We start from the raw sequence: 72089 nt of genomic DNA, 5'->3' as shown, positions 1-72089 counted from the left end.
GGTCTCGTGTACTCTTTTGGTTCAGGGTCCAGTGTAATATAAACAGAGACAGGGTCAATTGCAATATAAACAGAGAGAAGGTCTAGTGTAATACAAACAGAGACAGGGCCTAGTTTAACATAAACAGAGACAGGGTGTAGAGTAATATAAACAGAGAGAGGGCCTAGTTTAATATAAACAGAGACAGGGTCTAGTGTAAAACAAACAGAGACAGGGTGTAGAGTAATATAAACAGAGTGAGAGCCTAGATTAATATAAACAGAGACAGGGTCCAGTGTAATATTAACAGCGATAGGGCCTTGTGCAATATAAACAGAGGCAGCGTCTAGTGTAACATAAACAGAGACATGGTCTAGAGTAATGTAAACAGAGACAGGGCCCAGTGTAATATAAACAGAGACATGGTCTAGTGTAATATAAACTGAGATATGGTCTACTGTAATATAAACAGAGACAGGGTCTAGTGTAATATAAACAGTGTCAGGGACTAGTGTAATATAAACAGAGATAGGGCTGAGTATAATATAAACTGAGACAGGGTCCAGTGTAATATAAACTGAGACAGGGCCCAGTGTAATATAAACAAAGACAGGGTCTAGTGTAATATAAACAAAGCCAGGGTCTAGTGTAATATAAACAGAGATAGGGCTGAGTATAATATAAACTGAGACAGGGTCCAGTGTAATATAAACTGAGACAGGGTCCAGCGTAATATAAACAAAGACAGGGTCTAGTGTAATATAAACAAAGCCAGGGTCTAGTGTAATATAAACGGAGAGAAGGTCTAGTGTAATATAAACAGAGACAGGGCCTAGTGTAATATAAACAGAGACAGGGCCTAGTTTAATATAAACTGAGACAGGATGCAGAGTAATATGAACAGAGACAGGGTGTAGTTTAATATAAACAAAGACATGGTCTAGTGTAATATAAACAGAGACAGGGTCTAGTGTAATATAAACAGAGACAGGGTCTAGTGCAATATAAACAGCGAGAAGGTCTAGTGTAATATAAACAGAGACAGGGCCTAGCTTAATAAAAACAGACACAGGGCCTCGTTGAATATAAACAGAGGCAGGTTCCAGTGTAATATAAACTGAGACAGGGTCTAGTGTAATACAAACAGAGACAGCAACTAGTGTAATATAAACAGAGACAGGGTCTAGTGTAATATAAACAGAGACAGGGTCTAGTGTAATATAAAAAAAGACAGGGCCTAGTTTAATATAAACAGCGAGAGGGCCTAGTTTAATATAAACAGGGACAGGGTCCAGTGCAATATTAAAGCGATAGGGCCTAGTGCAATATAAAAAGAGACAGGGTCTAGTGTACTCTTTTGGTTCAGGGTCTAGTGTAATATAAACAGAGACAGTGTCTAGTGTGATATAAACAGAGACAGGGTCTAGTGTAATATAAACAGAGACAGGGTGTCGAGTAATATAAACAGAGAGAGGGCCTAGTTTAATATAAACAGAGACAGGGTCTAGTGTAAAATAAACAGAGACAGGGTGTAGAATAATATAAACAGAGTGAGGGCCTAGATTAATATAAACAGAGACAGGGTCCAGTGTAATATTAACAGCGATAGGGCCTAGTGTAATATAAACAGAGACAGGGTCTAGTGTAACATAAACAGAGACATGGTCTCATGTAATGTAAACAGAGACAGGGCCCAGTGTAATATAAACAGAGACATGGTCTAGTGTAATATAAACTGAGACATGGTCTACTGTAATATAAACAGAGACAGGGTCTAGTGTAATATAAACAGCATCAGGAACTAGTGTAACATAAACAGAGATAGGGCTGAGTATAATATAAACAGAGACAGGGTCTAGTGTAATATAAACTGAGACAGGGCCCAGTGTAATATAAACTGAGACAGGGTCTAGCATAATATAAACAAAGACAGGGTCTAGTGTAATATAAACAGAGCCAGGGTCTAGTGTAATATAAACGGAGAGAAGGTCTAGTGTAATATAAACAGAGACAGGGCCTAGTTTAATATAAACAGAGACAGGGCCTATTGTAATATAAACAGAGACAGCACCTAGTGTAATATACAGAGAGGCAGGGTCTATTGTAATATTAACAGAGACAGGGCCTCGTGCAATATAAACAGAGACAGGGTCTAGTGTGATATATACAGAGAGAAGGTCTAGTGTAATATAAACAGGGACAGGGCCTAGTTTAATATATACTGAGACAGGATGCAGAGTAATATGAACAGAGACAAGGTCTAGTGTAAAATTAACAGAGAAAGGGTCTAGTGTAATATAAACAGAGACAGCGTCTAGCGTAATATTAACAGAGGGCCTAGTTTAATATAGACTGTTATGACCGTGTATCTTAATGTTGTGTCATTCAATAATCAGACAACAGACTGCAGGGAACGATTCAACAGTTGTTTACTGAATGAGGGTTACTCTGGAACTAAATGTACAGATCACTACTCAGGGTTTATATACAGGTGTGGCCACTGCTGGTACTACAGTATACAGGAGCTGTAAAAAGTAGTTCTCTACCTTAAGGTATATATACATTACATACATTACAATTCCTCCCCTTTTAGTTTAACAGTACCATAATACTCATTTAACAATTAACATTTTTAATATACAATGTTATATGAAAATAGTCCATTCATATATTCAGTCTCTGGGGTGGCTTCCTGATTCTTTCTGGATTAGGGCTTTCCCGAGGGTCTCACTCTTGGTGCGGAGGCGATTCTACCACCCTGTCGTCAGTTGATTCATCCGCTTCCAATGTTATTGTTTCTGAGGTAGATGCGACCTGTACATCGGGTTCCTCACCAGGTTCGTATGGCCGAGACATGGGGTTGACTCGTTACTGTGACTCTAGGATCTGGTCAGCATGGCGTCTCACAATGTTCTCCCCAACATCCACTGTGTACATTAGTGGCCCCTGCCGTGTGCATATCGTTCCTGGTTGCCATTTCTCTGTTCGGTAGTCGCGGGCCAAGACTGGTTGCCCTACATTGAAGCTCCTTGTCGGCTTCTCATTGATGTGCTGGAATTGGTTACTCTCAACATCTCTTCGTACATTTGGTCTGAGCAAATCCAGATGAGATCTCAACCTTCGGGTAAAGAACATCATGGCCGGGGCCTGGTTGGTGACTGCATGTGTCGCATTTCTGTAGGCTAACAGGAAATTGTCCACCTTATGCTGCAGTGGAATGTCGTCATCGCACATGGCCCTTACTGCTTTTTTAAAGGTTTGTACGAACCTCTCAGCCAATCCATTTGTGGCTGGATGATACGGAGCGGCTGTGTAATGCCTTACCCCATTCCTTTTCATAAATCTTCGAAACTCTTCGGACACAAACTGTGGTCCGTTATCAGAGAAAATTTGCTCTGACAAGCCGTTCCTGGCAAAAATGGTCCGTAGTACTGCAATAGTTTTCTCCATGGTGGTGGAGGACATTTTGATCACCTCAGGCCATTTCGAGTGCGCATCCATGGCTATTAAAAACATTGAGTCCATGAATGGACCAGCAAAATCAATATGCACCCGTTGCCATGGAGATGCGGGCCACTCCCATGGGTGTAGAGGGGCATGCGGTGGTGAATTTTGGACCTTCTGGCATCCTGAGCAGCTCCTTGTCAGGTCCTTGATTTGATGATCGATCCCCGGCCACCACACATAAGCCCTAGCAATGCTTTTCATTTTCACCCCTCCCAGATGACCTTCGTGAAGCTCATTGAGCACTCTCTCCCTTAACTTGGGTGGAATTACCACTCGGGATCCACACATCAAGGTCCCCTGGCATACTGACAGCTGTTCTCTTCTGGATGAGAATGCTGGCAACAGTGAGTCGCCATGTGCTGGCCATCCCTTCACCGTCAAATCATATACCCGAGATAGTGTCGGGTCATTTCGGGTCTCCTTCTCTATACATAGATACATAGATACATAGAAGATAGGAGCAGGAGTAGGCCATTCGGCCCTTCGTGCCTGCTCCGCCATTCGATGAGATCATGGCTGATCCTTTAATTCAGTATCCCGTCCCCGCCTTCTCTCCGTAACCCTTAACCCCTTTTGCCCGTAGAAATATATCTAATTCCCTCTTAAATATATTTAATGAGCTGGCGTACACTGCCCTCTGTGGCAATGAGTTCCACAGGTTCACCACTCTCTGAGTGAAGAAATTCCCCCTCATCTCTGTCCTAAATGGTTTAGCCCTTATCCTTAAATTATGTCCTCTAGTTCTGTTCTCACCCGCCAAGGGAAACATTCCTTCTGCATCCAGTCTGTCTAGACCTGTCAGAATTTTATACACTTCTATGAGGTCCCCTCTCAATCTTCTAAACTCCAGTGTGTACATCCCTAAACTACATAGTCTCTCCTCATAGGTCATTCCCGCCATTCCTGGTATCAGCCTGGTGAATCGCCGCTGCACCCCCTCCATGGCAAGAACATCCTTCCTCAGATGAGGCGACCAAAACTGTACACAGTACTCGAGGTGTGGTCTCACCAGTGCCCTGTACAGCTGCAGCAAGGTATCCCTGTTCCTGTATTCTAACCCTTTTGCTATGAAGGCCAGCATACCGTTTGCCTTCTTGACCGCCTGTTGCACCTGCATGCTCGCCTTCAGTGACTGGTGTACAAGAACACCCAGGTCTCTCTGTACTTCCCCCTCTCCCAATCTATTGCCATTTAAATAATAATTTGCCCTCCCGTTCCTGCACCCAAGGTGGATAACTTCGCACTTGTCCACATTATAGTGCATCTGCCATTTATCCGCCCAATCGCCCAGTCTGTCCAAATCGCTCTGGAGCTTCCTGGTCTCTTCCTCTGAGCCCACCCCCCCTCCTAGTTTAGTGTCGTCTGCAAATTTGGAAATGCTGCATCCGACTCCCTGATCCAGGTCATTAATGTAAATTGTGAACAGCTGGGGGCCCAGGACAGATCCCTGTGGTACCCCACTTGTTACTGCCTGCCATTCAGAAAATGAGCCGTTTATTCCAACTCTCTGTTTTCTATCTGACAGCCAGTTCCCTATCCACGCCAAAACTTTCCCCTTTATCCCATGAGCCTCAATTTTCCATGCTAATCTTTTATGTGGGACCTTATCGAAGGCCTTTTGGAAGTCCAGGTACACCACATCTACTGGCTCTCCCCCATCTATTCTACCAGTTACTCCCTCAAAAAATTCCAATAGATTAGTCAAGCACGATTTACCCTTTGTAAATCCATGTTGACTCTGTCCTATCCTGTCCCCATTTGCTAAGTGCTCCGCTATTTCATCCTTAATGATGGACTCCAGCATTTTGCCCACAACTGATGTAAGGCTTACAGGTCTGTAATTACCTGCTTTTTCCCTACCCCCCTTTTTGAATAGTGGGGTAACGTTAGCTACCCTCCAATCCATCGGCACTGTTCCCGAGTCTAATGAATACTGAAAAATCATCCTTAGTGCATCCGCTATCTCTAGGGCCACCTCCTTCAGTACCCTAGGATGCATGTTATCAGGCCCTGGGGATTTGTCCACCTTCAATCCCTTTAGCTTCCTTAACACCATATCCTTAGAGATATTGATTTGCGTCAGTTCCTCCTTTGCCAATGTCCCTATTTTTCCCGATATCCCAGGGAGGTTTTTTGTGTCTTCCTTCGTAAAGACTGACCCAAAGTATGCATTTAGTTGATCTGCCATTTCCTTATTTCCCATTATATATTCCCCCGTATCTGACTGCAATGGACCAACTTTGGTTTTCACCAGTCTTTTCCTTTTGATATATTTATAAAAGCTTTTGGAGTTAGTTTTTATATTTTCCGCCAGCTTGTTTTCGTAAGCTATTTTGCCCCTCTTGATCATGCCCTTTGCCCTCCTTTGCTCTATCTTAAACTGTTCCCAATCTTCCGCTCTGGCGCTTTTTTTGGCTATTTTATACGCCCTATCTTTGGATTTTATGCTGTCTCTAATTTCCCCTGTTATCCACGGTTGAGTCACCTTTTTAGATTTCCTTTTATGCCAGATTGGTATAAACAATTTTTGCAATTTTGTCATTCTATCTTTAAATGTTTGCCATTGTTTATCTACCTCCAGTCCTCCCAGGAACGTTGTCCAATCAGACCTACTCAGTTCCCGTCTCATGGCATCATAATTCCCCTTGTTTAAATTCAGGACCTTAGTCTCTGAGTCAATTTCTTCGCTCTCCATTTCGAGTGAGAAATCGATCATGTTATGATCGCTCTGACCCAAGGGTCCCCGTACAACAAGATTACTGATTAGTCCCTTCTCATTGCACAGTACCCAGTCCAATATAGCCTGTTCCCGAGTTGGTTCCTCGACATATTGATCCAGATAACCATCCCTTAAACACTCAAGGAATTCCTCCTCCTCATTATTTTTACTGATTAGGCTAGTCCAATCTATATGTAAGTTAAAGTCACCTATGATGACAGCTGTGCTCTTATTGCACGCTTCTCTAATTTCCCTCGTGATGCCCTCCCTAACCTCTATTTTACTATTTGGAGGCCTATATACCACTCCTATTAATGTTTTTCGCCCCTCGCTATTTCTTAGCTCCACCCATATAGATTCTGTATTAACTGAGTTAATATCCTTCTTTTCAATTGCATTTATCCCCTCTTTTACTAGCAATGCTACCCCTCCTCCCTTTCTTTTTTGTCGATCCTTCCTAAATACTGAATACCCCTGTATGTTAAGCTCCCAGCCCTGCTCACCCTGCAACCATGTTTCCGTAATCCCAATTAGATCATAATTATTAACCTCTATTTCCACAGCTAATTCATCTACCTTGTTCCTGATGCTTCTCGCATTAAGGTATAAAACCCTCAGGCTTTTTTTATGCTCACATTTTTTATGAATTAGTTTGGCCCTTTGTTTTTTGTTCCTCACCCTTTTACCATTTATTTCTGTCTGCCTTTCACTTTCCTCTATTTCACTACATAGGTTTCTAGCCCCCTGCCATACTAGTTTAAATGCTCCCGAACTGCTTTATCAAAAATTACCCCGAGAACATCAGTTCCATCTCTGCACAGGTGTAGACCGTCCCTTTTGTATAGGTCACACCTACCACAAAACTGGTTCCAATGCCTCAAAAATTTAAAACCCTCCCTCTTACACCACTGCTCAAGCCACGTATTTAGCCTAACTATCCTGTTCTCTGTACTCTTACTAGCACGTGGCACTGGTAGTAATCCAGAGATTACTACCTTCGAGGTCCTACTTTTTAGCTTGGCTCCTAACTCCCTAAATTCTACTTGTAGGACCTCTTCCCTTTTTTTAGCTACGTCGTTGGTACCAACATGTATCACGACAACTGGCTGTTCCCCCTCCCCCTCCAGAATGTTCTGCACCCGCGCCGAGACATCCTTGACCCTTGCACCAGGGAGGCAACATACCATCCTGGAGTCTCGGTCGCGACCACAGAAACAGCGACCAGCGTTAGTTACTGGCAAGCATTCAATTATAGTCGAATGCAATATTTCGACAGGATCCACTGCTGGTGCTTCCTCCGCAGTAGGCAGTGGCAGGCGTGATAGCCCATCAGCGTTTCCATGCTGTTTCGTGCCCTTATACTCGATTTCATATTGGTGCGCCCCTAGAAAAAGGGAGCATCTTTATAGCCGTTGCGCAGTCATCACCGGAACGCCCTTCTTTGGATTAAAGATGGAGACAAGTGGTTGGTGGTCAGTCAGCAAGGTGAACTTCTGCCCGTGCAGATAGTGATTGAACTTTTTCACTCCCCACACTAGGCTGAGGGCCTCTCTGTCAATCTGGGCGTAGTTACGCTCGGCTGAGGTTCGTGACCGAGACGCAAAGGCTAAGGCCTCTCCGAGCCGTCCGGGAATTTGTGCGACAGCACCGCTCCAATGCCATAGCGTGATGCATCACATGCCAACCGAATTGGTAGTGCTGGGTTGTAATGAGCCAACACCTCTTTTGATGTGATTAATGCTTTGCTCTTATGGAAAGCTCATTTACATTCATCACTCCACTTCCATCGTACCCCCGTTTGCAGTAGCGTGTTCAGTGGGTGTAGTATGGCAAACAAATTCGGCAAGAACCTATGGTAGTAGCACACCAGCCCGAGGAACGACCTCAGTTGTGACACATTTTCCGGTGCTGGAGCCTTGACTACTGCCTCAATCTTTTCAGGGGACTTATGGAACCCCTCTTTATCAATAACGTGGCCACAATACGAGATCTGCTTCTGGAAAAACTCGCATTTGTGGCGATTAGCTTGGATCCCATATTCCTTCAATCCAGTGTGCAACTGCTCCAGGTTGGCTAGGTGATCACTGTCATTTTCGCCCGTGACCAGGATGTCGTCCAAATAACACTGGGTCCCTGGAATCCCATGCAGGACTTGTTCCATTGCCCTTTGCCAAATAGCCGGAGCTGATGCTACCCCTAACACCAGCCGGTTGTATTGGTAGAGACCTTTATGAGTGTTGATCCTGAGGTACTGTTTTGATGCTTCTTCTGCCTCCATTTGCAGGTACGCCTGCACCAGAACAATTTTAGTGAAGAGTTTCCCTCCAGATAGTGAGGCGAAAATATCTTCAATCCGCGGAAGCGACAGGGTCCAGTGTAATATTAACAGCGATAGGGCCTAGTGCAATATAAACTGAGACAGGGTCCAGTGTAATATAAACAGAGAAAGGGTCTAGTGTAACATAAACAAAGGCATGGTCTAGTGTAATATAAACAGAGACAGGGCCCAGTGTAATATAAACTGAGACATGGTCTAGTGCAATATAAACAGAGACAGGGTCCAGTGTAATATAAACAGCGTCAGGGACTAGTGTAATATAAACAGAGATAGGGCTGAGTATAATATAAACAGAGACAGGGTCCAGTGTAATAAAAACTGAGACAGGGCCCAGTGTAATATAAACTGAGACAGGGTCTAGAGTAATATAAACAGAGACAGGGTCTAGTGTAATATAAACAGAGACAGGGTCTAGTGTAATATAAACAGAGCCATGGTCAAGTGTAATATAAACAGAGACAGGGTCAAGTGTAATATAAACTGAGACAGGGTCTAGAGTAATATAAACAGAGCCAGGGTCTAGTGTAATATAAACAGAGACAGGGCCTAATGTAATAGAAACTGAGACAGGGTCTAGTGTAATATAAACAGAGACAGGGTCCAGTGAAATATAAACAGAGACAGGGTCTAGTGAAATATAAACAGAGACAGGGTCTCGTGTAATATAAACAGAGACAGGGTCTCGTGTAATATAAACAGAGACAGGGTCTCGTGTAATATAAACAGAGACAGCATCTAGTGTAATATAAACAGAGACAGGGTCTCGTGTAATATAAACAGAGACAGGGTCTCATGTAATATAAACAGAGACAGGGTCTCGTGTAATATAAACAGAGACAGGGTCTCGTTTAATATAAACAGAGTCAGGGTCTAGTGTGATATAAACAGAGAGAAGGTCGAGTGTAATATACACAGAGGCAGGGCCTCATTTAATATAAACAGAGAAAGGGTCTAGTTTAATATAAAGAGGGACAGGGCATAGTGTAACATAAATAGAGACAGCGCCTAGTGTAACATAAACAGAGGCAGGGTCAAGTGGAATATAAACTGAGACAGGGTGTAGTGTAATATTAACAGAGACAAGGTCTAGTGTAATATAAACAGAGAAGGGGTCTAGTGTAATATGAACAGATACAGTGTCTAATGTAATATGAACAGAGCCAGGGTTGAGTGAAATATAAACAGAGACGGAGGCTAGTGTAATATAATCGGAGACAGGGTCAAGCGAAATATAAACAGAGTCAGTGACAAGTGTAATATAAAAAAGATACGGCCGAGTATAATATAAACAGAGACAGGATCTATGCACTATAAACAGAGACACTGTCTAGTGTAATATAAACAGAGACAGAGTCCAGGAAATATAAACTGAGACAGAGCCCAGTGTAAAACAAACTGAGAAAGGTCTAGTATAATATAAAAAGAGACAGGGTCCAGTGTAATATAAACAGAGATGGAGTCCAGTGTAATATAAGCAGAGATAGGGTCTTGTGTAATATAAACAGAGTCAGGGCCAAGTGTAATATAAACAGAGATAGGGCCGAGAATAATATAAACAGAGACAGCGTCCAGTGTAATATAAACTGAGACATTGTCTAGTGTAATATAAACAGAGACAGGGCCTAGTATAATATAAATAGAGACAGGGCCTAGTTTAACATAAACAGAGACAGGACCTAGTTTTTATAAACAGAGACAGGGCCTAGTTTAATATAAACAGAGACAGGGCCTAGTTTAACATAAACAGAGACAGGGCCTAGTTTAATAAAGACAGAGACAGGGTCTAGTGTAAAATAAAGAGAGAAAGGGTGTAGAGTAATATAAACAGAGAGAGGGCCTAGTTTAATATAAACAGAGACAGGGTCCAGTGTAATATTAACAGCGATAGGGCCTAGTTACCATATAACTGAGACAGGGTCTAGTGTAATATAAAAAGGAACAGGGTCTAGTGTAACATAAACAGAGACATGGCCTAGTGTAATATAAATAGAGGCAGGGCCCAGTATAATATAAACTGAGACATGGTCCAGTGTAATATAAACTGAGGCATGGTGTAGTGTAATATAAGCAGCGTCAGGGATTAGTGTCATATAAACAGAGATAGGGCTGAGTATAATATAAATAGAGACAGGGTCCAGTATAATATAAATTGTGACAGGGCCCAGTGTAATATAAACTGAAACAGGGTCTAGAGTAATATAAACAGAGACAGGGTCTAGTGTAATATAAACAGAGACAGGGTCTAGTGTAATATAAACAGAGACAGGGTCAAGTGTAATATAAACAGAGACAGGGTCTAATGTAATATAAACAGAGACAGGGACTAGTGTAATATAAACAGAGACAGGGCCTTATGTAATATAAACAGAGACAGGGTCCAGTGAAATATAAACTGAGACAGGGTCCAGTGTAATATAATCAGAGACAGGGCCTCGTGTAATATAAACAGAGACGGAGTCTAGTGTAATATAAACAGAGACGGGGTCTAGAGTAATATGAACAGAGACAGGGTCTAGTGTAATATAAACAGAGAGAGGGTCTAGTGTAATATACACAGATACAGGGTCTAGTGTAATATTAACAGAGACAGGGCCTAGTGTAAAATAAATAGAGACAGGGTCTAGTGTAATATAAATGGAGACAGGGCCTAATGTAATATAAACAGAGACAGGGCCTAATGTAATATAAACAGAGACAGGGTCCAGTGAAATATAAACTGAGACAGGGTCTAGTGTAATATAATCAGAGACAGGGCCTAGTTTAATATAAACAGAGACAGGGCCTAGTATAACATAAACAGAGACAGGACCTAGTTTATTATAAACAGAGACAGGGCCTAGTGTATTCTAAACAGAGACAGGGCCTAGTTTATTATAAACAGAGACAGGGCCTAGTTTAACATAAACAGAGACAGGGCCCAGTGTATTCTAAACAGAGACAGGACCTAGTTTATTATAAACAGAGACAGGGCCTAGTTTAATATAAACAGAGACAGGGCCTAGTGTATTCTAAACAGAGACAGCGCCGAGTGTAATATACACAGAGGCAAGGTCTAGTGTAATATAAACAGAGACCCGGCCTAGTGTAATATAAACAGAGACAGGGTCGAGTGTAATATAAACAGAGACAGGGGCTAGTGTAATATAAACAGTGACAGAGCCTAGTTTAATATAAACAGAGACAGGGTCCAGTGTAATATTAACTGAGACAGGGTCTAGTGTAGTATAAATTGAGACAGGGTCCAGTGTAATATTAACAGCGATAGGGCGTAGTGCAATATACACTGAGACAGGGTCTAGTGTAAAATGAACAGAGACAGGGTCGAGTGTAATATAAACAGAGACAGGGTCTAGTGCAATATAAACAGAGAGAAGGACTAGTGTAATATAAACAGAGACAGGGCCTAGTTTAACATAAACAGTGACAGGGCCTAGTTTAATATAAACTGAGACAGGGTCTAGTGTAATATAAACAGAGACAGGGTCGTGTGTAATATAAACTGAGATACGGTCTAGTGTAATATAAACAGAGACAGGGTCTAGTGTATTTTAGCAGAGCCAGGGTCAAGTGTAATATAAACAGAGACAGGGTCGTGTGTAATATCAACTGAGATACGGTCTAGTGTAATATAAACAGAGACAGGGCCTAGTGTAATATAAATAGAACAGCTTATCGTGTAACATAAACAGAGCAAGGGCCTAGTTTAATATAAGCAGAGAGAGGGCCTAGTTCAATATAAACATGGACAGTGTTGTGTATGTTCCTTTAAGAGAATAACTGGTCTCAGACTGCAGTACCGGCAGTGACCACCCCTGTATAAAAGGCACTAGAGAGCCTCTGTTGTTTAGTTTCGTTTATGCCTTTCACAAGTAAAGATCTGTTTGTTTTCTCTCCTGCTAGTCCGTGTCTCAATCATTCACGGACTTAACACTGGCGACGAGTTAGAAACGAACATACCTGCAACTCATCAGCAGCTCCGACGATGTTGTTGAAGGTCGGAGCCAGAAGAAAGAAGAAAAAAAAAATAGGCCATTGAAACTCGAGAAACGGGCGTCGACCGTCAATCATCGAGTTCAAAACTTGCAGGAGAGACTGTCCAGAGCCAGGCTGGGCTCCTCGGTCCGTGGTTTCCCAGCTAATCGGGCTGGTGGCAGGTAGTGCTCTGATCCTTCCTGGGCTGCGGCGGGCTGAAGCTCGATCGGGTGGCTTTTCAACGGGGCCGGGCAGCGAGTCGGGAAGCAAGGAGAGAGAGAGAGGGAGTAGCATACAGGGCGCGGCCGGTGTTTCAAAGCTGGGTAGCGTTCGGACCTCAGAAGAGGGAGGGAAGTGTCCCAGAGGGTCCGCTCCATGACGGGAAAATAATAAAAGAAAAAGAATACGCGCAAGAAACCGTGGAAAGCAGCGCTAACAACAGCGGGGAAGAAGGCAAAGCGCGGGAGGCGCCATTTTGTTAAATCGGAGAAGAAGGCAAAGCGCGGGAGGCGCCATTTTAGATTTGCAAGATGCCGAACACTGGCTGTATCACTGCTTTTGATAATACATTAGAGGACTGGACCACGTATGTGGAAAGAGTCGAGGTATATTTCGAGGCAAACGATATAGCGGAGGGGAAAAAGGCATCGATATTGTTAAACTTAATGGGCGCTAGAACGTACGGCCTATTGCAGGACCTGATTACTCCAGCCAAACCGAAGGCGAAGAGTTTTAATGAAATTGTTGCTGTTCTACAGGAGCACTTAAACCCTGCACCGCTGTTGATAGCAGAAAGATTTAAATTCCACAGGAGAACTCAGTACAAAGATGAGAGCAATGCTGAGTATCTTACGGAACTACGCAAGCTATCAAAGCACTGCCAGTTCGGAGCAGGACTGGCAGATACCCTACGGGACAAATTTGTCTGTGGACTCCTGAGTGAAGGAACACAGAAGAAGTTACTCGCAGAAAAAGAGCTGATGCTAGATAAGGCTTTCAGCGTGGCAGTATCGTATGAAGCAGCAGCCAGGGGAGCTGCAGAAATTCAACAAAAACCACAGGAATACGGCACCCACAAAATGACATGGGGATTTGCAAAATGTTATCGCTGCGGCAGAACTAACCATGACCAGAAGGACTGCTGGTCCAAAGACAAAATATGCAGACAATGCGGGAAGATTGGACACATTGCACGAGTTTGTAGGTCTGGGAAGAAGACCAGCGACAACAAAAAGGCTACTAAGGAACCGTACAAGAAAGTACAGAAGACGACAGACAGTAGTTCCGAAGACCAGAAGAGCGATAGTGAATCCGGAAACAGAAGACTAAGCTGTCTCAAACTTCACAATGTAATCGCAAAAGAGGATCACCGAACCATTTGGGTCACTCTCACGATAGCAGGGTCCCAAGTTAAAATGGAATTGGATACAGGATCAGCGTTAACCGTCATGAATCGATGAGACTACGAGCGGCTATTTTCACACATACCCTTGAGAGAGACATCCATCATCTTGACGACGTATACGGGGCAAAAAGTATACCCCAGAGGAAAAATAAGGGTGCCTGTCGAATACAATGGCAAAAAATACGGAAATTGTATCTCTACATGCTGCCAAATGGTGGACCACCGTTATTGGGACGGCAATGGATCAGGAAGATAAACTTAGATTGGCATTCCATTCATGCAATGACGGTGGACGGTAAAAAAGATGAAGACGTCACTCCTGGACGATTGTCAACAATCTTAGCTAACACCAAAGAGGTATTTCAACAAGAACTGGGCAAGCTTAAAGGCGTAACCGCCTCGATAAAAATAGAAGAGAATGCAATTCCCAAGTTTTTCAAAGCGAGACCGGTACCATATGCAATTCGCCCAGCCGTCGAGGCAGAGCTGTAGAATCTGGAGAAGGCGGGCGTGTTGTCTAAGGTCAACTGGAGCGAGTGGGCGACACCCATCGTTCCTGTCATGAAGAAAACGTTAACCAATAAGTCCGGAGAGCCAAGGATGATTCGCATCTGTGGGGATTTCAAGGTGACGGTGAACCCTGTGCTTCGCACAGTACAATATCCTCTTCCAAGGATAGAAGACATCTTCGCCTCACTGTCTGGAGGGAAACGTTTTACAAAAATTGACCTAGCACAAGCATATTTGCAGATGGAGGTTGAAGAGTCTTCTAGGAAGTATCTCACGGTAAACACTCACAAAGGTCTTTACCAGTATCATCGATTGGTATTCGGAGTAGCATCGGCTCCGGCGATATGGCAAAGAGCGATGGAACAAGTCCTGCAAGGGATTCCGGGGACTCAGTGTTACTTGGACGACATCCTTGTAACAGGTGAAGATGACAGTGAACACCTTAACAACCTAGAACAGGTGCTCACTAGACTACGGGAACATGGGCTGCGAGCCAACCGCCCCAAGTGCGAATTTTTTAAGAAAAAGATATCGTATTGTGGCCACGTGATTGATGAAGAGGGGTTACATAAGTCCCCTGACAAAATTGAAGTGGTTGTTAAGGCCCCAGCGCCTGAAAATGTGTCGCAGCTGAGGTCATTCCTCGGGTTGGTGAATTACTATCATAAGTTTTTGCCGAATTTGTCGACAATTCTGCACCCACTGAACGCCCTGCTACGAACGGGGGTAGCATGGAAATGGAGCGATGATTGTACGCGTGCTTTTCAGAAGAGTAAGGACTTAATCACTTCAAAGGAAGTATTGGCTCACTACAACCCAGCACTGCCAATCAGGCTGGCGTGTGATGCGTCTCCCTACGGCATTGGGGCGGTACTGTCACATAAATTCCTTGATGGTTTGGAGAGGCCGATAGCTTTTGCGTCACGCTCGTTAACTTCTGCCGAGCGTAACTACGCCCAGATTGACAGAGAGGCCCTCAGCCTAGTGTGGGGGGTGAAGAAGTTCAATCACTATCTGCACGGTCAAAAATTTACTCCACTAACCGATCATCAACCTCTTGTCTCCATTTTCAACCCTCAGAAGGGCGTACCGATAATGACAGCACAACGGCTGCAGAGATGGTCCCTTTTCCTAGGGGCACACCAATATGACATCGAGTACAAAGGAACTAAACAGCATGGAAATGCTGATGGATTGTCACGTCTACCATTGCCGACGGTGGAAGAAGAAGACCTTGCAGAGGATCCAATGGAGTTATTCCACTCGACCATAGTCGAATGTCTCCCTGTGACGAATGCAAACATAGAAAAGGAAACACGGAATGACCCGACACTATCACGGGTCTATGATTTAACGGTGAAGGGATGGCCAGCACATGGCAAACCACTGCTGCCAGCATTCTCGCCAAGAAGAGAACAGCTGTCAGTGTGCAGAGGAACCTTGATGTGTGGATCCAGAGTAGTAATTCCACCTAAGTTGACAGATAGAGTGCTCAATGAGCTTCATGAGGGTCATCTGGGTGGGGTAAAAATGAAGTGCTTAGCCAGAGCATTTGTGTGGTGGCCGGGAATCGAAAGAGAAATCGAAGAGATGACCAAGAGCTGTGCAGGATGCCAGAAGGTCCAAAACGCCCCACCACAAGCTCCTCTGCATCCATGGGAGTGGCCTTAATCTCCATGGCAAAGGGTGCACATTGATTTTGCTGGTCCCTTCATGGACTCGATGTTTTTATTGCGGTGGATGCACATTCAAAGTGGCCAGAGGTAATAAAAATGTCCTCAACCACCATGGAAAAAACTATCACAGTTTTACGAACCATATTCGCCAGGAATGGGCTGCCTGAACAGAGTTGCTCTGACAATGGACCACAGTTTGTGTCTGAAGAGTTCCGGAGGTTCTTAAAGAACAATGGTGTTAAGCATTACACATCTGCCCCATATCATCCAGCCACTAATGGATTGGCCGAGAGGTTTGTCCAAAAATTCCAGAAGGCTTTCAAGGCAATGTGTAATGAAGATATACCCCTACAACACAAGGTGGACAACTTCTTGTTTGCCTACCGGAATGCGACACATGCGGTTACCAACCAAACTCCAGCCACGATGTTCTTCAATCGAAGACTACGATGCCACTTGGATTTGGTTAAGCCAAACGTCCGAAGAGATGTGGAGAACAGGCAGTTTCAGAATATGAATGAAAGGCCGACCAGGAGTTTTAAGATAGGTCAACCAGTTTTGGCCCGGGACTATCGCACTGAGAAATGGCAGCCAGGAACGATTTGTACACGACAAGGACCTCTCATGTATACCATGGACATTGGGGAGAGCATTGTAAGACGACATGCTGACCAGATTCTAGAGTCACTGGAAAACGTCAACTCCACACCACGATCTGATACACCTGGTAATGAAATCGACGTTCCAATTGCAGCTACCGCAGACCCGCTAATATTGGAAGCAGATGAACCAAACAACGACATTGATTCCGACTCAACATTGCCAGAAGAACCTGATACTCCAAAGAGGCGTTATCCAGACAGAATCAGGAAGCCTCCTCAAAGACTGAACTTATAATTGCTTAAACTTAACCAATGTATCTAGCAACAGTAATTGTGATTGTAATTCGTTATCATTAGTTGTTAAATGAATGTTATGTACTGTTTATCTAAAAGGGGAGGAATTGTTGTGTATGTACCTTGAAGAGAATAACTGGTCTCAGACTGCAGTACCGGCAGTGACCACCCCTGTATAAAAGGCGCTAGAGAGCCTCTGTTGTTTAGTTTTGTTTATGCCTTTCACCAGTAAAGATCTGTTTGTTTTCTCTCCTGCTAGTCCGTGTCTCAATCATTCACGGACGTAACAGACAGGGCCTAGTTTAATATAAAAAGAGACAGGGTCCAGTGTAATATAAAAAGAGACAGGGTTCAGTGGAATATAAACAGAGACAGCGTTCAGTGGAATATAAACAGAGACAGGGCCTAGTGTAATATAAACAGAGACAGGGTCTAGTGTAATATAAACAGAGACAGCATCTAGTGTAATATCACCAGAGACAGGGTCTAGTGTAATATAAACGGAGAGAAGGTCTCGTGTAATATAAACAGAGACAGGGCCTAATGTAATATAAGCAGAGACAGCGCCGAGTATAATATACACAGAGGCAGGGTCTAGTGTAATATTAACAGAGACAGGGCCCAGCGTAATATAAAGAGAGACAGGGTCTAGTGTATTATAAACAGAGACAGGGTCTAGTATAAGATAAACTGAGACAGGGCGTAGAGTAATATTAACAGAGACAGGGCCCAGTGTAATATTAACAGAGACAGGGACTAGTGTAATTTAAACAGCGTCTGGGGCTAGTGTAAGATAAACAGAGATAGGGCTGAGTATAATATAAACAGAGACAGGGTCCAGTGTAACATAAACTGAGACAGGGCCCAGCGTAATAGAAACTGAGACAGGGTCTAGAGTAATATAAACACAGACAGGGTCTACTGTAATATAAACAGAGACAGGGTCAAGTGTAATATAAACAGAGGCAGGGTCTTGTGTAATATAAACAGAAACAGGGCCTAGTGAAATATAAACTGAGACGGAGTCTAGTGTCATATAAACAGAGATGGGGTCTAGACTAATATGAACAGAGACAGGGTTGAGTGTAAAAAGAACAGAGACAGTGCCTAGTGAAATATAAACTGAGACGGAGTCTAGTGTAATATAAACAGAGACAGGGCCTAGTTTAATATAAACAGAGACAGGGCCTAGTTTAATATAAACTGAGACAGTGTCCAGTGTGATATAAACTGAGACAGGGTCGAGGGTAATATAAACAGAGACAGGGTCCAGTGTAATATAAACAGAGACAGGGTCTAGAGTAATATAAACAGAGACAGGGTCGAGTGTAATATTAACTGAGACAGGGTCTAGTGTAATATAAATAGAGACAGGGTTCAGTGGAATATAAACAGAGACAGCGTTCAGTGGAACATAAACAGAGACAGGGCCTAATCTATATATATAAAGTTGCTCTTCTGTCTGTCCCGATGTCTGTCTGTCCGTTCTCTATACGTTTGAAAGTTACAGAGTGTACCGACGCGCGCGTCACCTCAAAAGAAAGCTTGCGATTCTGGACCGGTCATAGGCGTATTTACGTTTCGGCCGGACAAAAATCCCGCCCGCGGTATCCCGAAAACGTTCAGCATTCCGCTCATTAGCATCTCATTAGCGACCGTGTGACGACGAGTTCCACCAATCGGACGGCGGGTTCCTTCCTACAGTTGAGTGTCGAGTGACTCGACGATTGACCAATCCTATGCTTCGGTGACCTGACCGCTCGACCAATCGGTGCGTGTGTGGGCGGGCCTTATCCTTCTGAACTGAGGTGAGTGGCCGCCATCTTGATTTTTCACAATTTTTCCCCCCACACTTTCTGTGTGTTAGGGAACTAAGGTAAATATTTTAATGTTGTGTTAGGGAATTAAATAACAATTTAATGGGGGGGGGAGAGCCTCGGGAAATCGCGGGGGGGGAAGAGAGCCTCGGGAAATCGCGGGGGGGGAGAGCCTCGGGGCATCGCGGGGGGGGGAGAGCCTCGGAAAATCGCGGGGGGGGGAGAGCCTCGGGAAATCGCGGGGAGGGGGAGCCTCGGGAAATCGCGGGGGGGGGAGAGCCTCGGGAAATCGCGGGGGGGTTGTTGAGAGCCTGAGGAAATCGCGGGGGTGGGGCGAGCCTCGGGAAATCGCGGGGGGCTCGCGCCGCCTGCACTGACCGCGCATGCGCCGCCCGCCCGCCCACAGCGGCCGTCCATCAGCTGCGCGATACGCGGGGGACCTCAGCTCCGGTCCGTCACGGTCGCTATCGCAACGGCACCGGACCTCAGGCGCTAGGCAGGGGGAGGGGCCGGAGAGAGGGACAGAGGGGAGTGGGGGAGGGGAGTGTGACAGGGGAGGGGAGGGAGGGAGGGAGACAGGGGAGGGTGGGGGGGAGGGATAGGACTGGGAGAGGACATGGGAGGGATAGGACAGGGAGAGGACATGACAGGGAGAGGGGACACACACAGGGGCAGGGAGACCAAGCGCCCCAAAATTGCCCTCGCAACGCGGGGCTCCCCAGCTAGTGTAATATAAACAGAGACAGGGTGTAGTGTAACATTAACAGAGACAGGGTCTCGTGTAACATTAACAGAGACAGGGTCTAGTGTAATAGAAACAGAGACAGCATCTAGTGTAATATCAACAGAGACAGGGTCTAGTGTAATATAAACGGAGAGAAGGTCTCGGGTAATATAAACAGAGACAGGGCCTAGTTTAATATAAACAGAGACAGGGCCTAATGTAATATAATCAGAGACAGCGCCGAGTATAATATACACAGAGGCAGGGTCTAGTGTAATATTAACAGAGACAGGGCCCAGTGTAATATAAAGAGAGACAGGGTCTAGTGTATTATAAACAGAGACAGGGTCTAGTATAAGATAAACTGAGACAGGGTGTAGAGTAATATTAACAGAGACAGGGCCCAGTGTAATATTAACAGAGACAGGGACTAGTGTAATATAAACAGCATCTGGGGCTATTGTAAGATAAACAGAGATAGGGCTGAGTATAATATAAACAGAGACAGGGTCCAGTGTAACATAAACTGAGACAAGGCCCAGTGTAATAGAAACTGAGACAGGGTCTAGAGTAATATAAACAGAGACAGGGTCTAGTGTAATATAAACAGAGACTGGGTCAAGTGTAATATAAACAGAGGCAGGGTCTTGTGTAATATAAACAGAGACAGGGCCGAGTTTAATATAAACAGAGAAAGGGTCTAGTGTAACATAAACAGAGACAGAGCCTAGTGAAATATAAACTGAGACGGAGTCTAGTGTAATATAAACAGAGATGGGGTCTAGAGTAATATGAACAGAGACAGGGTCGAGTGTAAAAAGAACAGAGACAGGGTCTAGTGTAATATAAACAGAGACAGGGTCGAGTGTAAGATAAACAGAGACAGGGTCTCGTGTAATATACACAGAGACAGAGCCTAGTGTAAGATAAACAGAGACAGGGTCTAGTGTAATATAAACAGAGACAGGGCCTAGTTTAATATAAACAGAGACAGGGCCTAGTTTAATATAAACTGAGACAGTGTCCAGTGTGATATGAACTGAGACAGGGTCGAGTAATATAAACAGAGACAGGGTCCAGTGTAATATAAACAGAGACAGGGTCGAGTGTAATATAAACAGAGACAGGGTATAGTGCAATATAAACAGAGAGAAGGTCTAGTGTAATATAAACAGAGACAGGGCCTAGTTTAATATAAACAGAGACAAGTTCTAGTGTAATATAAACAGAGACAGGGTCTAGTGTAATATAAACAGAGACAGGGTCTACTTTAATATAAACAGAGACAGGGCCTAGTTTAATATAAACAGAGACGGGGGGGAGAAATTGGGTGAGTAGCGCCACCTGTTAGTGCCTAAAGAGACAGTCAGTGGCTGTAGCACCACTGGCTGCGTCTCCGGCGATATTCAGTAGGGGCTCTAATGGTGGCGTTAGGCATTTGCGCTGCGCTGCCACCGATGACGTCATCGGTGTGCGCAGCGCCCCATTCATGCCCCGTTCACGATATTTGGTAGCGAACGCCGCAGTTGCGCCGCTCGCTACCCACGCCTGGTTCACGGGGCCTTACTGTGCCGGCAGCGGTGCAAGTTAAGGTGGAGGTGCGGGGCGGCTGCCTGCCAGCATCTCCGTCCCCGGCCTCCTAACCCTGCCCCCCCGCGGCATTGCCGGCTGTTTCCTGAGAGCCCGGAACTTCTCCTTGGTGCCGGGCTCATCTACCGGCAGTCGCGATCGGGGATCGAGCTGTTGCAGGCACCTCCCCCTTAACAGTGGGAGGAAGGCCTGCAGTACCGCAGCGTGCCATGCTGCAGCGTGTGGCGCTGTGGCACGTTGCGCTGCGATAATCAGTTTCAGCGCCCTAAGAAGGACGAGGAGCGCCTCGAGCCTCGCCCCGTCTCCCTCGAGGGGCACTGAAACTGTATTTCTGGCGATCGGTATCACACCGATCGCTGGTCTAAATCCTGCGCTCAGCCGACTTTTGCGCCACTTGGCGCCCCAACCCAATTTCTAGGCCAGCGTCTAGTATAATATAAACAGAGACAGGGGCTAGTGTAATATAAACAGTGACAGGGCCTAGTTTAATATAAACAGAGACAGGGTCCAGTATAATATAAACAGAGACAGTGTCTAGTGTAATATAAACAGAGACAGGGTCCAGTGTAAGATAAGCGGAGCCAGGGTCGAGTGTAATATAAACTGAGACAGTGTCCAGTGTAATATTAACAGCGATATGGCGTAGTGCAATATAAACTGAGACAGGGTCTAGTGTAATAAAAACAGAGACAGGGTCTAGTGTAATATAAACAGAGACAGGGTCCAGTGTAATATTAACAGCGATATAGAAACATAGAAACATAGAGATAGGAACAGGAGTAGGCCATTCGGCCCTTCGAGCCTGCTCCGCCATTCAATGAGATCATGGCTGATCTTCATCTGAGATCATAGCTGATCTTACCAGTTCAATACCCCGTCCCCGCCTTTTCTCCGTAACCCTTAATCCCCTTAGCCTTCAGAAATATATCCAATTCTCTCTTGAAAATATTTATTGAATTAGCCTTCACAGCCCTCTGTGGCAGGGAATTCCACAGGCTCACCACTCTTTGAGTGAAGAAATTCTTCCTCATCTCTGTTTTAAATGATTTGCCCGCTATTTTTAGACTGTGGCCCCTGGTTCTGTGCTCCCCGGCCATTGGAAACATTCTCTCTGAATTCAGCCTGTCCAGGCCTGCCATAATTTTATATGTTTCGATGAGATCCCCTCTCAATCTTCTAAACTCCAGTGAGTACAAGCCCAAACTATTTAATCTCTCTTCGTAGGTCATTCCCGCCATTCCAGGTATCAGCCTGGTGAATCGCCATTGCACTCGTTCCATGGCAAGAACATCCTTCCGCAGATGGGGCGACCAAAACTGTACACAATACTCCAGATGCGGTCTCACCAGCACCTTGTACAGCTGTAGTAAGGTATCCCTATTCCTATACTCGAACCCCCTTGATATGAAGGCCAACATACCATTTGCCTTCTTAATCGCCTGTTGCACCTGCATGCTCTCCTTCAGTGACTGGTGCACAAGAACACCCAGGTCCCTCTGCACTTCCCCATCTCCCAATCTATTGCCATTTAGATAATAATCTACCCTCCTGTTTTTACCCCCAAAGTGGATAACCTCGCATTTATCCACATTATAGTGCATCTGCCACGTATCCGCCCATTCCCCCAACCTGTCCAAATCGCACTGTAGCCTCCTGACATCCTCATCAGAGCCCACCCCTCCTCCTAGTTTAGTGTCGTCAGCGAATTTGGAAATATTGCATCCAATTCCCTGATCCAGATCATTTATATATTTTGTGAACAGCTGGGGTCCCAGGACAGATCCTTGCGGCACCCCGCTGGTCACTGCCTGCCACTCCGAAAACGAGCCGTTTATTCCAACTCTCTGTTTTCTATCCGCCAGCCAGTTCTCTATCCACGTTAATACTTTGCCCACAATCCCATGAGCCTTAATTTTGCATGATAATCTTTTGTGTGGAACCTTATCGAAGGCTTTCTGGAAGTCAAGGTACACCACATCCACTGGCTCTCCCCCATCTATTTTACCAGTTACTTCCTCAAAAAATTCCAGCAGATTAGTCAAACACGATTTACCCTTTGTAAATCCATGTTGACTCTGTCCGATCCTTTCCCCATTTGTCAAGTGCTCCGCTATTTTATCCTTAATAATGGACTCTAGCATTTTGCCCACAACCGATGTAAGGCTTACTGGTCTATAATTCCCTGCATTCTCTCTACCCCCCTTTTTAAATATTGGGGTAACATTAGCTACCCTCCAATCCACGTAGTGCAATATAAACTGAGACAGGGTCTAGTGTAATAAAAACAGAGACAGGGTCTAGTGTAATATAAACAGAGACAGGGTTGAGTGTAATATAAACTGAGAAAGAGTCTCGTGTAATATAAACAGAGACAGGGTCTAGTGTAATATTAACAGAGACAGGGCCTCGTGTAATACCAGCAGAGACAGGGTCTCGTGTAATATAAACAGAGAAAAGGTCTAGTGAAATATAAACTGAGATACGGTCTAGTGTAATATAAGCAGAGACAGGGCCTAGTGTATTATAAACCGAGACAGGGTCCAGTGTAATATAAACAGAGACAGGGTTGAGCATAATATGAACAGCGACAGGGTTCAGTGGAATATAAACTGAGACAGGGTCTAGTGTAATATAAACAGAGACAGGGCCTAGGTTAACATACACAGAGACAGGGCCAAGTTTAATAAAAACAGAGACAGGGTCTAGTTTAATATAAACAGAGACAGGGCCTAGTTTAACATAATCAGAGACAGGGTCCAGTGTAATATAAACAGCGACAGGGCCTAGTGTAATATAAAAAGAAGCAGCGTCTAGTGTAATATAAACAGAGACAGGGTCTAGTGTAATATAAACAGAGACAGGGTCAAATGTAATATTAACAGAGACAGGGCCTAGTTTAATACAAACAGAGAGCGGGTCTAGTGTAATATAAACAGAGAAAGGGTCGAGTGTAATATAAACTGAGATACGGTCTAATGTAATATAAACAGAGACAGGGTCTAGTGTAATACAAACAGAACAGCTTATCGTGTAATATAAACAGAGACAGGGTCTAGTGTAATATAAACAGAGACAGGGCCTAGTTTAACATAAACAGAGACTTGGTCTAGTGTAATATAAACAGAACAGCTTATCGTGTAATATAAACAGAGACAGGGTCTAGTGTAATATAAACAGAGACAGGGCCTAGTTTAATATAAACAGAGACAGGGTCTCGTGTAGTATAAACAGAGACAGGGCCTAGTTTAATATAAACAGAGACAGGGTCTACTGTAATATAAACTGAGACAGGCCCCAGTGTAATAGAAACTGAGACAGGGTCCAGAGTAATATAAACAGAGACAGGGTCTAGTGTAACATAAACAGAGACGGGGTCTAGTGTAATATAAACAGAGACAGGGCCTAGTTTAATATAAACTGAGACAGTGTCCAGTGTGATATAAACTGAGACAGGGTCGAGTGTAATATAAACAGAGACAGGGTCCAGTGTAATATAAACAGAGACAGGGTCTCATGCAATATAAACAGACAGAAGGTCTAGTGTAATATAAACAGAGACAGGGCCTAGTTTAATATAAACAGAGACAGGGCCTAGTTTAATATATACAGAGACAGGGCCTAGTTTAATATAAAGAGAGACAGGGCCTAGTGTAATATAAACAGAGACAGGGTCTACTTTAATAGAAACAGAGACAGGGCCTAGTTTAATATAAACAGACTGGGGGGGAGAAATTGGGTGAGTAGCGCCACCTGTTAGTGCCTAAAGAGACAGTCAGTGGCTGTAGCGCCACTGGCTGCGTCTCCGGCGATATTCAGTAGGGGCTCTAATGCTGCCGTAGGCATTTGCGCTGCGCCGCCACCGATGGCGTCCTCGGTGTGCGCAGCGCTCCATTCATGCCCCATTCGCGATATTTGGTAGCGAACACCGCAGTTGCGCCGCTCGCTACCCGCGCCCGGTTCACAGGGCCTTACTGTGCCGGCAGCGGCGCAAGTTAAGGTGGATGTGCGGGGCGGCTGCCTGCCAGCACCTCCGTCCCCGGCCTCCTAACCCCCCCCCCCGCGGCATTGCCGGCTGTTTCCCGAGAGCCCGGAACTTCTCCTTGGTGCCGGGCTCATTTACCGGCACTCGCGATCGGGGATCGAGCTGTTGCAGGCACCTCCCCCTTAACAGTGGGAGGAAGGCCTGCAGTACCGCAGCGTGCCGTGCTGCAGCGTGTGGTGCTGTGGCACGTTGCGCTGCGATAATCAGTTTCAGCGCCCTAAGAGGGATGCGGAGCGCCTCGAGCCTCGCCCCATCTCCCTCGAGGGGCACTGAAACTGTATTTCTGGCGATCGGTATCACACCGATCGCTGGTCTAAATCCTGCGCTCAGCCGACATTTGCACCACTTTGGCGCACCAACCCAATTTCTAGGCCAGCGTCTAGTATAATATAAACAGAGACAGGGCCTAGTTTAATATAAACAGAGACAGTGTCCAGAGTAATAAAAACAGAGACAGGGTCCAGTGTAATATAAACTGACACAGGGCCTAGTGTAATATAAACAGAGACAGGGTCCAGAGTAATATAAACTGAGACAGGATCCAGTGTAAGATAAACGGACCAGGGTCGAGTGTAATATAAACAGAGACAGGGCCTAGTTTAATATAAACTGAGACAGTGTCCAGTGTAATATAAACTGAGACACTGTCTCGTGTAATATAAACAGAGACAGGGTCCAGTGTAATATTAACAGCGATATGGCATAGTGCAATATAAACTGAGACAGGGTCTAGTGTAATATAAACAGAGACAGGGTCTAGAATAATAGAAACAGAGACAGGGTCTAGTGCAATATAAACAGAGAGAAGGTTTAGTGTAACATAAAAAGAGACAGGGCCTAGTTTAACATAAACAGAGACAGGGCCTTGTTTAATATAAACAGAGACAGGGCCTAGTTTAATAGATGCAGAGACAGGGCCTAGTTTAATATAAACAGAGACAGGGCCTAGTTTAACATAAACAGAGACAGCTTCTGATATAATATAAACATAGACAAGGGCTAGTGTAATACAAACAGTGACAGGGCCTAGTTTAATATAACCAGAAATATGGGGCTAGATTTTCAGTTGCTTGCGCCAGCAGTTAGCGCCTTAAGAGAAGTGATTTTCGGGCGCTATGCGTGTAGCGCCCGGGCGCAGCGCAGTTTGCGCCCCGCCCCAAATTAAGTTGCCCGTTAGCGCCGGCGCAAAGTTTAGCGGCCGCCCGGATGCGCACGCAGAAAATGACGTCACATCCTCGTGCAACGCCCTTTGGCCGCCCCGAATCCAAACTTCAGTCGGACCGCCCCATTGTGCGGCTGGCGTCCAGAGCGTTTGTAAAATGGAACGCAACACACCCTGGGGAGCGCAAATTAAAGGGCACTCCTCCTGCACTATAAACGGCAGTCTGCATGTGTTGTGTGGAAGGATGCAGTGTGTTGTTCTGAATGGCGTATTTATGTTTCCGGACACCACCACCACCACCTCCTCCTCCTCCTCCTCCTCCTCCTCCTCCTCCTCCTCCTCCTCCCCTTCTTTTCCCCCCAGACTCTGCCTTTGAAAACAACACATGCACCCTTCCCCTTTAAGAGCTCACTGGCACCAGAGTGTCTGCTGTGCGCTGCGCCCGAACTCGGGCGCTGCACTCTGCACCGCCGGCTTAGCGCCTAAAGATAGTAGTGGAACGCCTCTTTTAGCGCTCCACCAACCTCTTAGGGCGAAGCCACTGAATTTCCGGCAACGGGGCGCTACTTTGGGGCGGGCGCTAACTTCGGGCGGGCGCTAAGGTTAGCGCCCCAAAACTGTCTATACTGAAAATCTAGCCCATGGTCCAGTGTAATATAAACAGAGACAGTGTCTAGAGTATTATAAACAGAAGCAGCGTCTAGTGTAATATAAACAGAGACAGCGTCTAGTGTAATATAAACAGAGACAAGGTCAAGTGTAATATTAACAGAGACAGGGCCTAGTGTAATACCAGCAGAGACAGGGTCTCGTGTAATATAAACAGAGAAAAGGTCTAGTGAAATACAAACTGAGATACGGTCTAGTGTAATATAAACAGAGACAGGGCCTAGTGTATTATAAACCGAGACAGGGTCCAGTGTAATATAAACAGAGACAGGGTCGAGCATAATATAAACAGCGACAGGGTTCAGTGGAATATAAATTGAGACAGGGTCTAGTGTAATATAAACAGAGACAGGGTCTAGTTTAATATAAACAGAGACAGGACCTAGTTTAAGATAAACTGAGACAGGGTCCAGTGTAATATAAACAGAAAGAAGGTCTAGTGTAATACAAACAGAGACAGGGCCTAGATTAACATACACAGAGACAGGGCCTAGTTTAATATAAACAGTCAAGGCCTAGTTTAATATATACAGAGACAGGGCCTAGTTTAATATAAACAGAGACAGGGTCTAGTTTAATATAAACAGAGACAGGGCCTAGTTTAATATAATCAGAGAGAGGGTCCAGTGTAATATAAACAGAGACAGGGTCTAGTGTAATATAAACAGAGAAAGTCTCTAGTGTAATATAAACAGAGACAGGGTCTAGTGTAATATAAACAGCGACAGGGCCTGGTGTAATATAAAGAGAGACAGGGTCTAGTGTAATATAAAAAGAAGCAGCGTCTAGTGTAATATAAACAGAGACATGGTCCAGTGTAATATAAACAGAGACAGGGTAAAGTGTAATATTAACAGAGACAGGGCCTAGTATAATACAAACAGAGACAGGGTCTAGTGTAATATAAACAGAGACAGGGTCTAGTGTAATATAAACAGAGACAGGGCCTAGTTTAATATAAACAGAGAATGGATCTAGTGTAATATAAACAGAGACAGGGTCTAGTGAAATATAAACAGAGACAGGGTCTAGTGTAATATAAACAGAACAGCTTATCGTGTAATATAAACAGAGACAGGGTCTAGTGTAATATAAACAGAGACAGGGTACAGTGTAATATAAACAGAGACAGGGTCGAGTGTAATATAAAATGAGAAAGGGTCTAGTGCAATATAAACAGAGAGAAGGTCAAGTGTAATATAAAAAGAGACAGGGCCTAGTTTAGCATAAACAGAGACAGGGCCTTGTTTAATATAAACAGAGACAGGGCCTAGTTTAATATATACAGAGACAGGGCCTAGTTTAATATAAACAGAGACAGGGCCTAGTTTAACAAATAAAGAGACAGCTTCTGGTATAATATAAACAGAGACAAGGGCTATTGTAATATAAACAGTGACAGGGCCGAGTTTAATATAAGCAGAAATATGGACCAGTGTAATATAAACAGAGACAGTGTCTAGAGTATTATAAACAGAAGCAGTGTCTAGTATAATATAAACAGAGACAGGGTCTAGTGTAATATAAACTGAGACAGGGTCAAGTGTAATATTAACAGAGACAGGGCCTAGTGAAATATCAGCAGAGACAGGGTCTCGTGTAATATAAACAGAGAAAAGGTCTAGTGAAATACAAACTGAGATACGGTCTAGTGTATTATAAACCGAGACAGGGTCCAGTGTAATATAAACAGTGACAGGGTCGAGCATAATATTATCAGCGACAGGGTTCAGTGGAATATAAACTGAGACAGGGTCTAGTGTAATATAAACAGAGACAGGGTCTAGTTTAATATAAACAGAGAAAGGGCCTAGTTTAAGATAAACTGAGACAGGGTCCAGTGTAATGTAAACAGACAGGTCTAGTGTAATACAAACAGAGACAGGGCCTAGATTAACATACACAGAGACGGCCTAGTTTAATATAAACAGTCAAGGCCTAGTTTAATATATACAGAGACAGGGCCTAGTTTAATATAAACAGAGACAGGGTCTAGTTTAATATAAACAGAGACAGTGCCTAGTTTAATATAAACAGAGACAGGGCCTAGTTTAATATAATCAGAGAGAGGGTCCAGTGTAATATAAACAGAGACAGGGTCTAGTGTAATATAAACAGAGAAAGTCTCGAGTGTAATATAAACAGAGGCAGGATCTAGTGTAATATAAACAGCTACAGGGCCGAGTGTAATATAAACAGAGACAGGGTCTAGTGTAATATAAAAAGAAGCAGCGCTAGTGTAATATAAACAGAGACATGGTCCAGTGTAATATAAACAGAGACAGGGTCAAGTGTAATATTAACAGAGACAGGGCCTAGTATAATACAAACAGAGCCAGGGTCTAGTGTAATGTAAACAGAGAAAGGGTCTAGTGTAAAATAAACTGTGATACGGTCTAGTGTAATATAAACAGAGACAGGGTCTAGTGTAATATAAACAGAGACAGGGTCTAGTGTAATATAAACAGAGACAGGGTCTAGTGTAATATAAACAGAACAGCTTATCGTGTAATATAAACAGAGACAGGGTCTAGTGTAATATAAACAGAGACAGGGCCTAGTTTAATATAAACAGAGACAGGGTACAGTGTAACATAAACAGAGACAGAGTCTAGTTTAATATAAACAGCGACAGGGTCTAGTGTATTATAAACAGAGACAGTGTCTAGTGTAATATAAACAGAGGCAGCGTCTAGTGTGATTTAAACAGAGACAGGGTCCAGTGTAATATAAACAGAGACAGGGTTGAGCATAATATAAACAGCGACAGGGTTCAGTGGAATATAAACAGAGACAGGGTCTAGTGCAATATAAACAGAGACAGGGTCTAGTGTAATATAAACAGAGACAGGGCCTAGTGTAATATAAACAGAGACGGAGTTGAGTGCAACATAAACAGAGACAGGGTCTAGTGTAATATAAACAGAGACAGGGCCTAGTGTAATATAAACAGAGACAGGGTCTAGTGTCATATAAACAGAGACAGGGTCAAGTTTACTATCAACAGAGACAGGTTCAAGTGTAATATAAACAAAGACATGGTCCAGTGTAATATAAACTGAGGCAGGGTATAGTGTAATATTAACAGAGACAGGGTCCAGTGTAATATTAGCTGAGACGGGGTCTGGTGTAATATAAACAGAGACAGTGTCTAGTGTAATATAAAGAGAGACAGGGTCTAGTGTAACATAAACAGAGAAAGGGCCTAGTTTATGATAAACAGAGACAGGGTCTATTGAAATATAAACAGAGACAGGGTCTAGTGTAATATAAACAGAGAAAGGGCCTAGTTTAACATAAACAGAGACAGTGCCGAGTTTATTATAAACAGAGACAGGGCCTAGTTTAATATAAACAGAGACATGGTCTAGTGTAATATAAACAGAGACAGGGCCTAGTTTAACATAAACAGAGACAGGGCCTAGATTAATATAAACAGATACACCGTCTAGTATAATATAAACAGAGACAGGGGCTAGTGTAATATAAACAGTGACAGGGCCTAGTTTAATATAAACAGAGACAGGGCCTAGTTTAACATAAACAGAGACAGCTTCTGATATAATATAAACATAGACAAGGGCTAGTGTAATACAAACAGTGACAGGGCCTAGTTTAATATAACCAGAAATATGGTCCAGTGTAATATAAACAGAGACAGGGCCTAGTTTAATATAAACAGAGACAGGGTCTATTGAAATATAAACAGAGACAGGGTCTAGTGTAATATAAACAGAGACAGGGTCTAGTGTAATATAAACAGAGAAAGGGCCCAGTTTAATATAAACAGAGACAGGGTCTATTGAAATATAAACAGAGACAGGGTCTAGTGTAATATAAACAGAGACAGGGTCTAGTGTAATATAAACAGAGAAAGGGCCTAGTTTAACATAAACAGCGCCAGTGCCTAGTTTACTATAAACAGAGACAGGGCGTGGTTTAATATATACAGAGACAGGGCCTAGTTTAATATAAACAGAGACATGGTCTAGTGTAATATAAACAGAGACAGGGCCTAGTTTAACATAAACAGAGACAGGGCCTAGTTTAATATAAACAGAGACAGGATCCAGTGTAATATAAACAGAGACAGGGCCTAGATTAATATAAACAGATACACCGTCTAGTATAATATAAACAGAGACAGGGGCTAGTGTAATATAAGCAGTGACAGTGCCTAGTTCAATATAAACAGAGACAGGGCCTAGTTTAATATAAACAGAGACAGGGTCCAGTGTAATATAAACAGAGACAGGGCCTAGTTTAATATAAACAGAGACAGCGTCTCGTATAATATAAACAGAGACAAGGGCTAGTGTAATATAAAGTGACAGGGCCTAGTTTAATATTAACAGAGACAGGGTCCAGTGTAATATAAACAGAGACAATATCTAGAGTAATATAAACAGAGACAGGGTCCAGTGTAATATAAACTGAGACAGCGTATAGTCTAATATAAACAGAGACAGGGTCCAGTGTAATATAAACTGAAACAGGGTCCAGTGTAATATAAAATGAGACAGGGTCTATTTAATATAAACAGAAACAGGGTCTAGTGTAATATAAACAGAGACAGGCCTAGAAATTGGGTATAGCCCCGCTTGAGGCGGTAGAACTGGCGGTGCGCATAGTTTATAGCCAGACAAAACTTATCGCTGCCTGGCGACATATTGGGCTGCATCACCCCCAAAGGGGATTGAGGCGTTAAATCAGCCATTGCACGGTGCTCCGAAGGCGCAAAAGTTCAGGCTCTACTCAATATCGACGCGGACGGGCGCAGCGCAGGTGATCTCAATTACGGGAAACCACGAGACTTCCAGGCGCCGGCCGGCTCTTAAAGGGGTGGGTCAGTCAGCCTGAGCTGCCACACCCAACGCCCTGTAGGCCTCAGCATCGGCGCTCGCCCTTCTCTGGCATTAGAAACTTGTTGAGCATGGAGAAGGTTAGACAGAGAGCGGAGCACTTCAGCACTGAGGCTCTGGACCAGTTGGTGGCTGCAGTTGAGCGCCGTCGAGATGTCCTGTATCCGGACAATGGCAAAAGGCCGAATCAGAAGGCTTACCGAAGATCTTGGAGGGAGGTTGCTGTGAGGGTCAACTCCAGCAGCATGGCGACCAGGACCCCTGTTCAGTGCAGGAAGAAATTCAACGACCTCACACGGATCGTTAGGGTGAGTGATGGTTTAGCAAACTTCTGATTCCCTCCATCTGCAGCTGACTTCGGGCACCCTGTTGCCATGATGCCCCAATGGCCATCTGTCAGCAAGCACCCATGGCCCTTTCTGGCCACACACATGGACAGATGTCTCAAGGCCTCATGTAAGGGCTCTTTCACCATGGGGGGCATGCGATGATGTCTCAAGGCCTCATGTAAGGGCTCTTTCACCATGGGGGCATGCGATGATGTCTCAAGGCCTCATGTAACACAACTTCCCCTTCTTTCCTCTCCAGGCCAAGCTGGCGGCGAGGCGAAGGGACCACTTTCAAACCGGTGGCGGGCCTCCACATGTGGTCCCTCTCACGGATCTGGAGGAGAGAGTGCACCAGATTCTTGGAGGATGTCTGCCTGGTCCTGTGACCACTGCATCTGCCGACCCCATTTCCGACAGCGAGGGTAAGTCTCTCACCTTTTTCACCTGTTGCCTTCCACTTGGTCCCCCCGCCAGCATGCTTCCTCAGTGTGCAGCCATGTCAGAGCCTTGCCGCAATCTGGCATGCCTTTCTGCAAACCTGTCCTTTTGCTAAAGCCACTCTTCCAACTCCCTGCTTTCAGATGAATCAGCACCAACTCGGGCTCAACGCACTGAAGCTGCCAGTGCCAGTGCCATCGGAGGCGAGGAGCAGGAGGAATCCGGACCAGCCATTGCAGAATCCAGGGAGCGGACACATCTACAGACTGGGGATAGTAGTCCCCTGGAGGGGAGCGGGGGGGGGTGCGGCTCTGAGGATGAACCAGTTGCCGGAACAAGCGGCATGCAGCAACGCAAGGGGATAGGCAAGTTCGGCCACCGTCTCCCCGGAGGGCAAGGCAGGTAGTTATGACTGCTGCTCAGAGTGCAGAGGAGGTGCGTCGCCTGGGTGAAATGAGCAAACAGGCCCGGATCAGACAGACGGAGCTGATGGCTGCAGTGGAGAAGATGCCTCAGTCAATAGATACATTGACTAAGAGTATGTTGGACTTCGGGGCAACAATGGAAAGGACTCTCCAGGGCTTCAGGGCAACAATGGACAGGACTCTCCAGGGCTTCGGTGCAACAATGGACAAGTCTATCCAGGGCTTCGGCGCAACAATGGACAAGTCTATCTAGGGCTTCGGGGCAACAATGGACAGGTCTATCCAAGGCTTCGGGCCAACAATGGAGAGGACTATCCAGGGCTTCGGCCCAACAATGGAGAGGACTGTCCAGGGCTTTGAGGCCGCTATGGAAAGGACTGTTGAGGGCTTCGGACAATCCCTGGAAAGGTCTGTCCAGGGCTTGTCCGAGGCAGTGGAGCGGTCGGCACCTGCCTTGTCCGAGGCAATGGAAAGAACTGTCCAGGGCTTCTCCGAAGCACTGGCACCTGGCACACAGGTCCTCACTGTTGCCATGCAGTCACTTGCTGGGCTCGTCCACACCCAGATTGAGGCAACGCGATCTCTCACTGCAGCCACCCTCTCTGCATCAGTGAGGATCACCCCGGGCCCTTCCAGTCCCATACAAGGCAAGGAATCAGTGGAGCTTGCTATTGTGGCAGATGAGCCGAGCTGCTCCCCTCAGATAGCCGGCGTGTCGTCTGACCATGGTGCAGGTGTCCTCTCTCGGCAGGAGACCATTGCACATGCCAGCGCTGGGACGTCTGCAGTGCAGCTGCCACCACCTGCAGGGCACACTGCTTCCAGCCATGGTCACATCAAGCATCCTGCATCCGCACCCTCCAAGCCCAGAGGTCGGCCAGGCCGTCCCTTAGGGGCTTCTGCGCTTCCACACAGTCAGCAGGCGTCCCCCAGCCTTGAGCCCGCCACTGGCGTCCAATTATGTAGGAGCAGCAGGGAGGGAAGGGGCCGGCCACAAAAGAGAAGTCGTTCTCCCTCAAGGGGCCAGTTGTAGAGGGAGGTGCTGAAACGTTTCTTTGTCCAAATTCAAGGACACCCTCACCTGTTGTTATATTTGCAGAAGGTTTGTTGATTTTGCGGCTTTGCTGAAGTGTTCACAGTTATTTTGTTAGTTATGGTTTCTGTTGACATGATGTTGTTTTGCTGTAATGAAAGACTTTTGTGACAATAAACAGAAGTTTCAATGTGGCATGGTGCACGTGACTACTTTCAGTGATGCTGGCATTCAGAGGCCGTCAAACATCCAAAGTGCGCAGGAGTTAAGACTCTCATCATTCCGACAGAGGGGTCTCGAAATGAGTCCTGATGAGCCTCTGACGTATGGCCCTTCCACTTTCAGGAGCCTTTCCATCTTCCTGCTCCTCATCCTCCTCCTCCGCCTGCTCTTCCTCCTCCTCCTCCTCCTCCGCCTGCTCTTCCTCCTCCTCCTCATCCTCCTCCTCCTCCACCTGCTCTGCTGGTCGTTGAGGGACAGGTGGAATTGGCTGGGTGCGTCGAATCGCCAAGTTGTGGAGCATGCAGCAGATGACGACGATGTGACCCACTTGCTCCGGCGAGTACTGCAGGGACCCCCCCGAAAGTTCCAGACATCGGAAACGCTTTTTGAGAGCACCAACAGTGTGCTGTTCACTGTGTCTGGTCGCCTGATGGCCGCTGTTGATCAGCTCTTCTGCTGGGGTGTCGGCCACACGGAGTGTTGTCATCAGCCATGAGCAGAGAGGATAGCCCTTGTCCCCAGTAAGCCAGCCTCGTGTTCGAGCCAGCCCCTCAACTCAAAAAGGTCACAAACTGAGGTCAACCGCAGGATAAAGACATCATGGCTGCACCCTGGGAAATGCGCGTTGACTGCCATGATGATTTGGCGGTGCTCACAGACCAGCTGCACGTTGAGGGAGTGGAACCCCTTGCGGTTGCGGAAGTCCTAAGGATGCTGGCATGGTGCCCTCAAAGCCACGTGTGTGCTGTTAGTCGCCCCCTGCACCATGGGGAAGTCCGCAATAGAAGCGATACCCTGCACGCGCTCCGCCTGCTTGTGCAGGGTCAGAGGGAAGGTCATGAATTGACGCCTTCGCCTGTAAAGGGCATCTGTCACTTGCCGGATGCAACAGTGGACTGCAACCTGAGCGATAGTCGCAATGTCCCCAATGGATGACTGAAAGGATCCGTTGGCATAAAAATTGAGGCCATCAGTCAGCTTAGCGAACACGGACAGAGAGGTCCTGCACCGTTCACATGGCTGCAGATCCTGACCAAGCAGGTGGCACAGACCAGTAACAATGTCCCTCCAGAATCGGAGCCTTCCCAAACACTGCTCCTCCGACATGTCATGGCTTGACACCTGCTGCCTAAAGACCCTCGCAGCATACCGTCGGATAGGCCGAGCTCCCAATTCAGGCCCTCTCTCCCGCCGTCTCTCTGCCCCTTCACAGTGTTCGGACATGAGGCCGTCGCCCTCCAAAGCAGCTCCCATTCCGATGCCAGTTGGTCAAAAGGCTGTTAGGTGTAGTGCTCCATCTGCTCCGGACAGGTTTGAAGGTCCCAAGAACTGTAATGCTAAATTCCCAAAACTCTGCTCCACAGTAGCTCGCCAAATCTCTCCAGCAACGATCGCAATGTGCAGGCCAAGTTGCTGAAGCTTCTGCACAAGAGCTGTCCCCTTTAAATAGCGCCCCCCTAATCCGAGAAGGGCCGGCTAGCACTCCCTCGAACTGTCACTAATAGCGCTAGGCGTTAAGGCTCCGGGCGCCACCCAATATGCGCTCAGGCACTCCTAAAAGGCGTTGCACACTGAAATGACGTCATGATCTACTTGCACTCGCGGGCGCGTGCAAACACTTAGCGCAGGCGTTAAATGTATAGTCAATATGCGAGTTGTCACCAACTTCATAGCGACCGCCCCAACATAGGGTATCGCCCCAATTCTAGGTCTCTTTAGGCGCTCAACGCCGGCGCTACCAACCGAATTTCTAGGCCACAGGGTCTAGTGTAATATAAACAGAGACTGGGTCTAGTGTAATATAAACAGAGTAAGGGTCTAGTGTAATATAAAGAGAGACAGGGTCTGGTGTAATATAAACAAAGACAGGGCCAAGTGTAATATAAGCAGAGACAGGGTCTAGTGTAATATAAAAAGAAGCAGCGTCTAGTGTAATATAAACAGAGACAGGGTCTAGTGTAGTATAAACAGAGACAGGGTCAAGTGTAACATTAACAGAGACAGGGCCTAGAGTAATACAAACAGAGACAGGGTCTAGTGTAATACCAACAGAGAGAAGGTCTAGTGTAATATAAACAGAGACAGGGCCTAGTTCAATATAAACAGTGACAGGGTCTAGTGTAATATAAACTGAGACAGGGTCTAGTGTAATATAAACAGAGACAGGGTCTAGTGTAATATAAACAGAGACAAGGTCTAGTGTAATATAAACAGAGAAAGGGTCTAGTTTAATATAAACTGAGATACGGTCTAGTGTAATATAAACAGAGACAGGGCCTAGTTTAATATAAACAGAGAGAGGGCCTAGATTAATATAAACATGGAGAGGGCCTAGTTTAATATAAACAGAGACAGGGCCCAGTATAATATAAACAGAGACATGGTCTAGCATAATATAAACAGAGACAGGGTCCAGTGCAATATAAACTGAGACACGGTATAGTGTAATATAAACAGAGACAGGTTTGAGCATAATATAAACAGTGACAGGGTCTAGTGTAATATAAACAGAGACAGCCTCTAGTGTAATATAAACAGAGACAGGGTACAGTGTAATATAAACAGAGACGGAGACTAGTGTAAAATAAACAGAGACAAAGTCTAGTTTAATGTAAACAGAGACAGGTTCTAGTGTAATATAAACAGAGGCAGGGTCTAGTTTAGTGTAATATAAACAGAGACAGGGCCTAGTGTAATATAAACAGAGACAGGGTCTAGTGTCATATAAACAGAGACAGGGTCTAGTGCAATAAAAACAGAGACAGGGTCTAGTGTAATATAAAGAGAGGCAGCGTGTAGTGTACTATAAACAGAGACAGGGTCTAGTGTAACATAAACAGAGACAGAGTATAGTGTAACATAAACAGAGACAGGGCCGAGTGTACTATAAACAGAGACAGGGTCTAGTGTCATATAAACAGAGACAGCTTCTAGTGTAATAAAAATAGAGACAGGGTCTAGTGTAATATAAACAGAGACAGCCTCTAGAATAATATAAACAGAGATAGGGTACAGTGTAATGTAAACAGAGATGGAGTCTAGTGTAACATAAACAGAGACAGAGTCTAGTTTAATATAAACAGAGACAGGGTCTAGTGTAATGTAAACAGAGACAGGGTCTAGTGTAATATAAACAGAGACAGGGCCGAGTGTAATATAAACAGAGACAAGGTCTAGTGTAATATAAACAGAGACAGGGTCTAGTGTAATAAAAACAGAGACAGGGTCTAGTGTAATATTAGCTGAGACAGGGTCTAGTGCAATATGAACAGAGACAGGGTCTAGTGTAATATAAACAGAGAAAGGGCCTAGTTTAACATAAACAGAGACAGGGCCTAGTTTAATATAAACAGAGACAGGGCCTAGTTTAATATATACAGGGACAGGGCCTAGTTTAATATAAACAGCGACAGGGTCTAGTGTAATATAAACAGAGACAGGGCCTAGTTTAATTTAAACAGAGTCAGGGCCTAGTTTAATATAAACAGAGACAGGGTCCAGTGTAATATAAACAGAGACAGGGCATAGTTTAATTTAAACAGAGTCAGGGCCTAGTTTAATATAAACAGACAGCGTCTCGTATAATATAAACAGAGACAAGGGCTAGTGAAATATAAACAGTGACAGGGCCTAGTTTAATATAAACAGAGACAGGGTCCAGTGTAATATAAACTGAGACAGTGTCTAGAGCAATATAAACAGAGACTGGGTCTCGTGTAACATAAACAGAGAAAGGGTCTAGTTTAATATAAACAGAGACAGGGTCTAGTGTAATATAAACCGAGACAGGGTCTAGTGTAATATAAACAGAAGCAGCGTCTAGTTTAACATAAACAGAGACAGGGTCTAGTGTAGTAGAAACAGAGACAGGGTCAAGTGTAACATTCACAGAGACAGGGCCTAGTGTAATACAAACAGAGGCAGGGTCTAGTGTAATATAAACAGAGAGAAGGTCTAGTGTAATATAAACAGAGACAGGGCCTAGTTTAATATAAACAGAGACAGGGGCCCAGAAATTCAGTTGCTTGTGCCAGCCGGTAGCACCTTAGGAGGAGGAGATGTTGGGCGCTGGGCGGCTAGCGGCCGGGTGCAGCGCGACCTGCGCCTCTCCCCAACTTCACTAGAGATTTAGCGTCGGCGCAAAGTCTTTGCGCGCGCTCAGCTGCGCGCGCAGATCCTGACGTCATTTCATCGTGCAACGCCCTTTGTGCGCCCCAAACCGGAACTTCAGTGGCGCCGCCCTTCTTTGTGCCTGGCACCCCCAGCGACTGGTAGAGGGGAACGGTTCCCAGTCGCTGCGGGGTGCAGGGGGCGCTATTTAAAGAGGGCTCCTCCTGCATTATAAGTGACAGCCATTTTATGCCAATCCTTCTGTGTGAGAGACAAAGGCAGAGAGCTTTCTGCTTTGACTCAGCGCTCGCACAGGTACTTCTGGCTTCAGGCCAGAGCTTTGCACTTGGATTTCACTTTCAGTGCCATAGCCTTGAGTCGCCACATATACTGTAATGGGGGCTACAATGGGTGGAAACGTTGGCTTTCTGCATTGCATTCAAAGTGATCAGTGATGCCGTGAGAGAGTGCCAGTCATGGCCAGATGGAGAAGGGCCAACAGGTGTCGGCACAGGAGGCCTTACCCACCCAGGGTATACCGCCAGCAGTTCTCATATCTGAACATGTCTGAGGAGCAGTGTGTTCAGAGGCTGCGATTCAGAAGGGAGGTGGTCACTGAGATCTGCCACCTGCTTCGCAGAGATCTGCGTCCACAGCTGAGGAGAAGGACGTCTCTGTCGTTGGCAGTGAAGGTGACGGTGGCTCTCAACTTCTATGCCACCGGCTCCTTCCAATCTGCTACTGGGGACATTGCCAACATCTCCCAGTTCGCGGTACATTGCTGCATCCGACAGGTGAACAATGCCCTTTTCAGAAGGAGACGTCAGTACATCTCCTTCCCCATGACCCTGGACAAGCAGCAAGAGCGTACAATGGGATTTGGAAGAATAGCGGGCTTCCCCATGGTCCAGGGCGTAGAACTGATGAACCAGCTGATACGCTTATCAATTACTTCATAAAAGGTGATGAGTCGAAGAAGAGATGATGAGTCGAAAGAAGAGATGAATAAGGCTTTTATTAGCTAAGAAGAGACCATGCTTCTTCGTGAGTGACTGAACAAGTCTGAACGAAACCCACACAGTGGTGGGTGGAGTCAGCTGAGGCATGCCTCCATACACAGCGCCACCCAGAGGTGGCAATATACAATACAGTGGTTTACCACATTCACCCCTTGTTTAATGTGAAGTCCGGCGGGGTGAAGGGTACTACAAGTTAAGTCTATCAGGAGGCCTTGTCTGACGTCCTGATCGTCGTGGTGGCGGCGGTGGTGTTGCAGCATCCGACGTCGGGTCTGGTGTCTGGGTGGTTGGCGAAGATTCCTGGGGCTTTGGCATGCCGTCTGCAGGGGTTGGGTTGGGAGGGGTGGTGGGGGATAACAGTGGTAAGGGGGATAACGGTGGTAAGGGGGATAACGGTGGTAATTCAGGGGTACTCGAGGGTGCGAGATCTCGTATGGAGACCGTGTCCTCCCGCCCGTCTGGGTATGTCACCCAGGCATACTGGGGGTTGGCGTGTAGGAGGTGCACCCGCTCGACCAGGGGGTCCGTTTTATGCGTCCTCACGTGCCTCCGCAGTAGGACGGGCCCAGGAGAAGTCAACCATGCCGGTAGCGAGGTTCCCGATGTAGACTTCCGGGGGAAAACGAACATTTTCTCATGAGGGGTCGCATTAGTGGCAGTACAAAGCAGTGACCGAATGGAGTGAAGCGCTGCAGGGAGGACCTCCTGCCAGCGGGAGGTCGGAAGGCCCTTAGATTTTAGTGCTAAGAGGACTGCCTTCCAAACCGTCGCGTTCTCCCTTTCCACCTGGCCGTTCCCCCGGGGGTTGTAACTGGTGGTCCTGCTCGTGGCGATACCTCTTGTTAGCAGGTACTGCCGAAGTTCGTCGCTCATGAACGATGAGCCCCTGTCGCTATGTATATAGCTGGGGAACCCGAACAGAGCGAAGATGTCATTCAGACACTTGATGACCGTGGTACTGGTCATGTCTGGGCAAGGGATGGCAAAGGGGAAACGGGAGTACTCATCAACTATGTTGAGGAAGTACACATTGCGGTCAGCGGAGGGGAGGGGCCCTTTAAAATCGACGCTCAGGCGTTCGAAGGGGCGGGTGGCCTTGATCAGGCTTGCTCTGTCCGGCCTATAGAAGTGCGGTTTGCACTCGGCGCAGATTTGGCAGCTCTTGGTCATGGTCCTGACCTCCTCGATGGAGTAGGGCAGGTTACGGGATTTGATAAAATGGTAAAACCTGGTGACCCCCGGGTGGCAGAGGTCATTGTGGAGGGACTGCAGCCTATCACTCTGCGCGTTGGCGCATGTACCACGTGATAGGGCATCTGGGGGCTCATTGAGTTTCCCTGGCCGATACAAGATATCATAATTGTAGGTGAAGAGTTCGATTCTCCACCTCAAGATCTTGTCGTTCTTGATTTTACCCCTCTGCTTATTATTAAACATAAAAGCTACTGAACGCTGGTCAGTGAGCAGGGTAAATCGTTTCCCGGCCAGGTAATGCCTCCAGTGACGCACCGCTTCTACAATAGCCTGGGCCTCCTTTTCGACGGAGGAGTGTCTCGTCTCGGGGCCCTGGAGGGTCCTTGAGAAAAAGGCCACGGGTCTGCCCGCCTGGTTAAGGGTCGCGGCTAGGGCGAAGTCGGAGGCATCGCTCTCCACTTGGAAGGGGATGGACTCATCCACCGCGTGCATTGCGGCCTTCGCGATATCGTTCTTGATAAGAGTGAAGGCTGCACACGCCTCTGGTGTCAGGGGGAAGGAGGTGGCTTTGATGAGGGGCCTGGCTTTGTCTGCATAGAGGGGCACCCACTGGGCGTAGTAGGAGAAAAACCCCAGGCATCTCTTCAGTGCTTTTTGGCAGTGGGGAAGGGGTAGCTCCATTAGGGGGTGCATTCTGTCGGGGTCGGGCCCGATGACTCCGTTCTCCACCACGCAGCCGAGGATGGCCAGGCGCTTGGTGTGAAACATACATTTTTCCTTATTGTACGTTAGGTTCAGCCGTTGGGCCGTACGGAGGAAATTTGCTAGATTAACGTCGTGGTCCTGCTGGTCGTGGCCGCAGATGGTGACGTTATCCAAATAGGGGAAGGTTGCCCGCAGCGCGTTCTGGTCAACCATTCGGTCCATCTCCCTTTGGAAGACCGAAACCCCGTTGGTGACGCCGAAGGGGACCCTAAGGAAGTGGTAGAGGCGGCCGTTTGCCTCGAAGGCAGTATACTGGCGGTCCTCATGGCGGATGGGCAGCTGGTGGTACGCTGACTTAAGGTCGATGGTGGAGAATACCTTGTATTGCGCAATCTGATTGACCATATCAGATATGCGAGGGAGGGGGTACGCGTCCAGCTGGGTGTACCGGTTTATGGTTTGGCTGTAGTCGATTACCATGCGGCGTTTTGCAGTGGTTTTAACGACTACAACCTGAGCTCGCCAGGGGCTAGTGCTACCTTCGATAATGCCCTCCTTCAAGAGCCGCTCCACCTCAGAGCTGATAAAAGCTCTGTCCCCGGCACTGTACCGCCTGCTTTTGGTAGCGATGGGTTTACAGTCGCGGGTGAGGTTAGCGAACAGGGGAGGGGGGGGGACTTTTAATGTGGAAAGGCTGCAGGTGGTTTGCAGCGGGCGATTTAAAAGTTGTTGGTTGCAGACTGTGAGTGGGGGGAGGGGTCCACCGTATGCTCGTGTGACACTCTTAAGGTGGCACTGAAAATCCAACCCTAGCAGGATGGCAGCGCAAAGACGGGGCAGGACTAGCAGTTTAAATTTTTGATATTCAGTGCCCCCTACTGACAGGGTCACCACACAGTAGCCGCTGATGTCCATTGACTGGGACTTGGACGCCATAGAAATGCGATGGTGCATTGGCAGAATCGTGAGGGAGTGGCTACGTACCGTGTCGGGGTGGACGAAACTCTCTGTGCTCCCGCTGTCGATCAGGCAACTGGTGGCGCGGCCGTTTACCGCGATATCCATCATGGAGCTGGATAGATGGTGAGGGTGGCCTTGATCCAGCGTCACGGAGGCCAGTATGTGGCTTAGTGAGTCACTATAGTCATCCGCCGAGACGGTGATCGGTTCCGGTGACGAAATGGCGGTTGAGTGCGTTGGATACGATGGCGGCGGATGCCATGCGGCCGGGGGTACACAAAATGGCAGATAAGATGGCTGCTCCCACGGCCCGCACGCTGCGCTGCTGGCTGGCTTCCCCTTGCAGGCGTTAGCGTAATGGCCTTTCTTCCCGCAGCCCGAGCAGGTAGCTGTCTTAGCTGGGCAGTGCGCTCTGGGATGTTTTAACTGGCCACAGAAATAGCATTTTTGGGCCTGGTTACTGGGCATCGAAGCAGTTCTTACCGGAGGCTGCTGTCTCGGTTGGGTCGCTGCAGCGGTTGGTGCCGGGGGCGGCGGTCCCGTGTCCCACGGTTTCGATTGCTATGTCTCGGCGCCGTTACGGGGGTATGCCTCGAGGTTTCGGTGGGCCTCCTCTAACGAGAGCGCAAGGGCAATGGCCGTCTTCAGGTCGGGTTCCTTGCTTTCTAGCAGTCTCTGCCGGGTGTGGTCTGACTGGAGGCCCCTGACGAAGGCATCACAGGCGAGTCCCTGCGCGTGCTCCACAGCCGTTACCGCTTTACAATCGCAGTCTCTGCAGAGTGCCAGTAGCGCCCGTGCAAATGCCCCTACCGATTCTCCCGGTTGCTGCCTGCGGGATCCCAAGAGGTGTCGGGCGTAAATTGTGTTCACTGGGCGCGTATATTGCCCTTTTAGTAGCTCGAGGGCCGCCACGTACGTATTAGAGTCCCGGATTAGCATATATACTTGATGGCTCACCTGGGCGGTCAAAATTTTCAGTTTGTGATCCTCCTCTGTAACCTGTGAGATTGCGAGGAAGGATTCAAAGCAGCTCAGCCAGTGTTCAAACTTGGCTGATGCACCCACATCTTGAGGGTCGAGGTCCAGGCGTGGTGGTCTGAGGGCTCTCAGCAATGTCTGCTGTATCCGTTGCTGTTGTTGCTCCTCAGGTGTCGCCATTTAACTTTTAGCTAATAAAATTGATACGCTTATCAATTACTTCATAAAAGGTGATGAGTCGAAGAAGAGATGATGAGTCGAAAGAAGAGATGAATAAGGCTTTTATTAGCTAAGAAGAGACCATGCTTCTTCGTGAGTGACTGAACAAGTCTGAACGAAACCCACACAGTGGTGGGTGGAGTCAGCTGAGGCATGCCTCCATACACAGCGCCACCCAGAGGTGGCAATATACAATACAGTGGTTTACCACACCAGCATTGGTCAGGCCTTGCTTCAGGGCTGCAGTGCGCAGGGCATGGCAGCCAGACACGTCCACCTTCCCCTTTAAGAGCTGACCGGCGCCAGGGTGTCTGCCGTCAATCAGCAACTCGCCGCAACTGCGCTGCGCCCGCCCTCGGGGGTATCGCCCCGGACCGCCGGCTTAGCGCCTAATGATAGTCGTGCATCACCTGTTTTAGCGCAGCAGCAACCTCTTGGGGCGATGCGACTGAATATCGGCGAAGGTGGCGCGAACTTGCGCCGGGCGCAAACTTTAGCGGCCGCCCGACTGTAGCGCCCCGAATGTGGCTGTACTGAATTTCTAGGCCAGGGTCCAGTGTAATATAAACTGAGACAAGGTCTAGTGTAATATATACAGAGACAGGATCTAGTTTAATATAAACAGAGACAGGGTCCAGTGTAATATAAACAGAGAAGGGTCTAGTGTAATATAAACTGAGATACGGTCTAGTGTAACATAAACAGAGATAGGGTTGAGCATAATATAAACAGTGACAGGGTCTAGTGTAATATAAACAGAGACAGCCTCTAGTGTAATATAAACAGAGACAGGGTCTAGTTTAATGTAAACAGAGACAGGTTGTAGTGTTATATAAACAGAGGCAGGGTCTAGTTTAGTGTAATAGAAACAGAGACAGGGTCTAGTGTCATATAAACAGATACAGCATCTAGTGTAATAAAATAGAGACAGGGTCTAGTGTAATATTAACAGAGGCAGCGTCTAGTGCAACATAAACAGAGACAGGTTCTAGTGTAATATAAACAGAGACGGGGGTAGTGTAATATAAACACTGACGGGGCCTAGTTTGATATAAACAGGGACAGCGTCCAGTGTAATATAAACAGAGACAGTGTCTAGTGTAATATAAACAAAGACAGGATCCAGCGTAATATAAACTGAGACAGGGTGTAGCGTAATATAAAAAGAGACAGTGTCCAGTGTAATATTAGCTGAGACAGGGTCTAGTGTAATATAAACAGAGACAGGGTCTAGTGTAATATAAACAGAGACAGGGTCTAGTGTAATATAAACAGAGACAGCCTCTAGAGTAATATAAACAGAGACAGGGTACAGTGTAATATAAACAGAGACGGAGTCTAGTGTAACATAAACAGAGACAGAGTCTAGTTTAATATAAACAGAGACAGGGTCTCGTGTAATATAAACAGAGACAGGGTCTAGTGTAATATAAACAGAGACGGGGCCGAGTGTAATATAAACAGAGACAGGGTCTAGTGTAATATTACCAGAGACAGGGTCTAGTGTAATATAAACAGAGACAGGGTCTAGTGTAATATTAGCTGAGACAGGGTCTAGTGCAATATAAACAGAGACAGGGTCTAGTGTAATATAAACAGAGAAAGGGCCTAGTTTAACATAAACAGAGATAGGGCCTAGTTTAATATAAACAGAGACAGGGCCTAGTTTAATATATACAGAGACAGGGCCTAGTTTAATATAAACAGAGACAGGGTCTGGTGTAATATAAACAGAGACAGGGCCTAGTTTAATTTAAACAGAGCCAGGACCCAGTTTAATATAAACAGAGACAGGGACCAGTGTAATATAAACAGAGACAGGGCATAGTTTAATATAAACAGAGACAGCGTCTCGTATAATATAAACAGAGACAAGGGCTAGTGTAATATAAACAGTGAGAGGGCCTAGTTTAATATAAACAGAGACAGGGTCCAGTGTAATATAAACAGAGACAGTGTCTAGAGTAATATAAACAGAGACAGGGTCCAGTGTAATATAAACAGAGACTGGGTCTAGTGTAATATAAACAGAGAAAGGGTCTAGTTTAATATAAACAGAGACAGGGTCTAGTGTAATAAAACCGAGACAGGGTCTAGTGTAATATAAACAGAAGCAGCGTCTAGTGTAATATAAAAAGAGAAAGGGTCTAGTGTAATAGAAACAGAGACAGGGTCAAGTGTAACATTAACAGAGACAGGGCCTAGTGTAATACAAACAGAGACAGAGTCTAGTGTAATATAAACAGAGAGAAGGTCTAGTGTAATATAATCAGAGACAGGGCGTAGTTTAATATAAACAGAGACAGTGGCCTAGAAATTCAGTTGCTTGTGCCAGCCGGTCGCGCCTTAGGAGGAGGAGATGTTGGGTGCTAGGTGGCTAGCAGCCGGGCGCAGCACGATCTGCGCCTTTCCCCAACTTCACTAGAGATTTAGCGTCGGCGCAAAGTCTTTGCGCGCGCTCAGCTGCGCGCGCAGAACCTGACGTCATTTCATCGTGCAACGCCCTTTGTGCGCCCCAAACCGGAACTTCAGTGGCGCCGCCCTTATTTCCGCCTGGCGCCCCCAGCGACTGGTAGAGGGGAACGGTTCCCAGTCGCTGCGGGGTGCAGGGGGCGCTATTTAAAGGGGACTCCTCCTGCATTATAATTGACAGCCATTTTGTGCCAATCCTTCTGTGTGAGAGACAAAGGCAGAGAGCTTTCTGCTTTGACTCAGCGCTCGCACAGGTACTTCTGGCTTCAGGCCAGAGCTTTGCACTTGGATTTCACTTTCAGTGCCAAAGCCTTGAGTCGCCACATATACTGTAATGGGGGCTACAATGGGTGGAAACGTTGGCTTTCTGCATTGCATTCAAAGGGATCAGAGACGCCGTGAGAGAGTGCCAGTCATGGCCAGACGGAGAAGGGCCAACAGGTGTCGGCACAGGAGGCCTTACCCACCCAGGGTATACCGCCAGCAGTTCTCATATCTGAACATGTCTGAGGAGCAGTGTGTTCGGAGGCTGCGATTCAGAAGGGAGGTGGTCACTGAGATCTGCCACCTGCTTCGCAGAGACCTGCAGCCACAGCTGAGGAGCAGGACGTCTCTGTCGGTGGCAGTGAAGGTGACGGTGGCTCTCAACTTCTATGCCACCGTCTCCTTCCAATCCGCTATTGGGGACATTGCCAACATCTCCCAGTTTGCGGTACATTGCTGCATCCGACCGGTGAACAATGCCCTTTTCAGAAGGAGACGTCAGTACATCTCCTTCCCCATGACCCTGGACAAGCAGCAAGAGCGTACAATGGGATTTGGAAGAATAGCGGGCTTCCCCATGGTCCAGGGCGTAGAACTGATGAACCAGCATTGGTCAGGCCTTGCTTCAGGGCTGCAGTGCGCAGGGCATGGCAGCCAGACACGTCCACCCTCCCCCTTTAAGAGCTGACCAGCGCCAGAGTGTCTGCCGTCAGGGTCCAGTGTAATATAAACAGAGACAGGGTCTAGTATAATATAAGCAGAACAGCTGATAGTGTAATATAAACAGAGACAAGGCCTAGTTAAATGTAAACAGCGAGAGGGCCTAGTTTAATATAAACATGGAGAGGGCCTAGATTAAAATAAACAGAGACAGGGGTCAGTGGAATACAAAGTGAGACAGTGTCTAGTGTAATTTAAACAGAGACAGCCCCCAATGTAATATAAACAGAGGCAGGGTACAGTGTAATATAAACAGAGACAGGGTCTAGTGTAATATAAACAGAGACAGGGCCCAGTGTTATATAAACACAGACAGGGTCTAGTGTAATATAAAGAGAGACAGGGTCTAGTGTAATATAAACAGAGACAGGGCCTAGTGTTATATAAACAGAGACAGGGCCTAGTGTAATATAAACAGAGACAGGGTCTAGTGTAATATAAACAGAGACAGGGCCTAGTGTTATATAAACAGAGACAGGGTCTAGTGTAATATAAACAGAGACTATGGCCTGGAAATTCAGTGGCCTGCACCACCAGTTTGTGCCCAAAGAGGGCTTTTGCGCCACTGTGCAAGCCTACCGCGATATTTAGCGGGGCGCTAAAGGCGGCGGGGCGCCGAAACCGTTGTTTACTGGCCGGCTTCCACTTGGGGCGCTGAAAGTGAATTTCCCGCTGGCGCAAGTGGCTCTGCGCGCAGTGGTAATTCCGGCGCCCAGGCGAGCTGAGCGCCCCTAACTGAATTTCTAGGCCATGGTCTAGTGTAATATAAACAGAGCCAGGGGCTAGTGTAATATAAAGAGTGACAGGGCCTAGTTTAATATAAACACAGACAGTGTCCAGTGTAATATAAACAGAGACAGTGTCCAGTGTAATATAATCAAAGACAGCGTCCAGTGTAATATAAACTGAGACAGGGTATAGTGTAATATAAACAGTGACAGGGTCCAGTGTAATATTAGCTGAGACAGGGTCTAGTGTAGTGTAAAGTGAGACAGGGTCTAGTGTAGTATAAACAGGGAAAGGAGCTAGTTTAAGATAAACAGAGACAGGGCCTAGTTTAATATAAACAGAGAAAGGGTCCAGTGTAATATAAACAGTGACAGGGCCTAGTTTAATATAAACAGAGACAGGGTCCAGTGTAATATAAACAGAGACAGTGTCTAGAGTAATATAAACAGAGACAGGGTCCAGTGTAATATAAACTGAGACAGGGTATAGTTTAATATAAACAGAGACAGTGTCCCGTGTAATATAAACTGAGACAGTATCTAGTGTAATATAAACAGAGACAGGGCTTAGTTTAATATAAACTGAGACAGTGTCCAGTGTAATATAAACTGAGACAGTGTCTAGAGTAATATAAACAGAGACAGGGTCTAGGGTAATATAAACAGAGACAGGGCCTAGTGCAATATAAACAGAACAGCTGATAGTGTAATATAAACAGAGACAAGATCTCGTGTAATATAAACAGAGACAGGGCCTAGTTTAATATAAACAGAGAGAGGGCCTAGTTTAATATAAACAGGGAGAGGGACTAGATTAATATAAACAGAGACAGGGTCCAGTGTAATATAAACAGAGACATGGTCTCGCGTAATATAAACAGAGACAGGTTCCAGTGTAATATAAACAGAGACATGGTCTAGTGTAATATAAACAGAGACAGGGTTGAGCATAATATAAACTGCGACAGGAGTCTAGTGTAATATAAACAGAGACAGGGTCTAGTGTAATATAAACAGGCAGGGTCTAGTGTAATATAAACAGAGACAGCCTCTAGTGTAACATAACAGAGACAGGGTACAGTGTAATATAAACAGAGACCGAGTCTAGTGTAACATAAACAGAGACAGGGTATAGTGTAATATAAACAGTGACAGGGCCTAGTTTAATATAAACAGAGACAAGCTCCAGTGTAATATAAACAGAGACAGTGTCTAGTGTAATATAAACAGAGACATGGTCTAGTGTAATATAAACAGACAGGGTTGAGCATAATATAAACAGCGACAGGAGTCTAGTGTAATATAAACAGAGACAGGGTCAAGTGTAATATAAACAGAGACAGGGTCTATTGTAATATAAACAGAGGCAGGGTCTAGTGTAATATAAACAGAGACAGGGTACAGTGTAATATAAACAGAGACCGAGTCTAGTGTAAAATAAACAGAGACAGTGTATAGTGTAATATAAACAGTGACATGGCCTAGTTTAATATAAACAGAGACAGGGTCCAGTGTAACATAAACAGAGACAGTGTCTAGTGTAATATAAACAAAGACAGGGTCCACTGTAATATAAACTGAGACAGGGTATAGTGTCATATAAACAGAGACAGGGTCCAGTGTAATATTAGCTGAGACAGTGTATAGTGTAATATAAACAGAGACAGGGTCTAGTGTAATATAAAGAGAGACAGGGTCTAGTGTAATATAAACAGAAGGGCCTTGATTAACATAAACAGAGACAGCGCCTAGTTTAATATAAACAGAGACAGGGCCTAGTTTAACATATACAGACACAGGGTCTACTGTAATGTAAACAGAGACAGGGCCTAGTTTAATATAAACAGAGACAGGGCCCAGTTTAATATAAACAGAGACAGGGTCCAGTGTAATATAAACAGAGACAGGGTCTAGTGTAATATAAACAGAGTCAGGGCCTAGATTAATATAAACAGAGACCGCGTCTAGTATAATATAAACAGAGACAGGGGCTAGTGTAATAAAAACAGTGACAGGGCCTAGTTTAATATAAACAGAGACAGGGTCCAGTGTAATATAAACAGAGACTGGGTCTAGTGTAATATAAACAGAGACAGGGTCTAGTGTAATATAAACAGAGAAACGGCCTAGTGTAATATAAACAGAGACAGTGTCTAGTGTAATATAAACAGAAGCAGCGTCTAGTGTAATATAAACAGAGACAGGGACTAGTGTAATATAAACAGAGACAGGGTCAAGTGTAATATTAACGGAGACAGGGCCTAAATACAAACAGAGACACGGTCTAGTGTAATATAAACAGAGAGAAGGTCTAGTGGAATATTAGCAGAGACAGTGCCTATTTTAATATAAACAGAGACCAAGTCTAGTGTAAAATAAACAGAGACAGTGTATAGTGTAATATAAACAGTGACATGGCCTAGTTTAATATAAACAGCGACAGGGTCCAGTGTAATATAAACAGAGACAGTGTCTAGTGTAATATAAACAAAGACAGGGTCCACTGTAATATAAACTGAGACACGGTATAGTGTCATATAAACAGAGACAGGGTCCAGTGTAATATTAGCTGAGACAGTGTATAGTGTAATATAAACAGAGACATGGTCTAGTGTAATATAAAGAGAGACAGGGTCTAGTGTAATATAAACAGAGACAGGGCCTAGTTTAATATAAACAGAGACAGGGCCCAGTTTAATATAAACAGAGACAGGGTCTAGTGTAATATAAACAGAGAAAGGGCCTAGTGTAATATAAACAGAGACAGTGTCTAGTGTAATATAAACAGAGAAAGGGCCTAGTGTAATATAAACAGAGACAGTGTCTAGTGTAATATAAACAGAAGCAGCGTCTAGTGTAATATAAACAGAGACAGGGTCAAGTGTAATATTAACGGAGACAGGGCCTAAATACAAACAGAGACACGGTCTAGTGTAATATAAACAGAGAGAAGGTCTAGTGGAATATTAGCAGAGACAGTGCCTATTTTAATATAAACAGAGACAGGGTCCAGTGTAATATAAACTGAGACAGTGTCAAGTGCAATATAAACAGAGACAGGACCTAGTGTAATATAAATAGAGACAGGGTGTAGAGTAATATTAACAGGCAGGGCATAGTTTAATATAAACAGAGACAGTGTCCAGTGTAATATAAACTGAGACAGGGTCTAGTGTAATATAAACAGAGACAGGGTCTAGTTTAATAAAAACAGAGACAGGGTCCAGTGTAATATAAACAGAGACAGGGTCTAGTGTAATACAAACAGAGGCAGCGTCTAGTGTGATGTAAACAGAGACAGTGTCCAGTGTAATATAAACTGAGACAGTGTCTAGTGTAATATAAACAGAGACAGGGTCTAGTTTAATATAAACAGAGACAGGGTCCAGTGTAATATAAACAGAGGCAGCGTCTAGTGTGATGTAAACAGAGACAGTGCCCAGTGTAATATAAACTGAGACAGGGTCTAGTGTAATATAAACAGAGACAGGGCCTAGGTTAATATAAACAGAGACAGGGTCCAGTGTAACATAAACAGAGACAGTGTCTAGTGAAATATAAACAAAGACAGGGTCCAGTAAAATATAAACTGATACAGGGTCTCGTGTAATATAAACAGAGACAGGGTGTAGTGTAACATAAAGATAGACAGGGTCTAGTGTAACATAAACAGAGACAGGGTCTAGTGTAATACAAACAGAGACAGGGTCTAGTGTAATATAAACAGAGACAGGGCCTAGTGTAAAATAAACAGAGACAGGGCCGAGTGTAATATAAACAGAGAGAGGGACTAGTGTAATATAAACAGAGGCAGGGTCAAGTGTAATATAAACAGAGACAGGGTCGAGTGTAATATAAACTGAGACAGGGTGTAGAGTAATATAAACAGAGAGAGTGCCTAGTTTAATATAAACAGAGACAGGGTCTAGTGTATTACAAACAGAGACAGGTTCCAGTGTAATATAAACTGAGACAGGGTCTAGTGTAATATAAACAGTGACAGGGTCTAGTGCAATATAAACAGAGAGAAGGACTAGTGCAATTTAAACAGAGACAGGGCCTAGTTTAACATATTCGGAGACAGGGCCGAGTTTAATATAAACAGAGACAGTGCCTAGTTTAATATATACAGAGACAGGGCCTAGTGTAATATCAACAGAGACAGGGCCTAGTGTAATATAAACAGAGACAGTGCCTAGTTTAAAATAAACAGAGACAGGGCATAGTTTAATATAAACAGCGACAGGGTCCAGTGTAATATAAACAGAGACAGGGCCTAGTTTTATCTATACAGAGACAGCGTCTAGTACAATATAAACAGAGACAGGGGCTAGTGTTATATAAACAGTGACAGGGTCTAGTTTAATATAAACAGAGACAGGGTCCAGTGTAACATAAACTGAGACAGGGTCTGGTGTTAAAAAACAGAGACAGGGTCTAGCGCAATGTAAAGAGAGAAGATCTAGTGTAATATAAACAGAGAGAGGGCCTAGTTAAACATAATCAGAGACAGGGCCTAGTTTAATATAAACAGAGACAGGGCCTAGTTTAATATATACAGAGACAGGGCCTAGTATAATATCAACAGAGACAGGGCTGAGTATAATATAAACAGAGACAGGGCGTAGTTTAAAATAAACAGAGACAGGGCCCAGTTTAATATAAACAGCGACAGGGTCCAGTGTAATATAAACAGAGACAGAGGCTAGTGTAATATAAACAGTGACAGGGTCTAGTTTAATATAAACAGAGACAGGGTCCAGTGTAATATGAACAGAGACAGTGTCCAGCGTAAACAAAGAGACAGGGCCTAGTGTAATATAAACAGAGACAGGTCTAGTGTAATATAAACAGAGTCAGGGATTAGTGTAATATAAACAGAGATAGGGCTGAGAATAATAAAAACAGTGACAGGGCCTGGTGTAATATTAACAACGATAGGAACTACTGTAATAAAAACAGAAATAGGGCCGAGTATAATTTAAACAGGAACTGGGACTAGTGTAATATAAACAGAGACAGGGTCTAGTGTAATATAAACCGTGACAGGGTCTAGTGTAATATTAACAGAGACAGTGTCCAGTGTAATATAAACAGTGACAGGGTCTGCTGTAATATAAGCAGAGACAGGGTCTAGTGTAAAATAAACAGAGACAGGGTCTAGTGTAATATAAACTGAGACAGGGTGTAGAGTAATATAAACAGAGAGAGTGCCTAGTTTAATATAAACAGAGACAGGGTCCAGTGCAATATAAAATGATACAGGGTCTAGTGTAATATAAACAGAGACAGGGTCTAGTGTATTACAAACAGAGACAGGTTCCAGTGTAATATAAACAGAGACAGGGCCTAGTGTAATATAAACAGAGACTATGGCCTGGAAAATCAGTGGCCTGCACCACCAGTTTGTGCCCAAAGAGGGCTTTTGCACCACTGTGCAAGCCTACCGCGATATTTAGCGGGGCGCTAAAGGCGGCGGGGCGCCGAAACCGTTGTTTACTGGCCGGCTTCCACTTGGGGCGCTGAAAGTGAATTTCCCGCTGGCGCAAGTGGCTCTGCGCGCAGTGGTAATTCCGGCGCCCAGGCGAGCTGGGCGCCCCTAACTGAATTTCTAGGCCATGGTCTAGTGTAATATAAACAGAGCCAGGGGCTAGTGTAATATAAAGAGTGACAGGGCCTAGTTTAATATAAACACAGACAGTGTCCAGTGTAATATAAACAGAGACAGTGTCCAGTGTAATATAATCAAAGACAGCGTCCAGTGTAATATAAACTGAGACAGGGTATAGTGTAATATAAACAGTGACAGGGTCCAGTGTAATATTAGCTGAGACAGGGTCTAGTGTAGTGTAAAGTGAGACAGGGTCTAGTGTAGTATAAACAGGGAAAGGAGCTAGTTTAAGATAAACAGAGACAGGGCCTAGTTTAATATAAACAGAGAAAGGGTCCAGTGTAATATAAACAGTGACAGGGCCTAGTTTAATATAAACAGAGACAGAGTCCAGTGTAATATAAACAGAGACAGTGTCTAGAGTAATATAAACAGAGACAGGGTCCAGTGTAATATAAACTGAGACAGGGTATAGTTTAATATAAACAGAGACAGTGTCCCGTGTAATATAAACTGAGACAGTATCTAGTGTAATATAAACAGAGACAGGGCTTAGTTTAATATAAACTGAGACAGTGTCCAGTGTAATATAAACTGAGACAGTGTCTAGAGTAATATAAACAGAGACAGGGTCTAGGGTAATATAAACAGAGACAGGGCCTAGTGCAATATAAACAGAACAGCTGATAGTGTAATATAAACAGAGACAAGATCTCGTGTAATATAAACAGAGACAGGGCCTAGTTTAATATAAACAGAGAGAGGGCCTAGTTTAATATAAACAGGGAGAGGGACTAGATTAATATAAACAGAGACAGGGTCCAGTGTAATATAAACAGAGACATGGTCTCGCGTAATATAAACAGAGACAGGTTCCAGTGTAATATAAACAGAGACATGGTCTAGTGTAATATAAACAGAGACAGGGTTGAGCATAATATAAACTGCGACAGGAGTCTAGTGTAATATAAACAGAGACAGGGTACAGTGTAATATAAACAGAGACCGAGTCTAGTGTAACATAAACAGAGACAGGGTATAGTGTAATATAAACAGTGACAGGGCCTAGTTTAATATAAACAGAGACAAGCTCCAGTGTAATATAAACAGAGACAGTGTCTAGTGTAATATAAACAGAGACATGGTCTAGTGTAATATAAACAGACAGGGTTGAGCATAATATAAACAGCGACAGGAGTCTAGTGTAATATAAACAGAGACAGGGTCAAGTGTAATATAAACAGAGACAGGGTCTATTGTAATATAAACAGAGGCAGGGTCTAGTGTAATATAAACAGAGACAGGGTACAGTGTAATATAAACAGAGACCGAGTCTAGTGTAAAATAAACAGAGACAGTGTATAGTGTAATATAAACAGTGACATGGCCTAGTTTAATATAAACAGAGACAGGGTCCAGTGTAACATAAACAGAGACAGTGTCTAGTGTAATATAAACAAAGACAGGGTCCACTGTAATATAAACTGAGACAGGGTATAGTGTCATATAAACAGAGACAGGGTCCAGTGTAATATTAGCTGAGACAGTGTATAGTGTAATATAAACAGAGACAGGGTCTAGTGTAATATAAAGAGAGACAGGGTCTAGTGTAATATAAACAGAAGGGCCTTGATTAACATAAACAGAGACAGCGCCTAGTTTAATATAAACAGAGACAGGGCCTAGTTTAACATATACAGACACAGGGTCTACTGTAATGTAAACAGAGACAGGGCCTAGTTTAATATAAACAGAGACAGGGCCCAGTTTAATATAAACAGAGACAGGGTCCAGTGTAATATAAACAGAGACAGGGTCTAGTGTAATATAAACAGAGTCAGGGCCTAGATTAATATAAACAGAGACCGCGTCTAGTATAATATAAACAGAGACAGGGGCTAGTGTAATAAAAACAGTGACAGGGCCTAGTTTAATATAAACAGAGACAGGGTCCAGTGTAATATAAACAGAGACTGGGTCTAGTGTAATATAAACAGAGACAGGGTCTAGTGTAATATAAACAGAGAAACGGCCTAGTGTAATATAAACAGAGACAGTGTCTAGTGTAATATAAACAGAAGCAGCGTCTAGTGTAATATAAACAGAGACAGGGACTAGTGTAATATAAACAGAGACAGGGTCAAGTGTAATATTAACGGAGACAGGGCCTAAATACAAACAGAGACACGGTCTAGTGTAATATAAACAGAGAGAAGGTCTAGTGGAATATTAGCAGAGACAGTGCCTATTTTAATATAAACAGAGACCAAGTCTAGTGTAAAATAAACAGAGACAGTGTATAGTGTAATATAAACAGTGACATGGCCTAGTTTAATATAAACAGCGACAGGGTCCAGTGTAATATAAACAGAGACAGTGTCTAGTGTAATATAAACAAAGACAGGGTCCACTGTAATATAAACTGAGACACGGTATAGTGTCATATAAACAGAGACAGGGTCCAGTGTAATATTAGCTGAGACAGTGTATAGTGTAATATAAACAGAGACAGGGTCTAGTGTAATATAAAGAGAGACAGGGTCTAGTGTAATATAAAGAGAAGGGCCTTGATTAACATAAACAGAGGCAGCGCCTAGTTTAAAATAAACAGAGACAGGGCCTAGTTTAACATATATAGACACAGGGTCTACTGTAATATAAACAGAGACAGGGCCTAGTTTAATATAAACAGAGACAGGGCCCAGTTTAATATAAACAGAGACAGGGTCTAGTGTAATATAAACAGAGAAAGGGCCTAGTGTAATATAAACAGAGACAGTGTCTAGTGTAATATAAACAGAAGCAGCGTCTAGTGTAATATAAACAGAGACAGGGTCAAGTGTAATATTAACGGAGACAGGGCCTAAATACAAACAGAGACACGGTCTAGTGTAATATAAACAGAGAGAAGGTCTAGTGGAATATTAGCAGAGACAGTGCCTATTTTAATATAAACAGAGACAGGGTCCAGTGTAATATAAACTGAGACAGTGTCAAGTGCAATATAAACAGAGACAGGACCTAGTGTAATATAAATAGAGACAGGGTGTAGAGTAATATTAACAGGCAGGGCATAGTTTAATATAAACAGAGACAGTGTCCAGTGTAATATAAACTGAGACAGGGTCTAGTGTAATATAAACAGAGACAGGGTCTAGTTTAATAAAAACAGAGACAGGGTCCAGTGTAATATAAACAGAGACAGGGTCTAGTGTAATACAAACAGAGGCAGCGTCTAGTGTGATGTAAACAGAGACAGTGTCCAGTGTAATATAAACTGAGACAGTGTCTAGTGTAATATAAACAGAGACAGGGTCTAGTTTAATATAAACAGAGACAGGGTCCAGTGTAATATAAACAGAGGCAGCGTCTAGTGTGATGTAAACAGAGACAGTGCCCAGTGTAATATAAACTGAGACAGGGTCTAGTGTAATATAAACAGAGACAGGGCCTAGGTTAATATAAACAGAGACAGGGTCCAGTGTAACATAAACAGAGACAGTGTCTAGTGAAATATAAACAAAGACAGGGTCCAGTAAAATATAAACTGATACAGGGTCTCGTGTAATATAAACAGAGACAGGGTGTAGTGTAACATAAAGATAGACAGGGTCTAGTGTAACATAAACAGAGACAGGGTCTAGTGTAATATAAACAGAGACAGGGTCTAGTGTAATATAAACAGAGAAAGGGCCTAGTGTAAAATAAACAGAGACAGGGCCGAGTGTAATATAAACAGAGAGAGGGACTAGTGTAATATAAACAGAGGCAGGGTCAAGTGTAATATAAACAGAGACAGGGTCGAGTGTAATATAAACTGAGACAGGGTGTAGAGTAATATAAACAGAGAGAGTGCCTAGTTTAATATAAACAGAGACAGGGTCTAGTGTATTACAAACAGAGACAGGTTCCAGTGTAATATAAACTGAGACAGGGTCTAGTGTAATATAAACAGTGACAGGGTCTAGTGCAATATAAACAGAGAGAAGGACTAGTGCAATTTAAACAGAGACAGGGCCTAGTTTAACATATTCGGAGACAGGGCCGAGTTTAATATAAACAGAGACAGTGCCTAGTTTAATATATACAGAGACAGGGCCTAGTGTAATATCAACAGAGACAGGGCCTAGTGTAATATAAACAGAGACAGTGCCTAGTTTAAAATAAACAGAGACAGGGCATAGTTTAATATAAACAGCGACAGGGTCCAGTGTAATATAAACAGAGACAGGGCCTAGTTTTATCTATACAGAGACAGCGTCTAGTACAATATAAACAGAGACAGGGGCTAGTGTTATATAAACAGTGACAGGGTCTAGTTTAATATAAACAGAGACAGGGTCCAGTGTAACATAAACTGAGACAGGGTCTGGTGTTAAAAAACAGAGACAGGGTCTAGCGCAATGTAAAGAGAGAAGATCTAGTGTAATATAAACAGAGAGAGGGCCTAGTTAAACATAATCAGAGACAGGGCCTAGTTTAATATAAACAGAGACAGGGCCTAGTTTAATATATACAGAGACAGGGCCTAGTATAATATCAACAGAGACAGGGCTGAGTATAATATAAACAGAGACAGGGCGTAGTTTAAAATAAACAGAGACAGGGCCCAGTTTAATATAAACAGCGACAGGGTCCAGTGTAATATAAACAGAGACAGAGGCTAGTGTAATATAAACAGTGACAGGGTCTAGTTTAATATAAACAGAGACAGGGTCCAGTGTAATATGAACAGAGACAGTGTCCAGCGTAAACAAAGAGACAGGGCCTAGTGTAATATAAACAGAGACAGGTCTAGTGTAATATAAACAGAGTCAGGGATTAGTGTAATATAAACAGAGATAGGGCTGAGAATAATAAAAACAGTGACAGGGCCTGGTGTAATATTAACAACGATAGGAACTACTGTAATAAAAACAGAAATAGGGCCGAGTATAATTTAAACAGGAACTGGGACTAGTGTAATATAAACAGAGACAGGGTCTAGTGTAATATAAACCGTGACAGGGTCTAGTGTAATATTAACAGAGACAGTGTCCAGTGTAATATAAACAGTGACAGGGTCTGCTGTAATATAAGCAGAGACAGGGTCTAGTGTAAAATAAACAGAGACAGGGTCTAGTGTAATATAAACTGAGACAGGGTGTAGAGTAATATAAACAGAGAGAGTGCCTAGTTTAATATAAACAGAGACAGGGTCCAGTGCAATATAAAATGATACAGGGTCTAGTGTAATATAAACAGAGACAGGGTCTAGTGTATTACAAACAGAGACAGGTTCCAGTGTAATATAAACAGAGACAGGGCCTAGTGTAATATAAACAGAGACTATGGCCTGGAAATTCAGTGGCCTGCACCACCAGTTTGTGCCCAAAGAGGGCTTTTGCACCACTGTGCAAGCCTACCGCGATATTTAGCGGGGCGCTAAAGGCGGCGGGGCGCCGAAACCGTTGTTTACTGGCCGGCTTCCACTTGGGGCGCTGAAAGTGAATTTCCCGCTGGCGCAAGTGGCTCTGCGCGCAGTGGTAATTCCGGCGCCCAGGCGAGCTGGGTCCCCTAACTGAATTTCTAGGCCATGGTCTAGTGTAATATAAACAGAGCCAGGGGCTAGTGTAATATAAAGAGTGACAGGGCCTAGTTTAATATAAACACAGACAGTGTCCAGTGTAATATAAACAGAGACAGTGTCCAGTGTAATATAATCAAAGACAGCGTCCAGTGTAATATAAACTGAGACAGGGTATAGTGTAATATAAACAGTGACAGGGTCCAGTGTAATATTAGCTGAGACAGGGTCTAGTGTAGTGTAAAGTGAGACAGGGTCTAGTGTAGTATAAACAGGGAAAGGAGCTAGTTTAAGATAAACAGAGACAGTGCCTAGTTTAATATATACAGAGACAGGGCCTAGTGTAATATCAACAGAGACAGGGCCTAGTGTAATATAAACAGAGACAGTGCCTAGTTTAAAATAAACAGAGACAGGGCATAGTTTAATATAAACAGCGACAGGGTCCAGTGTAATATAAACAGAGACAGGGCCTAGTTTTATCTATACAGAGACAGCGTCTAGTACAATATAAACAGAGACAGGGGCTAGTGTTATATAAACAGTGACAGGGTCTAGTTTAATATAAACAGAGACAGGGTCCAGTGTAACATAAACTGAGACAGGGTCTGGTGTTAAAAAACAGAGACAGGGTCTAGCGCAATGTAAAGAGAGAAGATCTAGTGTAATATAAACAGAGAGAGGGCCTAGTTAAACATAATCAGAGACAGGGCCTAGTTTAATATAAACAGAGACAGGGCCTAGTTTAATATATACAGAGACAGGGCCTAGTATAATATCAACAGAGACAGGGCTGAGTATAATATAAACAGAGACAGGGCGTAGTTTAAAATAAACAGAGACAGGGCCCAGTTTAATATAAACAGCGACAGGGTCCAGTGTAATATAAACAGAGACAGAGGCTAGTGTAATATAAACAGTGACAGGGTCTAGTTTAATATAAACAGAGACAGGGTCCAGTGTAATATGAACAGAGACAGTGTCCAGCGTAAACAAAGAGACAGGGCCTAGTGTAATATAAACAGAGACAGGTCTAGTGTAATATAAACAGAGTCAGGGATTAGTGTAATATAAACAGAGATAGGGCTGAGAATAATAAAAACAGTGACAGGGCCTGGTGTAATATTAACAACGATAGGAACTACTGTAATAAAAACAGAAATAGGGCCGAGTATAATTTAAACAGGAACTGGGACTAGTGTAATATAAACAGAGACAGGGTCTAGTGTAATATAAACCGTGACAGGGTCTAGTGTAATATTAACAGAGACAGTGTCCAGTGTAATATAAACAGTGACAGGGTCTGCTGTAATATAAGCAGAGACAGGGTCTAGTGTAAAATAAACAGAGACAGGGTCTAGTGTAATATAAACTGAGACAGGGTGTAGAGTAATATAAACAGAGAGAGTGCCTAGTTTAATATAAACAGAGACAGGGTCCAGTGCAATATAAAATGATACAGGGTCTAGTGTAATATAAACAGAGACAGGGTCTAGTGTATTACAAACAGAGACAGGTTCCAGTGTAATATAAACAGAGACAGGGCCTAGTGTAATATAAACAGAGACTATGGCCTGGAAATTCAGTGGCCTGCACCACCAGTTTGTGCCCAAAGAGGGCTTTTGCACCACTGTGCAAGCCTACCGCGATATTTAGCGGGGCGCTAAAGGCGGCGGGGCGCCGAAACCGTTGTTTACTGGCCGGCTTCCACTTGGGGCGCTGAAAGTGAATTTCCCGCTGGCGCAAGTGGCTCTGCGCGCAGTGGTAATTCCGGCGCCCAGGCGAGCTGGGTCCCCTAACTGAATTTCTAGGCCATGGTCTAGTGTAATATAAACAGAGCCAGGGGCTAGTGTAATATAAAGAGTGACAGGGCCTAGTTTAATATAAACACAGACAGTGTCCAGTGTAATATAAACAGAGACAGTGTCCAGTGTAATATAATCAAAGACAGCGTCCAGTGTAATATAAACTGAGACAGGGTATAGTGTAATATAAACAGTGACAGGGTCCAGTGTAATATTAGCTGAGACAGGGTCTAGTGTAGTGTAAAGTGAGACAGGGTCTAGTGTAGTATAAACAGGGAAAGGAGCTAGTTTAAGATAAACAGAGACAGGGCCTAGTTTAATATAAACAGAGAAAGGGTCCAGTGTAATATAAACAGTGACAGGGCCTAGTTTAATATAAACAGAGACAGGGTCCAGTGTAATATAAACAGAGACAGTGTCTAGAGTAATATAAACAGAGACAGGGTCCAGTGTAATATAAACTGAGACAGGGTATAGTTTAATATAAACAGAGACAGTGTCCCGTGTAATATAAACTGAGACAGTATCTAGTGTAATATAAACAGAGACAGGGCTTAGTTTAATATAAACTGAGACAGTGTCCAGTGTAATATAAACTGAGACAGTGTCTAGAGTAATATAAACAGAGACAGGGTCTAGGGTAATATAAACAGAGACAGGGCCTAGTGCAATATAAACAGAACAGCTGATAGTGTAATATAAACAGAGACAAGATCTCGTGTAATATAAACAGAGACAGGGCCTAGTTTAATATAAACAGAGAGAGGGCCTAGTTTAATATAAACAGGGAGAGGGACTAGATTAATATAAACAGAGACAGGGTCCAGTGTAATATAAACAGAGACATGGTCTCGCGTAATATAAACAGAGACAGGTTCCAGTGTAATATAAACAGAGACATGGTCTAGTGTAATATAAACAGAGACAGGGTTGAGCATAATATAAACTGCGACAGGAGTCTAGTGTAATATAAACAGAGACAGGGTACAGTGTAATATAAACAGAGACAGTGTCTAGTGTAATATAAACAGAGACATGGTCTAGTGTAATATAAACAGACAGGGTTGAGCATAATATAAACAGCGACAGGAGTCTAGTGTAATATAAACAGAGACAGGGTCAAGTGTAATATAAACAGAGACAGGGTCTATTGTAATATAAACAGAGGCAGGGTCTAGTGTAATATAAACAGAGACAGGGTACAGTGTAATATAAACAGAGACCGAGTCTAGTGTAAAATAAACAGAGACAGTGTATAGTGTAATATAAACAGTGACATGGCCTAGTTTAATATAAACAGAGACAGGGTCCAGTGTAACATAAACAGAGACAGTGTCTAGTGTAATATAAACAAAGACAGGGTCCACTGTAATATAAACTGAGACAGGGTATAGTGTCATATAAACAGAGACAGGGTCCAGTGTAATATTAGCTGAGACAGTGTATAGTGTAATATAAACAGAGACAGGGTCTAGTGTAATATAAAGAGAGACAGGGTCTAGTGTAATATAAACAGAAGGGCCTTGATTAACATAAACAGAGACAGCGCCTAGTTTAATATAAACAGAGACAGGGCCTAGTTTAACATATACAGACACAGGGTCTACTGTAATGTAAACAGAGACAGGGCCTAGTTTAATATAAACAGAGACAGGGCCCAGTTTAATATAAACAGAGACAGGGTCCAGTGTAATATAAACAGAGACAGGGTCTAGTGTAATATAAACAGAGTCAGGGCCTAGATTAATATAAACAGAGACCGCGTCTAGTATAATATAAACAGAGACAGGGGCTAGTGTAATAAAAACAGTGACAGGGCCTAGTTTAATATAAACAGAGACAGGGTCCAGTGTAATATAAACAGAGACTGGGTCTAGTGTAATATAAACAGAGACAGGGTCTAGTGTAATATAAACAGAGAAACGGCCTAGTGTAATATAAACAGAGACAGTGTCTAGTGTAATATAAACAGAAGCAGCGTCTAGTGTAATATAAACAGAGACAGGGACTAGTGTAATATAAACAGAGACAGGGTCAAGTGTAATATTAACGGAGACAGGGCCTAAATACAAACAGAGACACGGTCTAGTGTAATATAAACAGAGAGAAGGTCTAGTGGAATATTAGCAGAGACAGTGCCTATTTTAATATAAACAGAGACCAAGTCTAGTGTAAAATAAACAGAGACAGTGTATAGTGTAATATAAACAGTGACATGGCCTAGTTTAATATAAACAGCGACAGGGTCCAGTGTAATATAAACAGAGACAGTGTCTAGTGTAATATAAACAAAGACAGGGTCCACTGTAATATAAACTGAGACACGGTATAGTGTCATATAAACAGAGACAGGGTCCAGTGTAATATTAGCTGAGACAGTGTATAGTGTAATATAAACAGAGACAGGGTCTAGTGTAATATAAAGAGAGACAGGGTCTAGTGTAATATAAAGAGAAGGGCCTTGATTAACATAAACAGAGGCAGCGCCTAGTTTAAAATAAACAGAGACAGGGCCTAGTTTAACATATATAGACACAGGGTCTACTGTAATATAAACAGAGACAGGGCCTAGTTTAATATAAACAGAGACAGGGCCCAGTTTAATATAAACAGAGACAGGGTCTAGTGTAATATAAACAGAGAAAGGGCCTAGTGTAATATAAGCAGAGACAGTGTCTAGTGTAATATAAACAGAAGCAGCGTCTAGTGTAATATAAACAGAGACAGGGTCAAGTGTAATATTAACGGAGACAGGGCCTAAATACAAACAGAGACACGGTCTAGTGTAATATAAACAGAGAGAAGGTCTAGTGGAATATTAGCAGAGACAGTGCCTATTTTAATATAAACAGAGACAGGGTCCAGTGTAATATAAACTGAGACAGTGTCAAGTGCAATATAAACAGAGACAGGACCTAGTGTAATATAAATAGAGACAGGGTGTAGAGTAATATTAACAGGCAGGGCATAGTTTAATATAAACAGAGACAGTGTCCAGTGTAATATAAACTGAGACAGGGTCTAGTGTAATATAAACAGAGACAGGGTCTAGTTTAATAAAAACAGAGACAGGGTCCAGTGTAATATAAGCAGAGACAGGGTCTAGTGTAATACAAACAGAGGCAGCGTCTAGTGTGATGTAAACAGAGACAGTGTCCAGTGTAATATAAACTGAGACAGTGTCTAGTGTAATATAAACAGAGACAGGGTCTAGTTTAATATAAACAGAGACAGGGTCCAGTGTAATATAAACAGAGGCAGCGTCTAGTGTGATGTAAACAGAGACAGTGCCCAGTGTAATATAAACTGAGACAGGGTCTAGTGTAATATAAACAGAGACAGGGCCTAGGTTAATATAAACAGAGACAGGGTCCAGTGTAACATAAACAGAGACAGTGTCTAGTGAAATATAAACAAAGACAGGGTCCAGTAAAATATAAACTGATACAGGGTCTCGTGTAATATAAACAGAGACAGGGTGTAGTGTAACATAAAGATAGACAAGGTCTAGTGTAACATAAACAGAGACAGGGTCTAGTGTAATACAAACAGAGACAGGGTCTAGTGTAATATAAACAGAGAAAGGGCCTAGTGTAAAATAAACAGAGACAGGGTCAAGTGTAATATTAACGGAGACAGGGCCTAAATACAAACAGAGACACGGTCTAGTGTAATATAAACAGAGAGAAGGTCTAGTGGAATATTAGCAGAGACAGTGCCTATTTTAATATAAACAGAGACAGGGTCCAGTGTAATATAAACTGAGACAGTGTCAAGTGCAATATAAACAGAGACAGGACCTAGTGTAATATAAATAGAGACAGGGTTTAGAGTAATATTAACAGGCAGGGCATAGTTTAATATAAACAGAGACAGTGTCCAGTGTAATATAAACTGAGACAGGGTCTAGTGTAATATAAACAGAGACAGGGTCTAGTTTAATAAAAACAGAGACAGGGTCCAGTGTAATATAAACAGAGACAGGGTCTAGTGTAATACAAACAGAGGCAGCGTCTAGTGTGATGTAAACAGAGACAGTGTCCAGTGTAATATAAACTGAGACAGTGTCTAGTGTAATATAAACAGAGACAGGGTCTAGTTTAATATAAACAGAGACAGGGTCCAGTGTAATATAAACAGAGGCAGCGTCTAGTGTGATGTAAACAGAGACAGTGCCCAGTGTAATATAAACTGAGGCAGGGTCTAGTGTAATATAAACAGAGACAGGGTCCAGTGTAACATAAACAGAGACAGTGTCTAGTGAAATATAAACAAAGACAGGGTCCAGTAAAATATAAACTGATACAGGGTCTCGTGTAATATAAACAGAGACAGGGTGTAGTGTAACATAAAGATAGACAGGGTCTAGTGTAACATAAACAGAGACAGGGTCTAGTGTAATACAAACAGAGACAGGGTCTAGTGTAATATAAACAGAGACAGGGCCTATTGTAAAATAAACAGAGACAGGGCCGAGTGTAATATAAACAGAGAGAGGGACTAGTGTAATATAAACAGAGGCAGGGTCAAGTGTAATATAAACAGAGACAGGGTCGAGTGTAATATAAACTGAGACAGGGTGTAGAGTAATATAAACAGAGAGAGTGCCTAGTTTAATATAAACAGAGACAGGGTCTAGTGTATTACAAACAGAGACAGGTTCCAGTGTAATATAAACTGAGACAGGGTCTAGTGTAATATAAACAGTGACAGGGTCTAGTGCAATATAAACAGAGAGAAGGACTAGTGCAATTTAAACAGAGACAGGGCCTAGTTTAACATATTCGGAGACAGGGCCGAGTTTAATATAAACAGAGACAGTGCCTAGTTTAATATATACAGAGACAGGGCCTAGTGTAATATCAACAGAGACAGGGCCTAGTGTAATATAAACAGAGACAGTGCCTAGTTTAAAATAAACAGAGACAGGGCATAGTTTAATATAAACAGCGACAGGGTCCAGTGTAATATAAACAGAGACAGGGCCTAGTTTTATCTATACAGAGACAGCGTCTAGTACAATATAAACAGAGACAGGGGCTAGTGTTATATAAACAGTGACAGGGTCTAGTTTAATATAAACAGAGACAGGGTCCAGTGTAACATAAACTGAGACAGGGTCTGGTGTTAAAAAACAGAGACAGGGTCTAGCGCAATGTAAAGAGAGAAGATCTAGTGTAATATAAACAGAGAGAGGGCCTAGTTAAACATAATCAGAGACAGGGCCTAGTTTAATATAAACAGAGACAGGGCCTAGTTTAATATATACAGAGACAGGGCCTAGTATAATATCAACAGAGACAGGGCTGAGTATAATATAAACAGAGACAGGGCGTAGTTTAAAATAAACAGAGACAGGGCCCAGTTTAATATAAACAGCGACAGGGTCCAGTGTAATATAAACAGAGACAGAGGCTAGTGTAATATAAACAGTGACAGGGTCTAGTTTAATATAAACAGAGACAGGGTCCAGTGTAATATGAACAGAGACAGTGTCCAGCGTAAACAAAGAGACAGGGCCTAGTGTAATATAAAGAGAGACAGGTCTAGTGTAATATAAACAGAGTCAGGGATTAGTGTAATATAAACAGAGATAGGGCTGAGAATAATAAAAACAGTGACAGGGCCTGGTGTAATATTAACAACGATAGGAACTACTGTAATAAAAACAGAAATAGGGCCGAGTATAATTTAAACAGGAACTGGGACTAGTGTAATATAAACAGAGACAGGGTCTAGTGTAATATAAACCGTGACAGGGTCTAGTGTAATATTAACAGAGACAGTGTCCAGTGTAATATAAACAGTGACAGGGTCTGCTGTAATATAAGCAGAGACAGGGTCTAGTGTAAAATAAACAGAGACAGGGTCTAGTGTAATATAAACTGAGACAGGGTGTAGAGTAATATAAACAGAGAGAGTGCCCAGTTTAATATAAACAGAGACAGGGTCCAGTGCAATATAAAATGATACAGGGTCTAGTGTAATATAAACAGAGACAGGGTCTAGTGTATTACAAACAGAGACAGGTTCCAGTGTAATATAAACTGAGACAGGGTCTAGTGTAATATAAACAGTGACAGGGTCTAGTGCAATATAAACAGAGAGAAGGACTAGTGCAATATAAACAGAGACAGGGCCTAGTTTAACATATTCGGAGACAGGGCCTAGTTTAATATAAACAGAGACAGGGTCCAGTGCAATATTAGCAGAGACAGTGTCTAGTGTAATATAAACAGAGACAGGATCGAGTGCAATATAAACAGACACAGGGTCTAGTGTAATATTAACAGCGATAGGGACTGGTGTAATATAAACAGAGACAGGGTCTAGTGTAGTATAAAAAATGACAGGGTCTAAGGTAATATTAACAGAGACAGTGTCCAGTGTAATATAAACAGTGACAGGGTCTGCTGTAATATATGCAGAGAGAGGGTCTATTGTAAAATAAACAGTGACAGGGTCTAGTGTAATATAAACAGAGACAGGGTCTAGTGCAATATAAACAGAGAGAAAGTCTAGTGTAATATAAACAGAGACAGGTTCTCGTGTAATATAAACAGAGAAAGGGTCTAGTGTAATATAAACAGTGACAGGGTCTAGTGTAATATAAATAGAGACAGGGCCTAGTGTAATACAAACAGAGACAGGGTGTAGTGTAATATTAACAGACAAAGGGCCTAGTTTAATATAAACAGTGAGAGGGCCTAGTTTAATATAAACAGAGACAAGATCTAGTGCAATATAAACAGAGGCAGGGTCTAGTGTAATATAAACAGAGGCAGGGTCCAGTGTCATATAAACTGAGACAGGTTCTAGAGTAATATAAACAGAGACAGGGTCGAGTGTAATATAAACAGACACAGGGTCTCGTGTAATATAAACAGAGACAGGGTCTAGTGTAATATAAACAGAGACAGGGTCTAGTGTAATATAAGCAGACACAGGGTCTCGTGTAATATAAACAGAGACAGGGTCTAGTGTAATATAAACAGAGACAGGGCCTAGTGTAATATAAACAGAGACAGTGTCTAGTCTAATATAAACAAAGACAATGTCCAGTGTAATATAAACTGAGACAGGATCTAGAGTGATATAAACAGAGATAGGGTCCAGTGTAATATAAACAGAGACAGGGTCTGGTGTAATATAAACAGAGACAGGGCCCAGTTTAATATAAACAGAGACAGGGCCTAGTGTAATATAAACAGAGACAGGGCCTGGTTTAATATAAACAGAGAAAGGGTCTAGTGTAATATAAACAGAGACAGGGCCTAGTTTAATATAAACAGAGAAAGGGTCTAGTGTAATATAAACAGAGACAGGGTCTAGTGTAATATAAACAGAGACAGGGCCTAGTGAAATATAAACAGAGTCAGGGTCTAGTGTAATATAAACAGAGGCAGGGTCAAGTATAATATAAACAGAGACAAGGTCGAGTGTAATATAAACTGAGAGAGGGTGTAGAGTAATATAAACAGAGAGAGGGCCTAGTTTAATATAAACAGAGAAAGGGTCTAGTGTAATATAAACAGAGACAGGGTCTAGTGTAATATAAACAGAGACAGGGCCTAGTGAAATATAAACAGAGTCAGGGTCTAGTGTAATATATACAGAGACAGGGTCGAGTGTAATATAAACAGAGACAGGGTCGAGTGTAATATAAACTGAGACAGGGTCTAATGTAATATAAACAGGGACAGGGTCTAGTGCAATATAAACAGAGAGAAGGTCTAGTGTAATATAAACAGAGACAGGGCCTAGTTTAACATAATCAGAGACAGGGCCTATTTTAATATAAACAGAGACAGGGCCTAGTTTAATATATACAGAGACAGAGCCTAGTTTAATATCAATAGAGACAGGGCCTAGTTTATAATAAACAGAGTGATGCGCTATCAATTACTCAAAAGACTGAGGTTAAGCGAGTAACTAACAGGCTTTTATTAACAAGAGAATGAAGGTGTGCCTCGAGTGGTCGACCAGTCCAGAATACAGATGGACTGTGGAGCAGTCACCTTTATACCTGGACTCGTGGGAGGAGTCAGCCGAGGCATGTACAGACATGTACACAGTGGAATACAAACACACACACAGGCAGGTATAACAGTGGTTTACCACATTCACCCCTTGTTTAAAAATGAGTCCGGCGGGGTGAAGTGTATTAAAAGTTTATGTATTGGAGTCTCTCCGGAGGTCTTGTCTGCCGCTGTGATCGATGTGGCGACGGCAGGAGTCGTGCAGCTTCCGGCGTCGAGTCCCACGTAGGCTGGGGCACTGGTGTGTAGTCCTCTTGGGTGTCGAGCGGGTCGCGGGGCCCAGGCGTACTGTCTGCTGGGGTTGGATATTGGATCGTGGGGGGGTGGTAGTGGGTAGTGGGTTACTGGGGCCCCCGAGGGTGTGAGGTCTCGTATGGAGACTGTGTCCTCCCGCCCGTCCGGGTACGCAATGTAAGCATACTGGGGGTTGGCGTGGAGGAGGCCGACTCTCTCGACCAGGGGGTCCATTTTATGGGTCCTCACGTGTCTTCTCAGTAGGACCGGCCCTGGGGGCGTCAGCCATGGCGGTAGCGATGTCCCCGATGTGGACTTCCTTGGGAAGACAAACATTTTCTCATGAGGGGTGGCGTTAGTGGCAGTGCAGAGCAGTGACCAAATAGAGTGGAGCGCATCGGGGAGCACATCCTGCCAGTGGGAGGACAGAAGGCCCCTGGACTTTAAGGCTAGCAGGGCGGCCTTCCAAACTGTTGCATTCTCTCTTTCCACCTGTCCGTTCCCCCGGGGGTTGTAACTGGTGGTCCTGCTTGTGGCAATACCCGTAACGAGCAGGTACTGATGGAGTTCATCGCACATAAACGATGAGCCCCGGTCGCTACGGATATAGCTGGGGAAACCGAACAGGGTGAAGAGGTCGTTCAGACATTTAATGACCGTGGCACTGCTCATGTCCTGGCAGGGGATGGCGAACGGGAAACGGGAGTACTCATCAATAATGTTGAGGAAGTACACATTGCGGTCGGAGGAGGGGAGAGGCCCTTTAAAATCAACGCTCAGGCGATCGAAAGGGCGAGTGGTTTTTATCAGGTGAGCCCTGTCTGGTCTATAAAAGTGTGGTTTGCACTCAGCACAGACTTGGCAGTTCCTGGTCATGGTCCTGACCTCCTCAATGGAGTAAGGCAGGTTGCAGGCCTTGATGAAGTGGAAGAACCTGGTGACCCCCAGGTGGCAGAGGTCATTGTGGAGGGCCCGCAGTGTATCGATCTGCGCGCTGGCGCAGGTGCCACGTGATAGACCATCCGGGGGTTCATTGAGCTTCCCGGGCCGGTACAAGATCTCGTAGTTGTAGGTGGAAAGTTCGATTCTCCACCTCAAGATCTTGTCGTTTTTGATTTTGCCCCTCTGCTTGTTGTTAAACATAAAAGCAACTGAATGCTGGTCAGTGAGCAGGGTAAATCATTTTCCGGCCAGGTGGTGCCTCCAATGACGCACAGCCTCCACAATAGCCTGGGCCTCCTTCTCAACAGCGGAGTGTCTGGTCTCCGGGCCCTGGAGGGTTCGTGAAAAGAAGGCCACGGGTCTCCCCGCCTGATTAAAGGTAGCGGCCAGGGCAAAGTGGGACGCGTCGCTTTCCACCTGGAAGGGGATGGATTTGTCCACTGCGTGCATGGTGGCTTTGGCAATGTCTTCCTTGATACGGTGGAAGGCTCAGCGGGCCTCTGCCGTCAAGGGAAAAGAGGTGGACTTGATCGGCGGACGGGCCTTGTCCGCATAGTAGGGGACCCACTGGGCGTAATAGGAGAAAAACCCTAGGCACCTCTTCAGGGCCTTGAGGCAGTGGGGCAGTGGGAGTTCCATAAGGGGACGCATCCGGTCGGGGTCGGGACCGATGACTCCGTGTTCCACAACACAGCCAAGGATGGCGAGGTGGGTTGTGCGGAATATGCACTTCTCCTTGTCATACGTCAGGTTCAGGAGTTGGGCGGTGCAGAGGAATTTTTCGAGGTTTGCGTCATGGTCCTGCAAGTCATGGCCGCAGATGGTCACATTGTCCAGATATGGGAAAGTGGCCTGCAACGCATTTTGATCGACCATCCGGTCCATCTCCCTTTGGAAGACGGAGACCCCGTTGGTGACGCCAAAGGGAACCCTAAGGAAGTGGTAGAGGCGGCCGTTTGCCTCAAAGGCAGTATACTGGCGGTCCTCAGGGTGGATAGGGAGCTGGTGGTACGCTGATTTCAGGTCAGTGGTCGAGAAGACGCGGTACTGCGCGATCTGGTTGACCATATCAGCTATGCGGGGGAGTGGGTAAGCGTCCAGCAGGGTGTAGCGATTTATTGTCTGGCTGTAGTCGATGACCAGGCGCTGCTTCTCGCGGGTCTTAACGACCACAACCTGGGCTCGCCAGGGGCTGGTGCTGCCCTCAATAATCCCCTCCTTCAGGAGCCGCTCCACTTCGGTTTTAATGAAAACCCTGTCCCCGGCACTGTATCGCCTGCTCTTTGTGGCGATGGGCTAACATTCGGGGGTGAGGTTAGCAAACAGTGGGGGGGGGTGACTCTGAGTGTGGAGAGGTTGCACCTGGTGCGCGGCGGGCAATTTGGAAGCTGCTGGCTGCGGACTGTGAGTGGGGGGAGGGGTCCACCGTACGCCATCGTAACACTTTTAAGGTGGCACTGAAAATCTAACCCCAGTAGAACGGCAGCGCAGAGATGGGGCAGGACCAGAAGTTTAAAATTATCATACACAGTCCCGTCTACTAAGAGTGTCACCACGCAGTAGCCGCCAATGTCCACCGACTGGGACTCGGAGGCCATAGTAATCCGCTGGTGCGCAGGCAGGACTGGGAGAGAGCAACGCCGCACCATGTCGGGGTGGATGAAGCTCTCCGTGCTCCCAGAGTCAAAAAGGCAGTTTGTTTCGTGACCATTTACCTTAATGTCCATTGTGGACCGGGCCAGTTGGTGCGGTCTCGCTTGGTCCAGCGAAACGGAGGCCAGCGTAGGGGTCGGTGTGTCGCTGTGTGTATCAGATGAGGTGGTGTTGGGGGCCTGCTGCGTCCCGGCTGGTGTCCAAGATGGCGGCGTCCATGATCCCCATGTTGCTGGAGGCATCCAAAATGGCTGCTGTTCCGGTGGTTCGCACATGGCTGGGGAGGCCCAAGATGGTGGCCCGCACGGCCCACATGCGGCGCTGCTGGGGTTCAGGGTGGCTTTGGCCCTGCAGACGCTGGTGTAGTGTCCCTTCTTCCCGCAGCCCGAGCAGATCGCATTTTTCGCCGGGCAACGCGCTCTGGGGTGTTTGGCCTGGCCACAGAAGTAGCATTTCTGGCCTTGAGACACTGCTGCGGTAGTTGGGCTGTTGCTGGGATGTGGCTGGGGTGGCACGGCGCTATGAGACAGTCCTACCGTGTCCCAGGCTGTCGTT

General features: G+C 44.6%; 1 protein-coding gene across 1 annotated transcript; it reads left to right on the top strand.

Moving 5' to 3' along the window:
* Positions 1-31777: 31777 nt before the first annotated feature.
* LOC147119876 (myb-related transcription factor, partner of profilin-like) lies at positions 31778-33698 on the top strand. The gene is made up of 3 exons (XM_085985287.1): positions 31778-32176; positions 32457-32619; positions 32779-33698. Exons 1-3 carry the CDS (start codon positions 31940-31942, stop codon positions 33039-33041), a joined length of 663 nt encoding a protein of 220 aa, XP_085841413.1. The 5' UTR covers positions 31778-31939; the 3' UTR covers positions 33042-33698.
* Positions 33699-72089: the final 38391 nt, after the last annotated feature.

This window comes from Somniosus microcephalus, chromosome 4 (genome assembly GCF_052327205.1).
Source record: "Somniosus microcephalus isolate GS21.2 chromosome 4, FLI_Smic_1.0, whole genome shotgun sequence".
Classification (NCBI taxonomy): domain Eukaryota; kingdom Metazoa; phylum Chordata; class Chondrichthyes; order Squaliformes; family Somniosidae; genus Somniosus; species Somniosus microcephalus.
Note: the sequence above shows the minus strand (reverse complement) of the source record. Positions and strands in the feature narration are given on the sequence as shown.

What these genes read in the sequence shown, in the direction of transcription:
- LOC147119876 (XM_085985287.1), top strand. Translation starts at nt 31,940, where the DNA reads ATGGAGAAGGTTAGACAGAGAGCGGAGCACTTCAGCACTGAGGCTCTG. An exon ending in ACCTCACACGGATCGTTAGG is followed by an intron (nt 32,177 to 32,456) that starts GTGAGTGATGGT and finishes TTTCCTCTCCAG; the next exon opens with GCCAAGCTGGCGGCGAGGCG. An exon ending in CCCCATTTCCGACAGCGAGG is followed by an intron (nt 32,620 to 32,778) that starts GTAAGTCTCTCA and finishes CCCTGCTTTCAG; the next exon opens with ATGAATCAGCACCAACTCGG.